Source organism: Schistocerca serialis, chromosome 7 (genome assembly GCF_023864345.2).
Source record: "Schistocerca serialis cubense isolate TAMUIC-IGC-003099 chromosome 7, iqSchSeri2.2, whole genome shotgun sequence".
NCBI classification, from domain to species: Eukaryota; Metazoa; Arthropoda; class Insecta; order Orthoptera; family Acrididae; genus Schistocerca; species Schistocerca serialis.
Window position 1 is genome coordinate 317,895,258 of NC_064644.1, and position 72,089 is coordinate 317,967,346.

The following is a 72,089-nucleotide window of genomic DNA, read 5'->3' on the forward strand; positions in this document are numbered from 1 at the left end:
ACTTGGTAATTTTTTTTGGTAGAATAACTTCTTGTGGTGCACCACTTTAATTATATAGACATTAAGATGTGGATATACATTTCCCTTATCTGCATTGTTGTCTTTAGTGTAACATTTTTTTTTGCTTGAGCTTTGTCATGTTTAGATATAAGTTATTTCATTTGCTGCTGCTGTTTCCCAGGCATAGTGTTACTGAATTTGACTTTGTGTTCCTCTGCTAAGCCAGTTTACTACTGATTTATTTTTCTTGTTTGCTGCTCATTGCCTTATATCAGTTGTAATATTGTTGCTTACTTTGCCAATTTGTATTAGTTTTGTCCTTGCTGTTTGTGTTAATTTGTTATATGCTGCTGCATTGCCTCGTCCCTTAGTTTAGCATCTGAGCACAGTAGATTTAAGTTAGCTTAAGATGGGGTAGGCTATATGAGAGAATGAGTTGTGATGAATTGGAAGAAATGCATTGAGAAGCCATAAGAAAATGGTTTGGCCAAAAAAGTAGTCCACAGTGGAGAAAAACTATTTTTGTAAGAAATATGTGAACATATAAATACAGAAAGCATGCATGGATAGGATTTTTTTGGTGGAAACAAATGTTGAAATAAGACGTAAGATCTATGGAATGAAGTTTTGGGTTAGACTGCAGTACCAAATGTCACACTGAAAACGAACCCTGTCTTTCCTTTTGCATTATTTTGCTATGTGTTTATGTACCATTGTGTATTTGTTTTTTTCCTGTCTTTAAGTGTTTAGCTAATAAGATTTATGTTGTAGAATTTTTCAAATACTATGTTATTTACCTTGTAAAGATGCTTAGATATTATTTATTCTGTTTTGTTTTATTGCTCATGTGTGAAGTTGATGTTTCGAAAGTTATTCTGATCTTTTATGTATGTACTCACGTCATAATTCCTGTAACACTGATGTATATGTTATTTCGATTCTTTTGTAAAGCCTGTACTACAAATGTTATCTGTATTGCTATGTTCTTTAATAATGTATTTTGTACCTTTGTAATTGTATTCTTACGTTATAAAATTGTAATTGACACCAGTTCATCATATTATTAACTTGTAAGTTCCATTTCACTGCACACGTTTCTGTTGGTCATAGTATACGGACAATATGTGAGAGGCAGGGACTGTTAGAGTTTGCACGTGTGTTAATAATTCAGCAAGGGACTGGATAACAGCATTGCTGGTTCTAAGGACAATTCCAAAAACTTTGTGAGTGCACAACTGGTGGTTATGGACTTGCTATATTATCTGCAAGACTCTTCAATGGTGATTGTGCACCTGCACAGTCACAACAGATGGCTGCTGGCCATCTCAACAAGGACTACAGTGGGTCTGCATCTTTGATGACCCACCAATTTGATTCCTTTGTTATAGTAATTATGAAAAATTTTCTCAAATCTGTATTAGCCACTGCCCAAAACAATTTGCAAAATTTTTTCTGGGGAGCATGGGAGCTATGTAAGTAGGCTGTTTATGTTTTCTTATTGGCAACGTTACGTAGCGATCTGTATGAAAATAACTGGCTGTGCTGTGTGCAGTCTGTGGCTAGTTTGCATTGTTGTTGGAATATCTGCCATTGTAGAGTTGGGCAGCTGGATGTTAACAGCGCGTAGCGTTGCGCAGTTGGTGTTGAGCCGCCAGCAGTGGTGGATGTGGAGAAGGAAATGGCGGAGTTTTGAAATTTGTAAGACTGGATGTCAATTATGACTATTAAGAAAATATATTGTTAGTTCTCTATTAAAATCTTTCATTTGCTAACTACGCCTATCAGTAGTTAGTGCCTTCCGTAGTTTGAATCTTTTATTTAACTGGCAGTAGTGGCGCTCGCTGTATTGCAGTAGTTCGAGTAACGATGATTTTTGTGAGGTAAGTGATTTGTGAAAGGTATAGGTTAGTGTTAGTCAGGGCCATTCTTTTGTAGGGATTATTGAAAGTCAGATTGCGTTGCGCTAAAAATATTGTGTGTCAGTTTAAGCACAGTCTTGCATAATCGTTCAAAAGGGGACGTCCATTGTGTAAGTCTCCAGGTTTCTGTGGCCGTTGTCACAGAAGTTAAAATCTTCTGGGTTATTAGGCCGCGTCATGTTTCTTCTAAAATGTTCGACGTTCCGACCCCTCTGCTGGGATGTTCCTCAGGATCTTTTCGTGTCCACTACTGCTAGAACACTGTCAGAGACGAGTGTCACGTCCACATCTAAAGGGGGAAGTTTCTGGCGTTCATGCCGGAGAAGTGATAGTATTGGTTAAAATTCATATGGCTACCATTGGTGGGCCATAGCCATAGGCTAATACAGAAGAAGGGGCGTTGGTAGCTCATCTCCTGTGGTTACCATTGGCGGCCATCGTCATTGGATAGAAAGGCAGTATTCCACGCTTAGGCTGCAGAAGGGTTATTGGTTCAAATGCATGCTACCGCTATTGGTTGGTCGTCATCAGTGGCTAGATTCGAAACGGACAGAATGTTTACACTAAATATTATTGTCCGCCGAGGTGACCTGCAGCGCGTTGTTTATGCTTCTACCATACCGCGGCCGCGTATTTACTTCCCTGATGGCGGGGAGCCACGATGCCTGAAGCCTACAGCCGTCCTCTCTACAGAAATTAGATGCATTCTTTGCCGAAGATAGACGCCTGCATTGTGGAGGTAAGCATGTGCATCTTTTATTTTCTTTTGACTAAAGAATGATGTCTGAATACCATTTTTCTTTAAAATTCTGCTTATGCGGTCAGTGACCTCAGAAACGAACGGTAACCTGACGGAGTGAGAAGGTGGTACCTTGTCATTCTTATTAGAGGAATAAATATTACGCCTAAAATCCCTGTCGATTGAATAACTATCATACCCATTTGCCTTCAATGTCCTCTTTAAAAAATTCATCTCAGATTCTAAGTTGTCGTCATCACTGATAGGGAAAGCACGTGAAGACAGAGTGTTGAGTACTGCTTGTTTCTGGCTGCGTGGTGGTGCGAAGTGGCATCTAAATACCTGTTTGTGTTAGTCGGCTTTCTGTACACTCTGTGACCTAGAGTGTTATCAGATCTTCTGTATACCAACACATCTAGGAACGGGAGACCGACCTCACAATCAACCTCCATATTGAATTTGATTTTGGGGTGAATTCCATTTAAGAAATTGTGGAACGCATGAAGTTGTTTTTCGCCGTGTGGCCATATAACAAATGTATCGTCCACATAGCGAAGCCAGCTAGAAGGCTTCAAAGGAGCACTACTTAATACTTGTTGCTCCAAATGTTCCATAAAAACGTCAGCTGCAACTGGCAAAATGGGTGAGCCCATGGCCAGGCAGTCAGCCTGTTCATAGAATTCACCATAGATAGCTCGAACGAAGACATAATTCAATTAAGTCACATACATCTGGAGCAACACTATCTCATATGGTCTCCATTGTACCTGGTACTGGGACGTCAGTAAATAACGATGTCACATCGAAGCTAACCAGAATGTCACCTGCAGATATCCTCAGTGTGCGTATAATTTCTAAAAAAAAATTTCGAATCTTTTACAAAAGTATTTGTTTTACCAACGAGATGTCTCAGATTGCCAGATAAATGGCGAGCTAAAATATAAGTCGGAGGTTTAATCCCACTGACTATAGGTCTCAAAAGAACCAATTCTTTATATACTTTCGGTAGTCCCTAAATTCTGGGCGAGACAGGTATTCGAGGTGTTAGATTCATTATAATTACCTAACCTCACCTAACCTCACACATCCTAACCTAGCGTAACCTAGCCTAGCCTAGCCTAACTTAGATTAACCTACAATAGCCTAGCATAACCCAACCTAACCCACCCTAACCTAATGTAACCTAGCCTAACCTAGCCTAACGTAACATAGCTTAGCCTAACCTAGCCTAACCTAACCTAACCTAACCTAAACCAACCTAGCCTAGCCTAACCTAGCCTAACTTAACCTACGCTAACCTAACCCAACCAGACCTAACCTAACCTAAATCAACCCAAACGAACCCAAATCAACGAAACCTAAGCCTACCTAACCCAACCCAACCCAATCCAACGAAATCCAACCCTAACCATCCAATTCCTACCCAACCCAACTCAACCCAACCCTGCCAAACCCAATCCAACCCTACCAAACCCAACCTGAACCTAGTGAGCCCAACACAACCCTACCAAACACAACCCAATTCAACTGAACACAACCCAACCCAACCCAACCCAACATAACCTAACCTCATCTAATCTAACCTAACCTAACGTAACCTAACCTAACCATACCTGACCTAACCTAACCTCATGAAAATGAACCTAACCTAATGTAACCTAACCTAACTTAACCTAATGTAACCTAACCTAACCTGACCTAGCGTAGCCTAGCGTAGCCTAGCCTAACCTAAGCCAATCCAATCAAACCCAACCCATCCCACCCCAACCCAACCCAACCTACCCTAACCTAACCTAACCTGACCTAACCAGACCTGACCCAACCTGACCTGACCAGACCTAAACTAACCTCACATAACCTAACCTAACCTAACATACCCTAACCTAACCAAATCTGACCTAACCTTACCTCATGTAACCGAACCTAACCTAATGCAACCTAACCAAATGTAACCTAACCTAACCAAATGTAACCTAACCTAACCTAATTTAACCTAACCTTACCTAACCTAGCCTAGCCTAGCCTAGCCTAGCCTAGCCTAGCCTAGCCTAGCCTAGCCTAGCCTAACCTAACCTAACCTAACCTAACCCAGCCTAAAGTAACCCAACATAACCTCATCCAATCCAACCCAAACTAACCCAACTCAACCAAACCCAATCCAACCCAACCCATCCTAAAACAACCCAACCCACCCTCACCTAACTGAACCCAACCTAACCTAACCTAACCCAACCTATCCTATCCTAAACTGACTTAAGCTAACCTGACCTGACCTGACCTAACCTGACCTGACTTAACCTAACCTCACCTGAGCTGACCTGACCTGATGTACCCTGACCTAACCTAAAACAACCTGACCTAACCTAAACTAACCACACCTAACCTCATGTAACCCAACCTAACCTAACCTAACTGAACCTAACCTAATGCAACCTGACCTACCCTAACCTAACCGAACCTAACGTAATGTATCCTAACCTAACGTAACCTAACCTAACGTCATGTAATCTAACCTAAACTAACCTAACCTAACCTAGCCTAACCTAAACTAGCCTAGCCTAACATAAACTACTATCACCTAGCCTAACCTAACCTAGCCTATCCTATCCTAGCCTAACCTAACCTAACCGAAACTAACCCAACCAACCACACCCCAAACCAACCCAACCCAATACAACCCCAACCCCAACCACAACCTGACCCAACCCTACCCGACCTGACCTCACCTGACCTCACTCGACTGACCTGACCTAGCCTAACCTAACCTGACCTAACATGACCTAACTTAAACTGAAACCTAAACCTGATCCAACCTTAACTTAAACCTGACCCGACCCAACCTGACCTGATGTAACTACTACACCGAGGAGAATACCTGTTGAAGAAATCGTAAATGACGCCGAAGCATCCTTGTTGCATATTCTGAATGTGCAGGTTGAAGAAGTAAGACAAGATGTGTTGAGAGTTCTTCTGAAATCGATACCTCCAAAAAGCAACATATCGGAGCCAAAAAGGAAATATCTTATTGAACTCATGAGAATCGAAAGCATTGTTGTAACAAAATCGGATAAGGACAATGCTACAGTTGTTTTGGACGCTGTGGATTATCACAGGAAGATGGAACAACTACTAGCTGATCCTATGTATCACAAGTTAAAAAGCGATCTGACGAACAGAATCGTTCGGAAATTGAAAAACCTGATATCAGACTTCATACTCGACAGCTCTATTACAAAGAATCTAACACCTCCAATACCTGTCTCGCCCAGAATTTACGGACTACCGAAAATATACACAGAATCGGTTCTTTTGAGACCTATAGTCAGCCGACTTATTTTTTAGCTCGTTATTTATCTGACAAACTGAGACATCTCGTTGGTTTAACAAATACTTTTGTAAAAGATTCGAAATATTTTTTAGAAATTATACGCACACTGAGGATATCTGCAGGTGACATTCTTGATAGTTCGATGTGACATCGTTATTTACTAACGTCCCAGTACCAGGTACAATGGAGACCATATGAGATAGTGTTGCTCCAGATGTTTGTGACTTAATTGAATTATGTCTTCGTTCAAGCTATCTATGGTGAATTCTATGAACAGGCTGACTGCCTGGCCATGGGCTCACCCATTTCGCCAGTTGCAGCTGACGTTTTTATGGAACATTTGGAGCAACAAGTATTAAGTAGTGCTCCTTTGAAGCCTTCTAGCTGGCTTCGCTATGTGGACGATACATTTGTTATATGGCCACACGGCGAAAAACAACTTCATGCGTTCCACAATTTCTTAAATGGAATTCACCCCAAAATCAAATTCACCATGGAGGTTAATTGTGAGGTCGGTCTCGTCCCCAGCTCGTGGTCGTGCGGTAGCGTTCTCGTTTCCCACGCCCGGGTTCCCGGGTTCGATTCCCGGCGGGGTCAGAGATTTTCTCTGCCTCGTGAGGACTGGGTGTTGTGTGATGTCCTTAGGTAAGTTAGGTTTAAGTAGTTCTAAGTTCTAGGCGACTGATGACAATAGATGTTAAGTCCCATAGTGCTCAGAGCCATTAGAACCATTTGTGAGGTCGGTCTCCCGTTCCTAGATGTGTTGGTATACAGAAGATCTGATAACACTCTAGGTCACAGAGTGTACAGAAAGCCGACCAACACAAACCGGTATTTAGATGCCACTTCGCACCACCACGCAGCCAGAAACAAGCAGTACTCAACACTCTGTCTTCACGTGCTTTCCCTATCAGTGATGACGACAACTTAGAATCTGAGATGAATTTTTTAAAGAGGACATTGAAGGCAAATGGGTATGATAGTTATTCAATCGACAGGGATTTTAGGCGTAATATTTATTCGGCTAATAAGAATGACAAGGTACCACCTTCTCACTCCGTCAGGTTACCGTTCGTTTCTGAGGTCACTGACCGCATAAGCAGAATTTTAAAGAAAAATGGTATTCAGACATCATTCTTTAGTCAAAAGAAAATAAAAGATGCACATGCTTACCTCCACAATGCAGGCGTCTATCTTCGGCAAAGAATGCATCTAATTTCTGTAGAGAGGACGGCTGTAGGCTTCAGGCATCGTGGCTCCCCGCCATCAGGGAAGTAAATACGCGGCCACGGTATGGTAGAAGCATAAACAACGCGCTGCAAGTCACCTCGGCGGACAATAATATTTAGTGTAAACATTCTGTCCGTTTCGAATCTAGCCACTGATGACGACCAACCAATAGCGGTAGCATGCATTTGAACCAATAACCCTTCTCCAGTATAAGTGTGGAATACTGCCTTTTTATCCAATGACGATGGCCGCCAATGGTATCCACAGGAGATGAGCTACCAACGCCCCTTCTTCTGTATTAGCCTATGACTATGGCCCACCAATGGTAGCCATATGAATTTTAACCAATACTAACACTTCTCCGGCATGATCGCCAGAAACTTCCCCCTTTAGATGTGGACGCGACACTCGTCTCTGACAGTGTTCTAGCAGTAGCGGACACCAAAAGATCCTGCGGAAGATCCCAGGAGAGGGGTCAAAACGTCAAACATTTTAGAAGAAACATGACGCGGCGCAATAAACCAGAAGATTTTAACATTAGATGTCCATTGTTGAGTAAAGCTTATCCACCTTCAGACAATCTAGTGTATCGCCAATTCGTGGAAGAGGGTAAATGTCCTTTTTAGTTATCTTACTAAGCGTCCTGTAATCACCAGAAAAGCGCCGATTGCCATCCCACTTCCTGACGAGAACCACTGGTGCCGACCATGGGCTCTGCGATGGCTGAATGATGTCATTCTTCATCATTTTCTCTACCTCATCGCGAATTATTCGACGTTTCCTTGCTGACACCCATTATGCCCTCTGGCTTTTTGGTTGATGCTTCAAAATGGTTCAAATGGCTCTGAGCACTATGGGACTTAACTTCTGAGGTCATCAGTCCCCTAGAACTTAGAACTACTTAAACCTAACTAACCTAAGGACATCATAGACATCCATGCCCGAGTCAGGGTTCGAACCTGCGACCGTAGCGGTCGCGCGGTTCCAGACTGTGGCGCCTAGAACCGCTCGGCCACCACGGACGGATTAGTTGATGGTCTCCAGTGCTTATCCGGTGCTTCACCGTCGATTTGTCTAATTTGCTCTTCACCTGTGGATTGAAGCATTCAGAGAACTCTTGAAGAATGGCAAGTAGTTTCTTCTGTTGTTTTTTAGTGAGATCTGGTGATAGTCGAGCTATAAGATCTTGTCTCGTAGTGTTAGCACAAATTTCGCCCACAGTCTCAGCATGGAAGGTTTCTATGACGCTCAGCTGTTCTTCAATTAACGGCTCAGCGTTTGCTACGCACATGCGTCTTGGATGGATCTGCCATTTTCTGCGACATTTAACTATCCACAATTCACGGAAAAATAATGTATCAAGAATACATTGACAGAAGTACCCTTCATTGTATGATTACACAATTGCAGAACAATGAATGGCATCAGTTACTTCCATGGAAGTATCTCGTAGTATTGTATGTGGAACAACTTAAAATTCATCTTCGGGAAGGCAGACGCCCGACAGATTCACGAGATGAATTCTCAGGAAATCTATTCTTTACGAATAGTTAGAAATATCATTTACTGTGTGATTACACGATAGTAGAACAATCAGTGAAAGCAGTTGTATTGTATGTTGTATTGTATGTGAACCGGGGACCTAGAAATGACGGAGAGGTTCCGTGCCCGCCGCAGCCGCAGTGGCCCACGACCCCACGACGATTACCTCAGTCCACTTCACCCTTCCGCCGCCCCACATCGATCCCAAGGTTATTGTGCGGTTTTATCCCCGGTGGACCCCCCCCCCTTCCCCTTCCCACAGGGAGCGTCTCACACCAGACAAGTGTTACCCCTATGGTTGCGTGGTAATGGTGGTGTACGCGTACGTGGAGAACTTGTTTGCGCAGCAATCGCCGACATAGTGTAACAGACGCGGAAGAAGGGGAACCAGTCCGCATTCGCCGAGGCAGATGGAAAACCGCTTAAAAACCATCCACAGACTGGCCGGTTCACCGGACTTCGACACAAATCCGCCGGGCGGATTCGTGCCGGGGACCAGGCGCTCCTCCCCGCCCGGAAAGCCATGCGTTAGGCCGCACGGCCAACCGGGCGGGCTATGAAAGCAGTTACTTATACACAAATATCTGGTGCTACATGTACGGGGTGATTTGATGTGGAACGACAACATAAAATTAAACGGGGGTAATTCAGAAGCCAGATTGGTTGGACGAATCTTCAAGAAATGTATACCATTAACAAAGAAAGCAGCTTCTGAAACACTCGTTCAGCTAATACTCCAATGTTGTTCGTCAGTTTGGGATCCGTAACAAATAGAACTCATAGAAAAAATGGAGAGGATCCAAAGAAGAGGAGCACGTTTCATTACAGTTCCATTTAGTAAGCTCAAAAGCTTCGTAGAGATGCTCGGCCACCTCCAGTGGCAGACGCTGCGAGAAAGGCGATCTGGATCGTGGTGTGGTAAACTGTTAAAGTTCCGCGAGCGTATGTTCCTAATAGAGTCAACCAATATATTGCTTCCTCTCAGATATATCTCGCGAAATGACCATGGAGGTAAAATTAGAGAAATTCTGGCGTGAGGTCTGTCGCTCGACGGCGCGTTTTGGCGCGGGCCCGCCCGTTGCCGGCGCGCCGTAAGGCACGGAAGCTCGCACTGGGGCGTATCGCTTCCAGTCGGGTGTGCCGCGGCAGTCCTCACAGGGTAAGTGACGCGTCTCTTATAGCCTCTCCTTCCCAAGTGGCTCTTTCCGCCTTCCCGTGGTGCCAGATACTAAGCTCGGCATTCTGCCTTGCGACAAAAGGGAGAGCTGCGACCCAACCCGATAAGAAAGCGAAAGGTGCGTGGCACAGGGGGAGCTGTGTCTAGGGACCGAACACCAGTCCCTTTCTGTTCGCAGGGCACAGACCAGCAGGTGCTCTGCATGCCGGCGACTTCGTTTGTCGGCGTGGGATCGCGGCGCGAGTCGGCAAGGGTGCTTCGCAGCGCCCCTGGGTAACCAGGGCGCGTTCTGCCAAACACAGGAGGTGGTGCCATCGCCTGGGCCAGGTTAGATGGGTCCAGACCGCCGAACGACTGGGGGACCGGCCCACCACCTGAGTAGGAGTGGGTCCTTGGCCTTCAGGTGGAAGCTCGGGCTAGTAGGCGGCGAAGGGCGAGGGGTGCATCCGCCTCTCCGGAGTGCGGGGTGCACTTGCCGAGGAGCGTCGTGTGAAATCGTCGACGACGAGGCCTTCGACGGGGACCAGTACGCTGGCGACGGCGCGCTGAACCCGGCAGCTCTGGAGTGCCCTTGACCTAGGGGCGAGGTCGGTGGGCGAGCTGCAGAAGTCCCCTCACCCATGCCACAGGAGCTGGTCCGGGGCAAGAGACGGGCTCCCAACCCTTTTTTATCACTCGTTCAATATGGAGACACCAGAGACGAGTGATTCGAGTGCGCTATCGCGAGCTTCTTTGACGCCTGTACCTGCTCCTCAGGACGAGTCGGGACAGGCAAACGAGGAAAATGTGCTGCACTCAAGGATCACGTCGCTCCCTGAGCAAAATATTAAAAATGGAAAAATCAGTCAGGCAGCACTGACAATAATCAAAAATGAGTTGGCGACGTGGGCCATCGCTAACGCCAAGCTAGAGGGAGGAGTAGAAGAGTAGAAAAGGAAAATCAAATACTGAGAAAACAACCTACTAAGACCTGGGCGGGAGTGTTCGCACAAGCGCACCAAAACCACAAACAACAAGGGACACCATTGCAAGAGTTACAAAAACAGCAGACACAACGGTCTTCCTAAAGACCTTGCCCGGTCAAGACACTAGCGTTAGGAAAATACAAGAGTTGCTCACCACCACAATAAACCCAGTAAAAGACAAGATTAAAATTAACAAGGTTAAACCAAGTAGAAATTCAGTTATTGTAGAATTTGCCTCCGAAGAGGACAAAGCAAAACTTTTAAACAATGTTAAATTTAACTCGGTGGTCAAATGCGAGCCACCGAGGAAAAGAAACCCGTTGGTCATCCTATATGATGTACCAACAATTATGACGAATGAGGAAATACATGAAACTGTAAGGGCACAAAATTTTGAGGATATGTCAGAGGATGAATTCAAAGAAAATTTCAAACTGAGATATAAAACGGGGCCTTGGGACCGTGATGTGGTTCACCACGTCGCTGAGGTCTCCGCTCAGATGTGGAGGAAATTAACTTCAATGGGAAAACTGTATATCGGCTTTCATGCCAACAATACACGTGATTATCTTGTGGTACCGCGTTGCCACAACTGTGGAGATCTCGACCACGTTCTGAGGCACTGTACCAGGGGGTCGACCTGCTCAAAATGTGGTGAGGACGGATATGTACGAAAAGACTGTAGGGCTGCAGCAGTCTGCATCCCTTGTAAGAGACGGGGCAAAAAACCTTGTGGTGCCACTGGGCGAAACTGCCCCACCTACAGACTCCTGGAACAGAGACTAATTTCGAGGATAGACTATGGCTGAACAAGCCAAAGCGAACAGAATGCCCAAAAGAATATCCCCGAGCAAAAGGAGGAGGGATGCCATGAGGGCAAGTGCCTTTAAGTTGTTTTTGAGGTCGCTTACTGACGCCACAATCAATTCCAAAGAGGCGAGTACTCAAACGGACTCTACTACAACTGACAGAGGAACTCAAACTGAGCCTCTTACAGTCAAGCCCCCTCCTCCCAAAGCCGGGAAACAAGGCCGACTAAAGATCAACGGCAATGGCATCCTGTAACAGAGACTGTGGCAATCTCAACGAAGGAGAACAGAAATAAAAATGAACCAGTTCAGGACAACAAAATAACTAGCTCTAGTGAACTACCAGCAATAGATCCTGTCGTGAGATTGCAACCCATCGACCCAGTCAGAGTCTATCCAAACCTTGAATTTACGATGCAACTGGCGAGGCTAGAGCAGCCGACTACCCTGACCACTGCCTTAAGACACGTGGTCCGGGTGGGACATGAATATGGTAGGAGAGTCACCTTCTCGGTAATGGAGGCTATTGACAGAATCCAACTCAAGTCAGTGAATCTCCCCGCCGACTTCGGAGCCCTGCGGGACTTACTCAAGAAAGTCTTCGAAAGACGTGGCGAAAAATTCGACTTGGATGACATCTACTAGCAAGCAGTTTTGGCAAATGGACGCATCACATTTGACTGGAACAAGACTTGGCCTAACGACAGAATTCATACATATTTTCCATAACAACTAAATGACGATAATGACCATTGGCCAACTTAACGCCCATAACAGTAGACTTGTGATGCAGGAGCTACGTAAGGAAGTGGAGGAGAGGAGACTGGATCTGGTCTGTCTGCAAGAGCCGTACTCCCTAAATGGAAAATTAGCTTTCACAGCTGCGACCTGGCAAGTTATAAGCCGAGGGGAAGACCCAAGGTCGGCAATAATTATAACCAACAAACTCCTAAGAGCCATAGTTCTAACACAGTTTACAACCAGCCACTGCAACGTCGTGGAGCTGCAGTCTCCATCCGGAAACAATTATCTTCATCAACATGTACTTTCAGTATGGTGATGGCATTGAGAGACACTTGGCACACCTCACCACAGTCATCACGGCGTTGCGGGGGCGGAAACTAATTATAACTACAGACATAAATGATAAATCCCCCCTATGGTACAGCGGCACCAGGGACCCAAACGGAGAGAGGGCAGAAGAGGCCATCATGGCCTTGCAGCGGGTGGTGGAAAACCAGCCTGGCAACCCTCCGACCTACGTGGCGGGAGGTGGCCAAGGCACAAACATTGATGTGACCTTGGCTACACCTAATGCTGGGCACCTAATCCAGCAGTGGAAAGTTGTAGAGAACGCCACCACTAGTGACCATAATCTTATCACTTTCAGTATGGGAGACAGAGAGAGCCGCTGGGCCATGGGGTGGGAGGTGCAATTTAACTACAAAAGAGCCAATTGGGAGAAACTTGCTAGGGAGTGCGACATTCCTGCACTGCCAGAAGGTGACGGACACCTGGACATTGACGTTGACAACAGAGCTGGGGAACTGATGACATTAATAACTCAACCGGTGAAGGCTGCCGTACCAACAAGGAGGAAGGCCATGGCGGCCTCTCCGTCACCATGGTCAGCTGAACTAGAGGAGATGCGCCGGTCTGTTAGAAGGCTCAGGAGGCACTACCAGCGCAGTGTCGTCTGGCTAGAAAGACAACGATGGCTGCAGCTATACCGGGAAGCGAAAGACAATTTCCATAAACATTTACGTGAAGTAAGATCTAAAAGCTGGGAACACTTCGTTCTGAACCAACTTGCTCTAGACCCTTGGGGAGTTCCCTATAAGCTTGTCCGGGAAAAAATCCGCTCTCCGATGGAGCTCTCAACCGTCAGGCGTGGGGACAGGATGACGGAGTCCTGGCAGGAAACTGCTGAGGTCCTTCTCCAGTCCCTGCTGCCTGATGACACAGCGGATGGAGAGACAAACGAATAACGGCAGCTACGAGAAACCTACAGCAGCAATGCATACGGAAATAATACGGCAGTCTACCCTTTCTCTGAAGAGGAAGTAGCTGCCCACATAAAATCCCTGAAGAGAGGGATAGCTCCCGGGCCAGATGGCATTGTGGCGGAGGTGGTGCAATTTCTGGCCCCCCAGATAGTCGCCCCTCTAACTCACCTATACAATGAGTGTCTCAGGCAGCAAAAGTTCCCTCGAATTTGGAATAGGGCAAATGTAGTAATCATTAAGAAAGGTAATGAGAAAGACCCAGCAGAAACAAAATCCTACAGACCAATCTGCCTGCTTGATCTACTTGGGAAGGTTCTGGAGAGACTGCTGGCTGACAGACTGGCTGCGCACCGAGTGCTGTGCGGGATGAGCAGCAGCCAGTTTGGCTTCAGGCCTGGGCGATCGGCATCTGATTCAATCGCCCTGGCGGCTGAGGTCTGTGGCTCTACCCTGTACAAGTACGTGGTCGGTATCATGGTGGACATAAGTGGCGCCTTCGACAACCTGTGGTGGCCTTCGCTCTTCTCCTGTTTACGGGAGAAGGAGTGTCCGGGGCCGCTATATGGGTGTCTGAGGAGCTATTGTGAGGATTGGGAGGTCTGGCTATCATGCCCCAGCACAAGGGTTAGAAAAACAATCACTAAGGGATGTCCCCAGGGCTCCGTACTAGGTCTCCTGTTCTGGGACATCCACATGGAACCTTTACTAGACAAATTACAGCAAAGTGACGAAGTGCTGGAGGTGATAGCCTACGCCGATGACCTCCTCCTACTGGTCGGCGGCCGAAGCCGAGAAGACATAGAGCCTAAGATAGAGCGAGCAATAGAAATACTTCAAATGTGGTGCCGGAACACTAAGATGAAGATTTCACCAGCTAAGTCCACATACCTTCCTCTAAAGGGACAACTAGTTCGAAATCCAACTGTCAGGATAGAGGGCTCACCAGTTCTCAGGCGACGTGAAACTCGATATCTCGGCATCATCATTGATGAAAGGTGGTCATTTGGCAGGCACATTGAAACCGTAACACAAAGAGCTTTACAAGTACTCAATTGGACACAAACGCTTCCATCTCCCACCACATCTCATCAAACTATATCATAATAGCATACTCACCTCCACAGTCGCTTATGGCTCGGGAATCTGGGCACACAGGCTCACGAGGGTGGTGCCCGCCATGACAGTTAGAAGAGTGCAAAGAAACATGATTATGAGATCAATGGGGGCATACAGGACTACACCGGGAGGAGCCCTGTTAGTCATAATAGGACTCTGCCCCTTAGATATCAAAATTCGGGCGCAAGCTGCTTGGTACTGGGCAAAAAAGGGGAACTAAGAGAAAATAGAGGAAATTCTGGGAAGCAGGACTGAGAATAAAGTTGAGATTAGGCTAAGAGGGGATCAGCTGTGGCAACTTTCATGGGAATGCGAAGAAACAGTGCGCAGAACTTTTGACTTATTACCAAATGTCAGGGAAAGAATGGGAATGTCATATTTTGAACCAACCAGTGGACTGATTCTCTTTCTCACTGGACATGGACCCTATTCGACATACTTATGTCGATTCGGGAAAAAGGCGACACCGGCGTGTGAATGTGGTGTTCCGGAGGGTACTCCTGACCATGTAGTCTACGAGTGCCCCCATTTCAATGATGTGGCCTCAGTGTTACGAGACCAACTACCCCACAATGACACGTACAGACTGCTGAGACAACGCGACACCATTCAGATTATCAACGAACTGGCTAACGCGGTATCACAGAAAGTCTTAAAGGACTACCTGAGAGAACCAAATTAGCACCTATTAGAGACCCACTTAAATACCGATGAAGTCTAGTACCCTATTCCCAAACCGCCTGGGCGCGGAAAGGCCGAATTATTCAGTCTAGAATCCGCCGCGCCTCGGGATTAGGGGGAGTGGGGTGCAGTTTACACCGATCCAGACAACGCACCTAATTTCGACCTTAGGATAAGTTTAGTTGTTGGACTTAGTTTATAGATACTATTCTTAGGAACCTGCAGCGACCAACATCATGGCCTGCCCAGTGTCAGGGGCACGCTCATTGGGGTTAGCTCAATGAGCAAGGCCCTATAGTAGGTTTATATTTGCAGCTGACACATTTGTAACGCTGCAGGCTTTAGTGACTAGTCTATAGTTAGTTAGGTTACCAATTAGTACTTAAATAACATATTACTTTGCCCATTGTAGTTCCCATATAGTGTTGCCTACAAACTAGTTACTAAATCATACTTAGAATAGCTGCAACTTGTATAAACGTATAAGTATTTACGGCCCACTAATCACATAAGGTAGTGGGCTACATTGTATAATTAATAAGCTTTTGGAAATAAAGAATTAAAAAAAAAATTCGACCCCACATCGAGGCATATAAGCAACTTTCTTCACGCGAGCTATTCGCGACAGAAACAGGAAAAGGGGAAGATGTCAGTGGTATCTTCCACGCACCGGTAGGTAGACGAACGGTAAATCCGTCTATATGCACTATGTGAGCAAAATTATCCGGACACCAGACTGAAAATGACTTAAAAGTTCGTGGCGCCCTCCATCGTTAATGCTTGAATTAAATATGGTGTTAGCCCATCCTTAGCCTTAATGATAGCTTCCACTCTCGCAGGCATAAATTCTATCAGGTGCTGGAAGGTTTCTTGTGGAATGGCAGCCCATTCTTCACGGAGGTATTGATGTCGGTTGGTGAGGCCTGGCGCGAAGTCGACGTTCCTAAACATCGCAAAGGCGTTCTATAGGATTTAGGTCAGGACTTTATGCAGGCCAGTCTATTACAGGGATGATACTGTCGTGTAACTACTCTGACCCAGGCCGTGAATTGTGAACATGTACTCGATTGTGTTGAAAGATGCAATCGCCATCCCTGATTTGCTCTTCAACAGTGAGGAGCAAGAAGGTGCTTAAAACATCAGTGTAGGCCTGTGCTGTGATAGTGACACGAAGAACAACAAGAGGTGCAACCGCCTTCATGAAAAACATGATCACAAGATAACACCAACTCCTCCGAATTTTACTGCTTTCTCTACTCGCTGGCAGATGTCGTTCACCGGGCACTCACCATACCCACGCCCTGACATCTGATCGCCACATTTTGTACCGTTATTCGTCATTCCACGTAACGTTTTCCACTGTTCAGTCGTCCAGTGTTTAGGCTCATTACACTGAGCGATGCGTCGTTTGGCATTTACCAGCGTGATGTGTGGCTTACGAGCAGCCGCTCGACCGTGAAATCCAAGTTTTCTCACCTCTCGCCTAACTGTCATAATACTTGCAGTGGACACTGATGCAGTTTCGAATTCCTGTGTGATGGTATTAATATATGTATGCGTATTACCCTTTACGATCCTCTTCAGCTGTCTGCTGTCTCTATCAGTCAACAGACGAGGTCGGCCTGTACGTTTTTGTGCTGTACTTGACCCTCCACGCTTGTACTTCACTATCCCATCGGAAACAGTGGACCTAGGGATGTTTTGGAGTGTGGAAAACTCGCTCACAGACGTATGACAAAAGTGACACCCAATCACCTAACCACGTTCGAAGTCCGGGAGTTCCGCGGAGGGTTCCGTTCTCCTCTCTCACGATGTCTAATGACTACTGAGGTCGCTGAGTACCTGGCAGTAAGCGACAGCACAATGCCCCTACTATGAGGAACGTATGTTTTTGAGGATGTCCAGATGCACTTGATCACATAGTGTAGGCTACAGTTTATGCAACCCAACAAGTAATCTTTCCTTTCGCACAAGTATAGATTGATCCGGTCCTACATACACTGTGCGGTATTACTGATATGCAAAATTATTTGGACATTCAAAGGTATTGATGCCAATTTGACGTTTGTAGCGTTCAGCCTTATTAAGTTTCTACGTTAATGGGCAGCAAAGTAGTACTTAGAATAGTAATAACTCTTGATACATATGTAAATCGGAAGACACAGATTTAAAAAAGAACTTAGTTCGCTTTGGATACAATTCCCGCTGTCTGGAGACCGATCGAAGGCTACGTGCAGCTGAGACAGCTGACGTCTCTAAGCCGATAGAGAGCCGACCGAAGCGCCGCCCAAGACAGTGGCAATTAGTTTGCCGCAAATTAGGAGCAGCGGCGCGCGCCACTCTGACGTAATCGAATGAGGGACGAGGGCGTCGCGGCGACACTCGTTCGCCAGCGGTGGCGTCTCCAGGCTGCGCGCTGGAGCCGGCACTGCTGTGGCGCCCTGCGCCTCCCTCCCCACAGTCAGTCCTCACTGCCGAGGCGCAGCCGTCTCGCCTGTCAACCTACTGTTCCCGCTCTCAGAGCAGACATTGTAAGCAACTTATGTAAACCGCTAGTTCGCTGGTCTACAGTGGGAGCTATTTCTATTTGTAGGTGTCAGCTACACGTCGTAGCGTTATCGATGATAGTGGACTGAATCGAACCATGTTAAGTACGGAATTGCATCCACACTTGGCAAATATCTGCGGTTAAGCTACCATCAAAAGACAATTTTTTTACAATAAAATTTACAGAGTCGCCACCAGCCCAAGCCCTTCCTAACACACAAGAATGACTGAACTGGAATTAATTCAAATTTGGAATTCAATGGAAACAAATGAAGGTGCAGGTCACACAGTATTATCCTTTACGGCATGTTTATTCGTTAATAAAGATTTTTGAAATAGCGTGCACATCCTATGGGTACACTTAGCCGGTGCCTAAACATGAAGTACATTAATCTATTTTCGATAAGTGAAATTATATTGTACGATGCAACTGTTGTGATTAATGGAAAAGGTGAGGAAGGAGAAACTGGAAACATCCTCTCAATCATTTAATCTAGGTTCACACGACAGTGAAAGATCACAGGAATAACCGACCACCTTTACAAACATGCTCTAAATTTCAAAAAGGTTTATTTCCGTTGCAAGATTCGCTCAGCGTAAGTACATGAGAAGTCGTGCGCCCACGTGCAAAGAACGCAGTTCACCACGTGGTGACTTGGGTCAGACATTTATGGTTTCAAATCAGAATCTAAGTGGAAAGCACAAATACAAGAAGCGTTTCTTTTCTTAGGGAACGACTATAAAATGAATTTGTCACTACAACGGAAAACAATATCACCATGGCAGGAAACCTTCCGATGATGTAAGGTACACGTGGTCCGTTAAGAATCAAACCATTACAAAAGTTCGCCTTAATTCACGAAAATCCGATGTTTCAAAGAATTTATTCCGCACAAAACAGATTAAATTAGCACTTGAAAAATCTAGCGGTATGCAGCAGGAAGCGGAAACGTACATGGTTTACCAAACCCGTAGTACAATACGAATACAAGCATATAGTATCACGAAGAAACCACAAAAAAAAAAAAAATAAAACCACTCACGCAAAACACAATTAGTCTCACGTTGGCACCAGATATAAGTTCACTAGCTGTTCCTAATCAAGTTCAATAGTGGATGCTCCACACGACGATGTCCCAAAGGAACAAAGCCTATTTCCTCCACAGCTATTTTTAAACACGATCATGACCTATTATTAACCAATTGTACCACAGTCAGAGCCGAAATTCGTAAGGTTTCAGTTAGGCTGAACGACTTAAATATTCCAACGAATTTAACATAGGAACAACGCGATTTACACTACCTCCTACTTTGTCATTAGTACTAGAAGCCTTACTGGGAGCTGTGAATCGTACTCACCAACAGCCTGGAGAAGAGTGCCTGCTCTGTACAAAGCTCCTAGCAACCCCTGGCTGAGACGGAAGCGACCAGAGGGATCTTTTCCGCCACCAACCTGACAAACACACAAATCTCACGACAAAAGGGATGAACCTCGGATGAACCTCTTTGCTCAGGTAAGCAATTCTAAGTTGGTGAGCCTGTGAACACTGCCAAGCGACAGGCACTCATCTTCTGCTCCTAGCAGACGACAAGCAACTAGCTTCCACCACAAAATAAGCCCGAAAAGATACGTAAAACACCCATTCACCCACATTCACATAAGGTAACATAAGGTAACATAACGGAGGGGCATGATAAATATGGCTCATGATTTCATGTAGAACATAAAATTAGAATACAATATATTGAAATACTAGTGCAAGGCACCATTTGCTTGCATTTTACGTTGGATGTATAGTGAATTACTTTCAGTTCCACTGCTCAGTCTTTCTGGGAGAGTTAATAAGCAAAATCGCAATTACGCAGTGGATCAAATGAGACGTAACTGAATCATATGAGGCAAACACATATGAAAAGACTCGACAGAGACTTTTCAACATTACATTACGTTTCATTTCATCACAAGAGCCTTACTCTATGAATCCCGTGGGGAGGAGACGCTGGAATGAGGACAGGGGTCAAAGATGTACATTTTATCCAAACACAGCAGATATAATGAGTTTATAGTACGAAAGACTACTGTATAAAAATTACGATGCTCATTATAAAATTACCTGGAACATCAATTTTAATATAATCTTCACTGCAGTAGAAGTAAACTGGCTACCAGGCGGGTCCGTGTAGGACTCCATCACAATATTTACATATATATTTGTGCAACATTCATTCAAACGACGACAGGTAACCTGGGAAAAAATTACTTGTTGTTGAATAATGATTAACGAACGACTGTTAATTTAAACGAATAAAAACACTTATTTACTACGAGTAAAAAGTAACTTGCTACTCGAAAAACATTTATTGCTCCAATCCTCTTTCAGTCATACCACAGACGTTTTTTTTTGTTATCATTAGATGAGTTAAACATAGCAATTTTGTTTCTAATAATTCGGCAAGTAGATTAATTTAGTTTATTGGATCATGATAGAAGGTGGAGTAGAGGAAAAAGGTGTAAATATGAACACCCTTCTTTGTTTTTGACTTAAGGGTACTTTTTTTGTGAAAATTCTATATTTTATACAGGTTGTTGAAAAAGTCTTTCCGCAATGCCTTAGGATTGTTAGCCGCGCGTGCCGTATGTCGCAGTGAATGTACCTATGCCCATTTTTAGACCTTTTCCTCTAACGAATTAAAATTTTTATCAAGGACGGGACATGAATCCATGTCTCCTGCTTATTGGGTACTGCAGCTAACATGGAATACCTCAGTTGAATGCCCTCCCCGACACAATTGACACCTCAGCTCGTCTTGATTTGTATTATGTAGGGCATTGGACTATGGTATTTCGTTCATCTTTGTTAGTTAAAATGCGATGGTGGTGTAGTGGATAGCCCGCATCTCGTGGTCGTGCGGTAAGCGTTCTCGCTTCCCACGCCCAGGTTCCCGGGTTCGATTCCCGGCGGGGTCAGGGATTTTCTCTGCCTCGTGATGGCTGGGTGTTGTGTGCTGTCAAAAATGGCTCTGAGCACTATGGGACTGAACTGCTGAGGTCATTAGTCCCCTAGAACTTAGAACTAGTTAAACCTAACTAACCTAAGGACATCACAAATATTCATGCCCGAGGCAGGATTCGAACCTGCGACCGTAGCGGTCTTGCGGTTCCAGACTGCAGCGCCTTTAACCGCACGGCCACTTCGGCCGGCTGTGTGCTGTCCTTAGGTTAGTTAGGTTTAAGTAGTTCTAAGTTCTAGGGGACTGATGACCATAGATGTTAAGTCCCATAGTGCTCAGAGCCATTTGGACCATTTTTGTAGTGGTTAGCATATCTACTGAATCAGCAGGAGACCTGAGTTCAGGTCGTGGCCTTGGTACAAAATTTAATTCACTACCGCAGCCTATAACCTTATCGAACATAAAGTTGACACTCAATATGTCTCTAGGGAAACGTAATTAAATCAGGTCAGTAATTCGGTTTCACTTGTTCGTTATTGTGGCACGTTAAGACACACTTCGCCAATAACTTGTCTGTGCATGCATGTCCGCAGTCCTGCACACTGAAATCTCCACGCCACTTTTGTTCTCACTCCACCAGAGGAGCTAAAGAAAAATGCTTAACTACCCAGACTGAGAAGGTAGAAGTTGCAAAGCACCAGCGAACAGGGTAAATTTTCCTAAATAAAAGGCAGTGTCCTAACTGACTGACTGACTGACTGACTCATCATTGCCCAGCGCAAACCGCTAAGGACAGAAACTTAAGATTTAGAGAGGGTGTTGATCTTTACTGTAGGCGCCATTTAAGAAGGGATTTTTCGAAATTCCGTGCCTGAGGGGGTGAAATAGGGGATGAAACGGTTTTTAAATACAGAGTACGCCAGAAAAGTGGGCTCTATTGCGATTTCGATATTGTCGTTCGATTTGAGTTACGAAAGTGTTGCAGTATGATCTTTGCCCAACAGATATCAGTACATTAATTTCGGTATAGAGAAAACAAGATGGCTGGAGCACGACTGAAATTCTAGCGGCGGAAATGTATTGTGGAGTGGTTTTTCAAGTTTGACAATGCTGCTGAAGTGCAAGGTCAGTGGAGGAAGGAGTTCGAAACAGAACCGTCAACCCACCTAACAATTAAACGCATCATTGACAAGTACTAATTGCTTAGAAAGATCTGTGATAATGACAAGGAAGATCAGTAAGACAGCGTACAGCTACAAGTCCTGCTACGTCGGATCTCTTGTTGAAAACGTCTGTTAATTCTCCACAGATGTCTGCATCGCAATGTGCACATGAAGTTGGGGTTAGCAGTACAAGTGTACGACGAATTCTGAGAGCTGCAAAATGGAAAGTTTGCATTCCACGATTACTGCACGCTATTAATGATGACAATCCTGATCGCCGAATGCAATTTTGCGAATGTTATCAAAAAATGGTAACTGATGACGAACAATTTGTGATGAAGCTAGTGTGGAGTGACGAGGCATAATTTAAACTTAATGGAACCGTGAATCGGCATAACATTGTGTACTGGGCACAGAGAAATCTTCATACTTATGTGGATAAAGTGGTCAGTCTAACAGGGGTTCATGTGTGGTGCGGACTATCATCTAGAGGCGTAGTAGGATCCTTTTCGTTTGATGCTACTGTCACTGGAGAAGTGTACCTGGAAATGTTACTACATCAATTTTTCCAGGTATAAGGGTGCTTTATCGTCCTGATGAAAAGGTCTTCCATCAACAGGAAGTGGCGCCACCACACTACCTCCTAGCCGTACGAGCTTTCCTGGATGATAATTTTCCAGGACATTGGATTGGACGGAGAGGGCCCATTGAGTTCCCTCAACGGTCCTCAGATCTAAAATCCATGGACTTTCACTTGTGGGGAAGTGTGAAATATAACGTCTATCGATGTAAGCCACGCACGCTGGAGGAACTTGGCCAGGAGACTACAGCGACATGTGCAGCAATCTCCACTGTAACATTGACTGACGTAGTTGCGGCGACCGCTCATTGCTCTGTCATGTGTATAGCCACCAATGGTGAACATTTTGAAGATTTACAGTAACCATGTGCTAAAATGAAGGTCGTACATTATGTGTGATCAATAATTAAATGTAAAATAAACACGTAAATAATACTTTTCGTTTCTTAACGTGTGTATACATTTTTCTGGCGGACGCTGTAAATTGCAATTTTAATCCGGACTTAAGAAAATTGGTATATGGTTTCTCGATCATCAATATTTAAACACGTATTTTAACGTTTCTGGAAAATTAACCAATATGGGGATGAAATAGTGCGTGGAAACACGTTTGAACACAAATGATTATTAAAGAACTACTAAAGTATTTTTAAAGCTACACCAATTAAATTTGGTATTTGACTCCTCTGCTAGATATAAAAAAAGAGTGTTCGAGTTTTACTTGAAATTGAACCTTAAGGGGGAGAAACCGCAGATGAAATATGAGATATTTCATTGTGGACATATTTTCAGAGTTATATCTATGAAAATTTGCATTTGGAAGTAGAACATTCGTGTGTGGCAGTTTCAGGAAATTCAACCACTATTGGATGCAATAGGAGATAAAATTAATTGTGGAAATGATGCATGAATTTTTGAAGCTAAATCTACAAAAAACTGTTTTTGGCTTTTGTATTAGAAATGAGAACTACGGATGTCGTTGATTTAGGAAACTCAACCGCTAATGGTGGGAAACAGTGGGTGAAATATTTCATTAAAATATTTAATTGTGAAAGCATTTTCAAAGATTAATCCTGAATTTACTTGCCTTCTAGGATATAAATGAAAGAAATATGTGTTTCACTGTTTTTGGAAATTAAATCCCTTAGAGGGTGAAATACAGGGTCAATACTTTAAAGAAAGTAATTTATTATGTTACAAAAATCTTAGAGCTAAATCTATGAAAATTGGTATTCCACCTCTCGGTTACATATAAAGAGATATGTGTTAGACAACGGAAATTTCTGCGGAAATGTCATCACAAGAACGAAAAAATTATGCTTAACAAAAACATGGGACTCCTGCTACCAGGACTGCTTTTGGTCAGAAGTACACTCGGAAAACGCCATGTTTCAACGGGCTTAATTGGCGTGAAAACATTATAAGATGTCGCTATTTGTGAACAACTTAAAATTCTAGTAAAGAAAAAATAAAATAGAAAAATATGTACAGACATAGAGCGTGAATCAGCGGCAGTAAGCTAGTTTCGTATCAGGAAGTACACGATACCAGAAGACACAGTTTTGGATTAGTAGTTTGCCTTTTAGAACTGTAGCGCTGTTCTGTGGAGAGTTTGTACTTGCCATGTTAATATCGAGAACACTCCCTTTTGTCTTAAGATTTCACTAGAGAGTACGTGTATTAGCATTAGTCACATTTTGTAGATTAATCATACTATTCCCGGCAGGCATTAAAGTGCGTCGGAAGTTGATTTGGTTTCAACGGTGAAATAATTATCAGCTTGTTCAAACTTCACTTCCAAGCTTATGTAAAGAAGAATACATAATGTTTAGCGAAAAACTATAAAGATTTTGCCCCGCGGCATTAGCCGAGCGGTCTAGGGCGCTGCAGCCATGGACTGTGCTGCTGGTCCCGGCGGAGGTTCGAGTCCTCCCTCGGGCGTGAGTGTGTGCGTTTGTACTTAGGATAATTTAGATTAAGTAGTGTGTAAACTTAGGGACTGATGACCTTAACAGTTAAGTCCCATAAGATTTCACACACATCTGAAATTTGAGCAAAATTTTTTTTGTATAAACAGTGCCCGATGTATTTTTGGGCCTATAGAGTACGCAGGCGTTGACAAATGTGAAAATTACCGAACTATCAGTTTAATAAGCCACGGCTGCAAAATACTAACGCGAATTCTTTACAGACGAATGGAAAAACTGGTAGAAGCCGACCTTAGGGAAGATCAGTTTGGATTCCGTAGAAATGTTGGAACACGTGAGGCAATACTGACTTATTTTAGAAGCTAGATTAAGAAAAGGCAAACCTACGTTTCTAGCATTTGTAAACTTAGAGAAAGCGTTGGACAATGTTGACTGGAATACTCTCTTTCAAATTCTGAAGGTGGCAGGGGTAAAATACAGGGAGCAAAAGGCTATTTACAATTTGAACAGAAACCAGATGGACATGAGAGGGAAACAGTTGTTGGAAAGGGAGTGAGACAGGGTTGTAGCCTCTCCCCGATGTTATTCAATCTGTATATTGAGCAAACAGTAATGGAAACAAAAGAAAAATTTGGAGTAGGTATTAAAATCCATGGAGAAGAAATAAAAACTTTGAGGTTCGTCGATGACATTGTAATTCTGTCAAAGACAGCAAAGGACTTGGAAGAGCAGTTGAACGGAATGGGCAGTGTCTTGAAATGAAGGTATAAGATGAACATCAACAAAAGCAAAACCAGGATAACGGAATGTAGTCGAATTAAGTCGGGTGATGCTGAGGGAATTAGATTAGAAAATGAGACACTTATAGTAGTAAAGGAGTTTTGCTATTTGGGGAGAAAAATAACTGATGATGGCCGAAGTAGAGAGGATATAAAATGTAGACTGGCAATGGCAAGGAATACGTTTCTGAAGAAGAGAAATTTGTTAACATCTAGTATAGATTTAAGTGTCAGGAAGTTGTTTCTGAAAGTATTTGTATGGAGTGTAGCCATGTATGGAAGTGAAACATGGACCATAAATAGTTTGGACAAGAAGAGAATAGAAGTTTTCGAGATGTGGTGCTACAGAAGAATGCTGAAGATCAGATGGATAGATCACATAACTAGTGAGGAGATACTGAATAGGATTGGGGACAAGAGGAGTTTGTGGCACAACTTGACTAGAAGAAGGGGTCGGTTGGTAGGACATGTTCTGAGGCATTAAGGGATCACCAATTTAGTACTGGTTTGGCAGCGTGGAGGGTAGAAATCGTAGAGGGAGACCAAGAGATGAATACACAACCAGATTGAGAAGGATGTAGGCTTCAGTGCGTACTGGGGTATGAAGAAGCTCGCACAGGATAGAGTAGCATGGAGAGCTGCATCAAACCAGTCTCAGGACTGAAGACCACAACAACAACAACAACTGAGTATGCCCATAGTATCTTCGGAACGATGGTGTTGGAGGCTTCAATAGCCGAATCTGCAAGCACGTGCACTTATTCCTTAGTAAGCATTGTTATAACGGTTTCTGATTTGATGAAACCCTTCGCTGCTGTATAGATCATTCAGTCTCATCGCAAGACTGTAATTGCACATATACAGACTCAATTGATTCCCTGAGGAGAAGTACACCAAGGCGATGAGAGAATTTATTTATTCGAGAGGATGCTGAGCCACTAGATCTTCGGGACCAGCACGACAATTCAACAACAATTATCTCTTTCTAATACTCGAGTATCACCAAATTTTATGGTCATATCTCGATTACTTGAAGCTGGTAACTTCAACTTTATGACTAAGTGATCCACACTGTCGGAAAAATCCTCACGATTCGACAGTGAAAAGATTTGTGTGTGTACTCTTTCGAGAATGAGCTAAACTGCTTTAGAATTCTTTCAACAAATCTCAGCCAGATATTTCCATTTCCCACAGATAGTTTATGTAGTCGTTCCACCTTGAACACATTCAAATAAATATTTCACAGCGATCATTCTAGAAACTGATGGTGGAAAGTATGATCAATGAAATCGTTTCCACAGTGTGTTTACAACTGGTACTTTTCTGTACGAAGGCTCTACAAGTATGTTTCCGGATAGAGTTACACTTGGTCCGATTCGGTAGTTTGACTCGTGTCAAGAACGGCCAGCATTCAGTGGGGTACTCTGTCTTTCTGTTGTCATTCCTTACTCAACACTTATTGATTGGTAGTTTGTGTCGGAGAACTCATTACCTTGGCTGTGATACTGTAGCTAAGCAAAGTTATTACGAAGTTATTCACTTCGCACATTTTGATTTCAGATTGTCGTATTACGTCGAATAACATCGCCAACATTGCATTTCAATTGAAATTAAATTATTCAGCAGCTTGTTCCAGTGACTTGATGATTTGAAATAATTTCCAGTATCGGTAATCTTTCGTGCTGACCTGCCCGGATAGCCATACGTGTTAAAGAGTCGCATCCGGGAAAAGGCGGTACGTCGGCCCCGGTCCGAAACTACCCGGCGAGTTAACGAGTATGGTAGGTGTGCCTGCATGCACTGAAGTGATAACTGACTGTTTTTAACAATCGAATAGTCAGTCGATGGTTTTTCCGTTTTTCCGTTCAGTCGGTTTTTTCAGCCTAATGAAACAACCGAAAGAAACTAGTCTCTGCAGTCATGTCTGCTACATCATTGTTTTCACTCAATGAGGGTTTCACTGATTTCATTCAGTGCCACGCGGAGTGGCCGCGCGGTTAGAGGCGCCATGTCACGGACTGCTCGGCCCCTCCCACCGGAAGTTCGAGTCCTTCCTCGGGCATGGCTGTGTATGTTGTTCCTAGCATAATTTAGTTTAGGTAGTGTGTAGGTCTAGGGACCGATGACCTCAGCGGTTTGGTCTCTTAGGATTTCACACACACATTTGATTTCATTCAGTTCTACACAACCGATTGAAACAAGCCTCCGGCGGTTGCGGCCTTTATATGAACATTTTAACTAACTGATTTGGTTTGAGTGCATTCATTCAATGCCAGACTGACACAAGTCTCAGTCAGTTTCGCCCGTCATATGGTTGTTTGCACTCAGTTTCCTGGTTTCTGTAGTTTTAATTACAAACTTTTTCCGTCTTTTCAGCTATAAATGAACAATGAGTAAGACCGACTAATTTTTTCAGACAAATAAAGTATGAGTATCTCAATTCAAGGAGTTGTGAATACAATGAATATTTATAAAAAATGTATTTTCAAAACGAATATATCGTTTCACTTAAGTAAGAATTTTTGAACTTTTATCATTAAATGTCAATTTTGGTTAGGTTTAAATCTTGTACTAGCACTGTAAATTTATGAAAATACAATCGTATTATCACTTCTTAACTCTTTTTTGAGATATGAGACGGGCTTCTTGTCTGTATTTAATTTCAAATGGAAATCGGTGTTTGCGATGTTACTCGGCATAATATGAAAATCTGTAAATGAAATGTGTGAAGTGAATAATGTTGTAATCACTTTACTTAGCAACAGTATCACAGGCGAGATAATGAGTTCTTCGACACAGACTACCAATAAGTGCTGAACAAGTGACGACAACCGGAAGACAGTGTACCCCACTGGATACTAGCCGTTCTCGACACGAGTCAAACTACCGATATCGCACCAAGTGTAACTCTATTCGGACACATATTCGTAGAACTTTACGTACAGAACAGTACTTCTTGTGAACACACTGTGGAAATGACTTCATTGATCATATTTGCCACCATCAGTTTCTAGAATGATTGCTGTGAATTATTTATTTGAATGTGTTCAAGGTGGAACGACTGCATAAAGTATGTATATTCCGAAAATAGAGCGGATGTAAAAATTAGAGAGAATCGAGCCCACATGGAAGCTTAGCAGCAGTCGTTCTAGTTTGGGAAATGTTTGCGACTGGAACGGATTAACTGCGTTGTAGCGATGACACACCAAATACTCTCCCACCAAACACCAGAAAGCAAAGCGAATTAGTGTTACATTCTCATACAGTTCCGAGCTAAGTTGTAACTTTCAAGTCTTTAGGTTACCGGTAAGTTAGTTTAAAACCAGTTCCAAAATTTGTACCGTGCAGACAGACAGAGTAAGAAATAAAGTACCCTCCGCCACACACCACACTCGAAAGTTAGTTAATATTGCAGTGTCATCCAGCTGTGATATAAGCTCAAAGTTTCAAGTGTCAACGTTATTGGGAACTTAGCTCAAAATAATTGTATAATTTGTCTCGAACGAACAAACTAGAAACCGACCTCATAAAAAGCGTTAAAAGGGGTTTTTCAATTATATATACATAAATTTACACCGCAGTAAAAGATTTTAAATTTTTAAAACAGCCAAAAGTTGATATTTAATGCCACAAGTTATAAAATTTCTACTTAAGTGAAGAAATACATACATTTTGAAAATACTTTATTTGTTGAAATAAGATATTCATACTTTACTTGTCTGAAAAAGTTGTCGCTCTTAATCACGGTTCATATATAGGTAAAAAAGCTGAACTAGAAATTAGCATATGGAATCGTTGACCAGGAGGCCCCATCCGGGGAAGTTCAGCCGCCAAGTGCAACTCGGATTTCAGTAGTCGCCACTCTGGACAAGTTACACTCCGATGATGAGGATGAAATGATGATGAGGACAATACAACACCCAGTCCCTGAGTGGAGAAAATCTCCAATCCGGCCGGAAATCGAACCCAGGCCCGCTTGCATGGGAGAAGAGCACGTTACCACCTAGCTAAGCAGGCGGACTGAAAAGGCTGAGAAGGTATGTAAATAAAAGCACTGAATGCCAGAAACTGAGTGAAAACATTCATATGAAGGTCGAAACCGACGACACAGACTTGTTTCAGTCGGTTGTCTCTCGTTGGGTGAAACCACACACACCAGGTGAGTGAGTTGAAACCATTGATGTAGCTGACATGGCTGCAGAGACTAGTTTCTTTCGATTGTTTCACTCCACTGGAAAACCGACTGAACGAACAAACAATCGCCTGACCAATCTACTGTTGAAACCAATCGGTTGTCCCGTCATTACGCTTGGCGGTCACCTCCCTGAGGTCAGAATGGGGGACTAATGAGGAATCTTTTGCCAATGGGGAGATCATCATGACACTTGTTTCAGTTACAGGACACATTCCCTGTGAATACGCTTTATACGGCTTCAAAGCAGCGATTTCTGTTTCCTTCTGTGTTCTTATGACGTTGATCATTGCTAATTAATCTGTCTTTCAGGCACAGTTACAAGCCCAGGGACTAGAGATTGTCCTAAAGCTCTGTCTGCACCTACGCCCTCTTTGAGAAGGCCATTGGCAGAGCGAGGGTAACTTCTTCCGCCAGAAGTCTTCTGCTATCATTGGGAACAATTTTGATCCTTATTTAAGCAATATAGGGGTTCCAACCAGGGATCTAGCACGTCTTGCTTACTAGTAAAAAACACTGCGCCTAAAAGTCGGGCTCATCGTAAGTTAGATGCTAACGCCAAATGTGCGCTCTGGGAGAGGCGTGCAGTGGATGACAGAGAGACGGAACTGGATTACTGTACACTATTGCTGAAATGACCGCGTCAGATGTCAAAGTACCATAACAGAGCAGAAGCAGAAACAAACATAGACGTAACTTCGGCAAACCACCTTGCAGTTAACGATGTGTCTTCGGGGATTCCCGTCGGCAGTATAACATCAAGTAACCACATCCTTAGACTATTTCTTCTAAAACACGGTAGTACGGACAGGAGTGAGCCCTTTCCGGAGAAGTTAATTTACTGTGTCTTTCGAAAAAAGAGGTAACTTAACAATGTTGGTACCTCATGACGGACGCAGTGACAAGACAAGCCCTCAGGAGTTTCCATACGCTATTGCCACTGGAGACTTGTTTTCGTTAGAACGGGGTGTTACTCAGCCCACTGTGCAGTCATCGCCGAAGACGACAGCATCGTCAGACTAGAGAGCCAGCAGCCAGTGCATTGTATTGGAAGTATGTTGCAAAGTTTATAGTCAGTTGTACTTTTAGAGAAGAGAACATTATTCGGGACTGTATCAATTGATACGATAGTGTTCAGTGACTGTAACCAATATACATTTCATCTTGTTCAAGATACTAAAGTGATCTAATATTTTGTGTGTTTTCAGTCGGTCTTCTCGACTAGTAAGAATACGCCACAGTACTGACGAATGTTTCTCGTCCGAAACGTTATTTACGAAATCAGGAAGAGGAACTAGACCATGTACAAAGTGAATTCCAATACACGGATGCTTACAGGTACGGGCTATAATGTAGATGAAAAAGTCACTGAGCTACAGAAAATATTTCATGTCATCCACGAAAGCTCTACGCCCCTTGAAGTCTGTGGTACTAGACAAAATACTGCCTCAAACAGGACCTAACAACATATTGACGAAACGTTCTTGCAGCAATGTCGTTTCTGAGATGGATCGCATAGTAGAACGAACCAGATACCTACAGAGACCAGAAAAAATCGTACAAAGATAAAGCACATGAATCGGCAACCAAATATGACTGCAGTGGGCCTGCTGTACAAGATCTGGAAAATGTCGGTTCCTCTACCGTGTTGTCAACCATGCGAGAAGAAGAGGTCATGACGACTACAGGATCGACAGACTCAGTCGATTACCTAGTGGGTACAACGTTGCCAATACATAAAAAAAGTGAATCTGAGAATGTCTCTCCAATTTTCTCAAGTGGAACTGCGTATAACAATCTAGAAACAACAGAAAGGGAAATCTCCCATCCAGATGGCCCATAGTCGGAACGGCTGCAGGAAGTTAAAAAGAAAATAGTGCACTGCCTGAATCATCTGTTGAATTAATGTGTGGTTCAACGCAGAATCCCCAAGATCTGGGTGGTGTCTGGAGTGATTAATATGAAAGAAGACGAGAACAGCCGGCCGCAGTGGCCGTGCGGTTAAAGGCGCTACAGTCTGGAACCGCAAGACCGCTACGGTCGCAGGTTCGAATCCTGCCTCGGGCATGGATGTTTGTGATGTCCTTAGGTTAGTTAGGTTTAACTAGTTCTAAGTTCTAGGGGACTAATGACCTCAGCAGTTGAGTCCCATAGTGGTCGGAGCCATTTTTTTAATCGAGAACAGAGATGCTATAATCGCCATAGCCGACAAACTTATATGTCCAAGCATAATACCGGAATGCCTCTTACACGATCTAGTATCGATTCGCAAAAAGCTAAATGGTCTTAAACACAGTTCGGTTTCGAGCACTGAAACTCTAACGCTGACGGTGTAAATAAAGCAGTGGTAATCTTTGAGAGCTGTAATTATTCTGTCCGGTAGTATTAATTTCACCACCTGCCAGAAGCCTCAACAGCCACATTCTGTAGAGCGTATTGCTGCAACACGTGCAGGAAGAAGCTCCAGGAGGTAGTGACAAGGATGTCGAGCCATTCTGCCTCCAGTCCCGTGGCCAGCTGTGCCAGGTTTATCGGAGAATCCATGCTACGAATAGCCCAATCGAGGTGGTCTTACAGATTGTAGATTGCTTTTAAATCCGGATAGTGTGGTGGCATGGTAGTGAATCATGGACTGTGGGAAAACCGGAACAGAAGAGAATCGAAGCATTTGAGATGTGGTGCTATAGACGAATGTTGAAAATTAGGTGGACTGATAAGGTAAGGAATGAGGAGGTTCTACGCAGAATCGGAGAGGAAAGGAATATGTGGAAAACTCTGATAAGGAGAAGGGACAGGATGATTGGACATCTGCTAAGACATGAGGGAATGACTTCCATGGCACTAGAGGGAGCTGTAGAGGGCAAAAACTGTAGAGGAAGACAGAGATTGGAATACGTCAAGCAAATAATTGAGGACGCAGGTTGCAAGTGCTACTCTGAGATGAAGAGGATAGCACAGGAAAGGAATTCGTGGCGGGCCGCATCAAGCCAGTCAGTAGACTGATGACAAAAAAAAAGTGTGGTGGCCATGGGAGGTCGGTAGACTCACTCTGGTGCTCTTTTATCCACGCCCGTACACTACTAGTTGTGTGACACACTTCGTTGTGCTGCTGGTAAATGTCATCGTGCAGAGAACGTAACTGCCTGTGAAGGTGGACTGAATCCCCAAGGTTATATGCATACATGTGTGGTACAGTGAACCTTTCAGAATGTTGAGATCACCCAGGGTATATCACGAAAACATTTTCCAGACAGTAGCGTTGCCTCCTCTGGACTGGACCCTTTCGATGATTGTTGCAGCTTAGACGTTTCGCGCCGTACACGCCAATGACCATCAGTACTTTGGAGCACATAGCCTGGGTGACCTGAGGAGGTCGTCGCCAGTCGAAAATAGTCACCCAGCATGTGGCCCAGTGCTGAGATGACGCCAAGGTGAATGTGGTACCAAGCTGAGATGGAGGCCTGTAACTACTGGAGACTGAGAACATGCTGGATGCCACACCAGGCACAATAGTGGACCTCACCGCGAAAACATCTAAGGGAGACAATGGAATTCGTTATGACGTACTCTCTTCGTTACAGTACAGTTCAGAGGGAGTGACTGAGAATCTCACAACATTCGAGGGTGAATGTTCGATGTGTGTGTGTGTGTGTGTGTGGGGGGGGGGGGGGGGGGATGGGTATTTATTATTTATGAGAGCCTGTCTCAACACCCTCATCCTGGAAGTGACTTTAGGCAACAGTGGCCGGGGGTCGCCACTGGATGACGGTGACATCGTTTGTTCTGATTTTCTTCTTTACTCAGCTCCTGCAGAGCGTAGCCGAGGATGTAATATTGCCCAGCTTCACGCTTCGGAGGCGCTGGTTAGCTTCCTCCGCTTCGTCAGTGACCCGAATAAGCACTTTTTCACGCCGAATACGCCTTCTTGTGAACCGTAGTTTGTAATGTAGGCTGATGTTCGTTTCCCTCTGTTGTGTTGCTCAAGCGCTATTAATTTCTTTCTCCGTACTTTCTGCTTCTTGAAAGTACCACTCCATTTAATTGCTCTAGCGTACTATACAGTGTAGTATTCCTTGTTGCCAGAGAAACATACAGAACGTCATAAACTACCAATCGTTCATTTACTGCCGCCTATTTCCGCATACTATGGAATAACAGAATTGTGCAAAGGTAGGTTTCCGTCCTTCGCAACTTTTACTTTATTTGCTACACCGACATTTTCTGATCACAACATTGCTTCTTAGGATCTTACATTTACAAGTCTTTCTGCCCGTTGTTCTTGTGGTACAGAAAACGACATGGCTGACATTTATTACTGACACAAAACTCAACAAACGACAAGGGAGCAAAGTATAATGGCGTTGAGGACACTTATATAACCTTCTCAAGAACACTTCTTTACTGAGATTTTCACTCTGCAGCGGAGTTTGCACTGTTATTAAACTTCCTGGCAGATTAGAACTGACGCAAGTAAAACTATAAGGAGGGATCGTGAGCGTTGCTTGGGTAATTCAGACGGACGCTAGCGCGGTACCTCAGCGTTTACCGTCAGAGCGTCTTTTGCCCTCCACGACAGCGCAGCGTGTTCGGTCAGAGGGCTAACTACCCTCTGTAATAAAAAACTGAGTGAATGAATCAACGAGAAACTTGGGCAGGTTTCATGGAACGTCCGCCCCGAACAAATGCAACCAACAATAACGGACAAAATGATTTAAAAATCAAAAAGGCAAAGGTCCTGAGTTCTTGTCTCCGTCCGGTGCAAAGTTTTAATCTACCAGAAAGTTTCATAACTCTTCTTTTACAATATGGTGTCTCTTCCTGAATGGACACTTACGGCTGTCTACCTCTACATCTGCATACATACCCCTGAAGCCACTGTAAGGCGCGTGGGTGAGGGTACCCTGTGCCACTAGCGGTTAATTCCCTTCCTGAACCTGCCCGCGAAAGGTAAAGGTCCAGAGTTCGAGACTCGGTCCGGCTCTCAGTATTAATCTGCCAGGAAGTTTCAGTTCCATTCCCGTTCCACTCGCAAACATAGTGAGGGAGAAATGACTGTCGATACGCCTCTGTACGAACTCTGACTCTTCTTCTCTTCGTGGTCTTTACGCCAAATGTACATTGGCTGCAGTAGAATCGTTCTGCCGTCAGCTTAAAATGCCATTTCTCTAAATTTTCTCAGTTGTGTTCAGCGAAAAGAACGTCTTCCATAGTCCAGGGACACTTGAGCCCTTGCAGCATTTCCTGAATATCTCGTGTTGTTCGAACCTTCTGATAACAAATCAAGCAGCCTGCCACTGAATTCCTTCAATGTCTTCATTTAATCCTACCTGGTTCGGATCCGGAACACTCGAGCTGCATTCGAAAATGGGTCACACGGGTGTTTCACACTTGATCTCCTTTACACATTAACCACATTTTTCTAAAATTATCCCAATTAACCTGAGTCGACCATTTGCCATCACTTTCCATTTCATATCGGTTCGCCACGTTACGCCTAGATATTTAGTCGACATGACTGTGTAATGTAGCACGCCAATAATGCTGTCTTTTAATATTGTAGGATTCTTTTTTCTACTGACCTGCATTAATTTTCACTTTTCTACATTTAGAGAAAGCTATCATTCATCCCAAAAAATAGAAATTTTAGTGTAAGCCACACTGTATCGCCCTACAGTCACTCTACGACGACGCCTTCTATACACCACAGCCTCTTTAACAAACAGCCGCTGACTGTTTCCCACATGTCCATCATATCATTTATGTACATACAGAATAACAGTGGCCATGGGGCTCTCTGACGAACCACGAACTCTCTCCGACGAGGGCACCGTACTGGGTTCTTACAAAGTCTTGGAGCTAATCACATGTCTGGAAACTTATTCGGTATGCTCGTACATTCGTTAACAGTTTGCCGTGAGGTATCACATCAGACGCTTTCCGGAAATCCAGGAACATGGAATATACCTGTTGCCGTTTACCATGGTTCGCTGGATTGCTGGATTTCTTGTGCTTTCTAAATCTTATACCTGGTACTTACTGGATTAAGGAAAACGTGAAAGGGAAGTCACACCAATTTAACTTTCTTTTTACACAACCTGTTCATTTAAAAATATATAAACTGTGTTATACAGAAAATTTTCTTTAACAAAATGAACAAATCTGCAAAATTCTTTTGACCTTAAACCTTAAACTGAATAGGCTAGTAAGCTTTGCAAAATAAATCTGAAGTGCTGTATTGCAAATGAGCAAACAATATTTCAATGATTACTAGACGGGCGGACATGCAGCACATACGTATCAGATTCAAATGTTCAATTGTGTGTGAAGTCTTACGGGACTTAACTGCTAAGGTCATCAGTCCCTAAGCTTACACACTACTTAACCTAAATTATCCTAAGGACAAACACACACACCCATGCCCGAGGGAGGACTCGAACCTCCGCCGTTATCAGGTGAAAGACCGGTATTTACTACCGCGCTGGACACAGTGTATTTTAATAAATGACCTTCTACAACACATGAAAACTATATAAACACCATTGATGACAACAGTGATTCAATTACTCAAAACAGATGACTTAATTTTTAATCTGCCTCCTGTATGTTGAAAGGTTCAGGTCAAAGAACCGCACCTTTGCTTAAAGGTTAGACAGATTAGCAAACAAATTGACAATGGTAAGGCTTACTTCAAAGCAACCAAAATCTTTATTCCAATCGGCAACCAAGGTGCGACTGCATCCCAACGCGACCCTTCTGACAATTTTATTTTCATTAAATCCCAGTTGACAGTTGGCTTTCAATATTTTCAAAGTTAAATCTATTGTCAGTTATTAAGACCGATATGAAGGAACGACTTACAACATTACTTATGAACACTTACTACAAGATAACTCACTAGGCGAAACCACAAGATCCAGCTCAAATACACCACAAATGACCCGGTCTTTCAAACACAGAAACGAACAGCTTAGAACAACGGGTTGTTCAGATTAGAACTAATGACTGAGAAATGCAAAAACAATCAAAGAATTTAACCGGGTAAGAGCTAAATCTAAACACAAGTTTCCTCTTTTGTTTAACGGCAACCTGTTCCTTAGTGCAATTGCTCCGGCTGTATTTACGACCAAGAGCTGTATAATTAGAACATTAATGATCGGGTACAGACCAGAAAGAAAAGGCAATATAGTAGCGGGACAAATTTTCAAACGAAAGCTAGTGTTTTAGTACAATACTAATGCCTGTATTTACGGCCACAGAGCCGACCGAGTAAAGCTCTGAGGGTCGGGTATAAAACAGAAAATTATAAGGAGGGCGGGTAGAAAAACAAACAAATGTCAACGAGGATTAAAGACTGTTACTCCCCTTTGTAAGCATGCAGTTCCATAGATTCACGGTGCGTCGCAGCGGTTATTGAGTGGTGCCGATGAAAGCCAGGTAGAAGAGGGCAGCCAGGCCACGAGCGGTCGTCCGACACGAATGTTGCCAACCAGCCGATGGGATGTCGGCCTGCTGCTTGTAGTGGACACTGACCCCCGTGAAGTAGGCCTACGCCCGTATCTTCGATTGCGCAGGCCCTCCTTCCGCAGCTCGTGGTTTTGGCCGCTCGGACCTCGTGACCACCTCTTGTCTCGACGCTACCGCCAGTCCCCTCTGGGGCCAGCGAATTCGTGTATAAATCGCCAAGCAAAGACCTTCTAAGGACACAGGCAAATGCCGGGATGGTTCCTTCGACAGGGCAGTGCCGACTTCCTTCCCCATTCTTCCCTAATTCGATGAGACCGATGACCTCGCTGTTTGGTCTCTTCCCCCCAAATCAATCCCCCAACACCCTCTGAGGACACAATCTACAGACATCAACGCTTCCTCATAGATACTGGCATTGGGCCCGCAAGAGGTATAGTCGATACTAAACCTGAGCCAGTGGCGACAGACAGAAGTCTAAAAACTCAATGGCGCCAGTGCTCAGAATCAGTGATGATCTGTGGGCGCCGCGCGGCATTAGCCGAGCGGTCTTAAGACGCAGAAGTCATGGACTGTGCGGCAGGTCCCGGCGGAGGTTCGAATCCTCCCTCGGACGTGGGTGTGTGTATTTCTCCTTAGGATAATTTAGGTTAAGTAGTGTGTAAGCTTAGGGACTGATGACCTTAGCAATTAAGTCCCATAAGATTTCACACACATTTGAAAATTTTTTATCTGTGGGCAGAAGCTCTTCTGCCTCAAGGAAATTTAGTATCTTCGAACTGAGACTATGTTCAAGATTTCTGCAGTGAACCTATGTTAATGACATTGGTCAGTAATTTAGCGGCTGCTTTCTCTTACCCCTACCGAGCGAGGTGGCGCAGTGGTTAAACACTGGACTCGCATTCGGGAGGACGACGGTTCAATCCCACGTCCGACCATCCTGATTTAGGTTTTCCGTGATTTCCCTAAATCACTCCAGGCAAATGCCGGGATGGTTCCTCTGAAAGGGCACGGCCGACTTCCTTCCCCATCCTTCCCTAATCCGATGAGACCGATGACCACGCTGTCTGGTCTCTTTTCCCAAACCAACCAACCAACCAATCTCTTACCCCTACTGTGAGGGGTAAGCAAGGGAAGAATACTTAAAATCAACTTGACGAATACAAATAGATGAGAGGAAGTTTCCTTTCGAAGGTCTTACAGTCCAGAATGGGTATGCCAATCAGCAAAAATCGCGTGAGCAACGAGGAAGTCAATTCACCGACGCACCAGGTTGACGATACCAGTTAGGTAAAACAACGTGTTCTGCTGCGAGAAGTCAAAAATGTTCATATATGTGTGAAATCTTATGCGATTTTACTGCTAAGGTTATCAGTCCCTAAGCTTACACACTACTTAACCTACATTATCCTAAGGACAAACACACACACCCATGCCTGAGGGAGGACCAGCCGCACCGTCCAAGACTGCAGCCCCTCAGACCCCTCGGCAAAACCTGCGCGGCTGCGACAAGTCCTTAACTTCCTGCTGCACATCCTCGTTCGACAGGAATCGTCACCCTTCAGGGCACTTCGCAAGTGACCGAAGGCATGATAATCGCATGGGGAGAGATCAGGACTATAGGGCTTGCCTCCGAGATCGACTGGCTTCTATCACAGCATTGCGCAGTATGGCGTACCATTCCACAACGGTTGTATTCGACAGATATGCTGTCCCATACACATTCTTCGATGGGTATCTACCACCGTTTGTCTTTCGGTAGACGAGAAAAGAATAACAGCATGTTGCTCCTTTTGTATTTGGTATCGATGTCGCCACAGTTAATGTATCCGCATTGACCCCTTATACGTGGTTCACAATGGCTCTAATCACTTTGGGACTTAACATCTGAGGTCATCAGTCCCCTACACTTAGAACTACTTAAACCTAACTAATGTAAGGGCATCACACACACCCATGCCCGAGGCAGGATTCGAACCTGTGACCGTAGCAGCAGCGTCCTTCCGGACTAGTGCCTAGAACCGCTCGGCCACAGCGGCTGGCCATTACGTGTGGAAGACAAGAATACCATATTCGACCCTGCCGCGGCTGGAACTGCCCGGACTATGTTGGCCCTCAAAGGTGGTGAACTTCACAACACGAATTTCCTGCCTCCCATGCACGCGACGAATGTGGTCTTCTGATTTGGATTGTCCTCTGGTTTTTCCAGACGTTTGCTTTCGGCTGCCAAACTGTTTACGCAGTGAGGAGACGTGGTCATTTTGCCGTGATGCTGCGCTGAATTTTTTGTCTTCATGTTCCTCGTCTTTCTGGCAAGAAACTCCTGCGATATCGTGGAGTGGTGCGGATGGGAAGTCTCTTGGTAGATGCAGTACAGAGCCAGGCGGAGGGCGAAAATCTGCAGAGGTTGGAGTTTCTTTATTAGTTCTCCGGTTGTCTTCTCCCAGAAGACGGCGTTGAGCTCAATGACAGGACAGAGATACGCCTTGTACAGTGTGACAAAGAGACGTGGAGGAAGTATGGGTCGGGTTCAGCAGGGGAAAGAGGTTGCGTAACAGATTTCGGAGCTTGGATTTCACTTCCTGAATGAGCTGGCGCCAGGTAAGAGTAATCCCTTGCCTACACACGATGCTTACGCTCCGCGTCTAAGAGGCGCTTCTTCGTTTATATGCTGCAACAACGCCCTTGAAAGAAAACTTTTATTCGCCACTTGTGTATGCAAAAGTTGCCCCACTTTTTTCCGATCCCTTGAAACTTGGCGCTAGGCGGGAGCGTAAGTGACGTAGCATACTTCTGTAAAACCGAAATCTACCCGGTCCTGCCGATTTATCTCTTTCCAACTTTTTCAGTTGCTCCTCTACTCCTGGACTTCCTAATACTGTGTCCTCCATACGGGAGATGTTAACGACAATCAAACGATGGTGTTTTTTTTTTATTGTAAAGGAACACTCCGCCATCTGACAGTATTATTGTTTACTTAAGTACAACCCAGGTTTCGTCCTTTTATGCCATTTTCAAGCATTTGATTTTATGTCCTTAACGTACATTGTAGAACACTAAATATGCTGTTAAGTTCAAAGTTGGACACCTTTGTACGATCCTCCTGTGTGAATCATTTCTTAAAGGCGAAATTTAAAACTTCGGTTTTCGTTTTGCTGTCTTGTATTACCACACAAGACCGGGCAACGAGTGACTGGGTAGAAGCTTTATATCCCCTTAACCATAACATTTAGGAAAAGGCAGGATTCGGTGTGGACAGGGCCTTACTCAGTTACCGTTGGTTGCTCTTTTTTTTTTAAAAAAAAAAAATCACTTACACTTTATTTGGAACCAGTTTCAATAAGGTTGACAATAAGGAACAATTATCAAATTTGACCGTTAAGACACGATGTCTAATAAAAGTTTTAAGCAATCTGAACTCACGGCTGAAGGCCTGAGTGACCAGAAATTCGAATTATGTGTCGGCTGGAGGCCCCAATAGTAATAACTCAGAAAAACAATTTGACGGCTGAAGGCCTGGATAGCAAAATCTTAAGAACAGTTAAACTTCTCCAAGAGATAGTAAAATATTTTTTTAAAAAGACAATCATCAAAATTTCACTATTAAGAGAGAATAACTAATTAAAAATCTTAAGACAAATTGCATTCATGGCTGAAGGCTTTATTGACCAGAAATTCAAATTATTTGTCAGCTGAAGGCCTCAATAGTAATAAGTCAAAAAACAATTTGACGGCTGAAGGCCTGAATAGCAAACTCCTAAAAACACTAAACTACTCCAAGAGATACTAAAATATCTTTTCAAAAAAACACAATCGTCAAAATTTCACTATTAATAAACAATAACTAATTAAAATTCTTAAGACAAATTGCATTCACGGCTGAAGGCCTTATTGACTAGAAATTCATATTACTTGTCGGCTGAAGGCCTCAATAGTAATAACTCAAAATTAAAATAATAAAAAAAAAACAATCATCACCATCTGATCAAACCAAGAGGGAAATGGGCCGCAAACAGTACTCCAAGGATTACCCTGAGAAAGTCGCTCAACTTCGTAACCGATGAGACAGGCAGTCAAGAGTTGTATTCACTTAACCGGATGGCAAGTAAAACTAGTGACAGTTTAAACGTAGACCAACACTCTTCTAAAACCTACCTAACGTCTGATAACCAATACAATGATGGAATAACCCAGGCAAGGCGGAACTGGCGGACAGCACTGCGTCTTCAGAATCCGGTGTTTAGAACATCCAGAAGCAGAAGGAACCACTACGACCAAGGTAGTCCAAAAGAACAAATAACCGAACCACAATCAAGGAGGCTGTCGAACTACACGCCTCACCGGAGAGCAGCGGCAAGGCGAGGAAAGGTACACTGCGCGAAAATACACTAACCTCCAGGGCAGGTAACTGGGGCGTTAGCGGCCACTGGGCAGAAAAATACCGCTGGTTGAACTTCACTGACAAGCACAAGGAAATCAATGATTAATAATAAGAAGTGGAGGACGGCTAAGTATCTTCGCCAAGTCCGAACACTCCACTCATTGCTCTTCGTCTCAGTGACCCTGCGAGCAGCAACGCGCGAACAAAAGGCGTGAACTCAAAATAGTGGAGGTTTCACTACTGGGTTAATGTTCACTCAGCTGAAACGTCCTGGGTCAGGTGGACAACGAGGTTGCGGCCCTCGCAACTACAGCCCCTCGATCTGGCAGTGCCTGCGTGCTGCCGGCGGTCCCGGCTTGTCCTCTTGCTGCAGGACCTCATTGCTGTTCCGTCCCAACCGAACTCTCCGACACACTCCAACCCAGAAAACACTTGCCGTCCTTCCACAGATAGTGCCACGGTAGTAGATATCGATGACCGTTGCTGCTACCACTCACAGACAGACAACGCTACCAAACGTAGCGGCGTCAGTGAAAACAAGAAGAAAACGAGACGCCACTATCCCTATTACACGATGCCAACCTACCAACGGCACCAACGTGAGCCGTAACACGTAGCACCAGAATTCTCTCGTGTTCTTGGCACGATCTTTTGATGAAATGTCGCAGTGTTATTTATTGTACGCGTTGCGCATTGATCGTTTTACTGATACAAAAATCTCTACTGATTTTGCATGATGTCATTTTCGCGTTCATTTTTGAACCGAGAGTGCCATTGACTCAGCATCCTTAGAAATTTCCCAGTTTTGTGCTTTCTGTCTTGAATCCACTTAGTCGACACATAATTCCCAACAGAATGCTTTACAATCCACTTAAACTTCACCCGTCATTCCTCTACGACCAACATACTGGAACTAAATGTTGTCCATTTACTCTCATAGTATAATGCTAACAGCTGCTTACTTACTAGCAAAAATATTATCCCAGCGTTGTTGTTTTATTCACTAACTTCAGTACCATCGTCGTTGTGATGAAGTCACTATCAATAATTTTTGTGTCGATACTGACACCGTCGATATGGTGAAGCCTGGATGAGGCTACGATGTCTAATATAATTCCACCGTGTGTGAGCCGTCGTACTAGCAGCTGAACACCATCTTCGGAAAACTTGTTTAAAAGCACTTCACAAGAACGCGTGTCCGTTCCACCTGTAACGAATCCACAGGCGCCCCGGTCTATGATCGGTAGATTACAGTCGTCTGCAACTAATATTGTTGTGTCTGCAATTTTCCGACTTACTTATTGTACACTTGAACGCTTCTAAAACTGTAACGGCAGAATAGAGTGGCCGGTTAAAGCATCCACAGGCAGAGAAGTTCTCTGCAGAAGATTGCCGGCCGGAGTGACAGAGCGGCTCTAGGCGCTACAGTTGGAACCGAGCGACCGCTACGGTCGCAGGTTCGAATCCTGCCTCGGGCATGGATGTGTGTGCTGTCCTTAAGTTAGTTAGGTTTAAGTAGTTCTAACTTCTAAGGGACTGATGACCTCAGAAGTTAAGTCCCATAGTGCTCAGAGCCATTTGAAACATTTGCAGAAGATTTTCCGCTGTCTCTGAACTGTAGAGTCATATTTAAGATTGTAACCTCATTAACAGCTTTTCTAGATTTGTAAAATTTCAAGCAATGAATCAGTAGAGGTGAACTAATTCTCCTGAACCACCTTGAGCGAACAGATTCTTAACTTTCTCCAAATAATGCATTTAGTAATGAAATGCTGAGCGGCGTGTAGAATAGAAATGAAATAAATATGTGACTGCACTCATAGCAGTTCACCAAGTGTGACAAGCAATTTATTTAGTAAATTGTAGCCATTTGTTGAGGATATTTTTATTTTATACTACATATCACGGCTTCACTACTAATAATGGAGTAATAAACAAGAAATTATCAGCTCTTCATGGTGAAGTAATATGATTACCAGCTCTTTTGTCGATTTTCTTTTCATTTAAATGACCTTGAAATCTGTAAGTTTTTGTGTGGATTGCCATGCAGGTACTTCTCCCTACAGATCCATCAAATTACATGCCCATTCTCAGTCCCTCCCCTCTCTTGTCTCCAGCCAATAAAAATATCCAAGATGGCAGAACTAGCTCAAAAAATGGCTCCTAGCACTATGGGACTTAACATCTGAGGTCATCAGTCCCCTAGAACTTTGAACTACTGAAACCTAACTAACCTAAGAACATCACACACATCCATGCCCGGGGCAGGATTTGAATATGCGACCGTAGCAGCAGCGCGTTTCGAGACTGAAGCGCCTACAACCGCTTGGGCACAGCAGCCGGCTAGAACTAGCTCAATTATGCTTTATGCCCCACTATCCTCTCCCACTTCCAAAACAATCACAGAAAATTGTTAAAATGATACAACCAGTCATTATACGTTTTCAGTGCATAGAAATTAAATAAACAGAAGCACAGGGAAGTTAAGGCGAAATGACTGCACGAAAAACGTGAAGAAATCGAAAAAGGAGTGATTTCGCAGGCACTGACTCAGCATATAGAAAAGTCAAAAAACGTTTCAGTGAAATTAAAAACAAGGGCAGTAGCACTAAGAGTGCAATGGGAAGTCCACTATTAAATGCAGATCAGAGAGCGGGTTTCTTGAATGCCTCTGTGAGGGGGAGGACTCGACTGATGACACGCTGCAAGAAGAAACAAGAGTCGAAAGGGATGGGATAGGGGATGCAGTGTTAGACTGAGAATTTAGAGGAGTTTCAGAGGACTTAATATAATGTGAAAGGGAAAGACAATATCCCATCAGAATTTCTAAAACCACTGGGGCAAGTGGCAGCAAATTGGCCATTCACGTCTGGATGTAGAATGTATGAGACTGGTGACACGCCGCCAGACTTTCGGGTGAAACATCATCTACGCAACTCTGAAGGTAGCAAGACTTTACAAGTGCGAGAATTTTCCCCCAGTCAGATCAAAACTTATGCACACAAGTTGTTCATACGAACAACATACATAAGAAAGAAAAATAAAATTGCATATCTGTTAGATGACGATCAGTTTGACTTCACCCGAAACATTGAGCCACCAGAGAGGCAGTCCCCACATTGCCGTTAATAATGGAAGAAAGACTGAAAAGAAAATCGTGACCTGTATATCGGATATGCCGATGTGGAAAAACGGTCGACAGTGTAAAATGGTGCACGATGTTCTAAATTCTTAGAAAAGTTGGGGTAGGCCTTAGGGAAATGCGGTAGTTGATGATTTACACAACACGCTAGAGGGAACAATAACAGTGTAAGACCAAGAACGAAGTGCTCCTATTGAAAAGGGTGTTATGCAGGGACATAGGCCTCAGTCCCTAGGGTATCGAAAAAGAAATGACGGAAATAAAAGAAAGATTCATGTGCAGGACTAATATTTAAGGTGAAGCCTGTTGAACGGAATGAACACTCTAATGGGTACAGAATGTGGACTGAGAGTAAACCGAAAAAAGACCAATGTGATGAGAGAGAGAGAGAGAGAGAGAGAGAGAGAGAGAGAGAGAGAATAATGACGCTCTATGAGGCAGATTACAGTTGTAAGGAAAACAAAATGTTTGACATATGAAATACAGAGGTGTGTGTGTGTGTGTGTGTGTGTGTGTGTGTGTGTGTGCAGCTTTCATGGAAATAAAGCAATCTGCTGCCATTTTTACGCCTCATTTCAATATTACGCCAGAGGAACATACGTGTACACAAATATAATGGAAAGAACCTAACGTGACACCGTTTTACATATCATAATAACTATATTATCTTGATTCCATTCAGAGGTATTTAAATATCATTGATATTCCCGAAAAGAATGAACATCTTTTTCCCAGCAGTTTTTAAATTTTACTCCAGCATCTTGTTTTTTTTCTAATTTCGCATATTGTTTTGAGTTTAAAATCATCTGTAAACATTGATTTTCCAATTTGCTGCCCATTTCTGAATATGCTGCCATTATGGATATTTTAATATCCCACCACCACAAATGTAGCGCCACGACTGTGGTGCCTACTAGCAGGAAAAACTTGAACTGAGTACCAAAGTCGCTATATATATAGTCCTTATGATCTGTTTTCGTAGAGCCAGTGTAACCGGTGTGTGTCTTACACAGCTATTGTTTCTTTGACTCTTCAAACATATCACAAATACATATTCTTGGCATTTACATTCAGTACCTATTTATTGCTTGTCGGATCTATCTATCTAATTTTCAGTGTTGTCGTTTTCAAAGTATCTCTAGAGCATCTTTTACAGTCTGAACACTTCATCATACACGTTGCACGCCTATACGAGGCTACATTCTGCATAAATACCTTCAGGGAAGACTTCCTAGCAATTAAACATGTATTTGATGTTAACAAATTCCCTTTTCCAGAAATTCTTTTTTTACTGTTGACAGTCTGTAATTTACGTCCCCTCGGTTTCGGGCATCGTCACTTACGGTGCTGTCCAAATAAGACACCTCTACTGTTTATAGTGCCTCATTTCCTAATATAGCCCCAGCATCAAGGTATGATTTATTTCGAGAGCATTTCACTATCTTTGTTTTACTTTTCTTAATTTACCTCTTGTTACCTCAGTTTGAAAGGGTTAGCGGCATGGAGAACCTCCTAAGTTCACAAAAAATCACCATAGATATAAATAGAAAAACCACCCTCGAATGATCACAAAGGCCTGACAAATCACACTTTTGAAACTATTATATCACTGTGAATTATATGAAATTTTAGCAGAAAATCATAATTCTTTCTTAATCGCTGCCAGTACTGCTCTCTTCCAATTGCCTCCCCAACAACCAACACTCCCGTTACTATCACTAACCCTTTTCCATGGTTGTCCATCACTGAAGTCGCCCTAAACACCGTTCACCCATTTTACACACACATACAGAAACACACAAACAAACAAACAAAAGTCGAAGCCCAACTGAAAGCAAAAGTTGCATTTACGATACTGAAAATATCCAAAAAAGGACACTGAAAGCAAACTGTGATCGTCTATGTAAAGTCAAAGGGCATGGTACTGTGTGTTAGACTTAATTTTAATATGTGGCAGGCATCATATAGGGAAGTAGAATGAAACCAAACTAACTATTAGAAAGTTTCTTCGAAAAGTGCTCTACACATCATAGTCGTCTCTCGTCGAAAAATTCGTCATTATAAAAACATGAAAAAAAGTTTTGCATCACCTCGGTTCCCAGAGCTCTAGAAGACAGACGTTGACTGTGGATATTGTATCACAGACACAGTCCATTTGAGTGTTCAGATATGTCACTAAACCCTCTCAGAGACGTAAACAAGCATGCATTAGCAGCGCCTAATAGACAGAGGGGTCCGACAACCGATCAGTTCCGGTCATTCCACCAGAAATGTTGTCTGAAGTTCCACCACGCCTAGAAGGTCAATACCACGGTTCGATCGTGTCCGCATTGTTACTTTGTGCGAGGAAGAGCCCTCAACAAGGGAAGAGTCCAGGCGTCTCGGAGTCCACAAAAGCGGAATTGTTCGGACATGGAGGAGATACAAAGGAACTGTCCATGACGTGCCTCGCTACATGATGCGCAACTTCACTCCAGATGTCGATGACGAGGTCCATCTTTGCAACCACGACACCATGCAAGGCGGTACAGATGGGCCCAACAACATGCCGAATGGACCGTTGAGGATTGGTATCACGGTCTCTTCCCCGATGAGTGTGGCATGTGCCTTCAACCAGACAATCGTCGGAGAAGTGTCTGGAGGAAATACGGTCAGGCTGAACGCCTTAGACATACTGTCCAGCAAGTGCAACAAGGTGCAGATTCCCTGCTGTTTTGGGGGTGGCATTATGTGGGACCTTCGGACGTCGCTGGTGGTCATGGAAGGCGCCGTAACGGCTGTACTATACGTGAATGCCATCCTCCGACTGATAGAGCAACCATATCGGCAGCATATTGGCAAGGCATTCATCTTCATGGACGACAATTCACGCTCCCATCGTGCACTTCTTGTGAATGACTTCCTTCAGGATAACTACATCGCCAGCATGTTCTCCAGACATGAAATCTATCGAAATTGCCTGGGATAGATAGCAAAGGCATGTTTATGGACGAAGTGACCCACCAACCACTCTGAGGGATCTGCGCCCAATCGTCGTTGAGGAGTGGGACAATCTGGACCAACAGTGCCTTGATGAACTTGTGGATAGTATGGCACGATGAATACAGGCATGCATCAGTGCAAGAGGACGTGCTACTGAGTATTAGAGGTACCAGTGGGTACAGCAGTCTGGACCACCACCTCTGAAGGTCTCGCTGTACGATGAGCAATAAAACCGTCCTAAATGATGCTTATGTTCATCTCTATTCTAATTTTCTTTACAGGTTCCGGAATTCTCGGAACCGATGTAATGCAAAAACTTTTTTAATTTTTGTATTTACTTCAGAACCAGTGAAGTGTAATTAGTATGCTTAACAAATGCATTAATCGACATGAAGGAAGTCAGTGGTAGTACAGGTTCTAGAGGACTGTAGTGTATATATACAACAATTTCACGCCTAGACATACACAAGGTAAACGTCTTCTTATAGTAAATAAGACGTTTGTGCCAGCCTGCCTACTACGATCGTGAATATACACTCCTGGAAGTTGAAATAAGAACACCGTGAATTCATTGTCCCAGGAAGGGGAAACTTTATTGACACATTCCTGGGGTCAGATACATCACATGATCACACTGACAGAACCACAGGCACATAGACACAGGCAACAGAGCATGCACAATGTCGGCACTAGTACAGTGTATATCCACCTTTCGCAGCAATGCAGGCTGCTATTCTCCCATGGAGACGATCGTAGAGATGCTGGATGTAGTTCTGTGGAACGGCTTGCCATGCCATTTCCACCTGGCGCCTCAGTTGGACCAGCGTTCGTGCTGGACGTGCAGACCGCGTGAGACGACGCTTCATCCAGTCCCAAACATGCTCAATGGGGGACAGATCCGGAGATCTTGCTGGCCAGGGTAGTTGACTTACACCTTCTAGAGCACGTTTGGTGGCACGGGATACATGCGGACGTACATTGTCCTGTTGGAACAGCAAGTTCCCTTGCCGGTCTAGGAATGGTAGAACGATAGGTTCGATGACGGTTTGGATGTACCGTGCAATATTCAGTGTCCCCTCGACGATCACCAGTGGTGTACGGCCAGTGTAGGAGATCGCTCCCCACACCATGATGCCGGGTGTTGGCCCTGTGTGCCTCGGTCGTATGCAGTCCTGATTGTGGCGCTCACCTGCACGGCGCCAAACACGCATACGACCATCATTGGCACCAAGGCAGAAGCGACTCTATTCGCTGAAGACGACACGTCTCCATTCGTCCCTCCATTCACGCCTGTCGCGACACCACTGGAGGCGGGCTGCACGATGTTGGGGCGTGAGCGGAAGACGGCCTAACGGTGTGCGGGACCGTAGCCCAGCTTCATGGAGACGGTTGCGAATGGTCCTCGCCGATACCCCAGGAGTAACAGTGTCCCTAATTTGCTGGGAAGTGGCGGTGCGGTTCCCTACGGCACTGCGTAGGATCCTACGGTCTTGGCGTGCATCCGTGCGTCGCTGCGGTCCGGTCCCAGGTCGACGGGCACGTGCACCTTCCGCCGACCACTGGCGACAACATCGATGTACTGTGGAGACCTCACGCCCCACGTGTTGAGCAATTCGGCGGTACGTCCACCCGGCCTCCCGCATGCCCACTATACGCCCTCTCTCAAAGTCCGTCAACTGCACATACGGTTCACGTCCACGCTGTCGCGGCATGCTACCAGTGTTAAAGACTGCGATGGAGCTCCGTATGCCACGGCAAACTGGCTGACACTGACGGCGGCGGTGCACAAATGCTGCGCAGCTAGCGCCATTCGACGGCCAACACCGCGGTTCGTGGTGTGTCCGCTGTGCCGTGCGTGTGATCATTGCTTGTACAGCCCTCTCGCAGTGTCCGGAGCAAGTATGGTGGGTCTGACACACCGGTGTCAATGTGTTCTTTTTTCCATTTCCAGGAGTGTACCAGTAATGACTACTTTTCGTGGAACATGAATTTTGTCACTTGGGACACGCGATCTCGTTCAGTCAGATACGTTTTGATTAAAAGTATCTAGATCGTACCAAACGTAATGACGAAGTTAACAGAATAAGACTGCTAAACAGTAATCTGAACGCAAACGAATTATAGAAAAAAATGCAATACCTATTGTTCTATAAAACTCAAATAGGCGTAAGTATAAAAAATAGTATACCGATCGCGCTAGTTACAAAGTAACTTCTCACAGTCATGATGTGTAAATCACGGTCACATAATACGAACCGGCGTTCCAGCTACTGCGTTACACTTCTAGCTATGAGATTAATCCTATTAACAGAGGCCATGAAATCACCCCGGCTTACTCATATGAACAGGAACATAAGTATAGCGAGGAGTCTTAAAACAATGGCATTCAGTCATCAGACGTGAGCATCGTCATACACACAGATCACTTAACAGGAAGTGCCGTAGAATCATGATTAAACGTAGTTGCAAGTGAAGGACGGAAAGAATAACAATAAAAGTAGAAGATGAAGATACAAATGCCTAAACGAAAAAGAGAGAAAGTGAGGAGTAAAGATCGAAGGCTTGCAGTATGAAACACAAGATACGATGATAAGTTGATTACATCGGCTTACGCGCAATCGTCAGGCGAGCTCTTATGTTCCTCTGTTGATTCCATTTAAAGTTTTTCAACGACGGTGTACAGGAGGGCTTGAGGATGCTGCTCTTCAGTGTCTTCAGAAAAAAAAGTTTTCGTGGGTTGTCGACAAGCACCGCAGCACACGGCATTATTCTAAAGTTCAACTCATACCTACACTTGAAGAAGTGTTTACAAAGAGCAAAACCAAGAATCCTGTTTGGAGTGTATTGGTGAGATATTAAGTTTGTCTGCACGACTGCATACGCTGATTGCTCAAAATAAACCTAATTGTCGGGAATTTACGCTTGCGAACATTTATTTAAGAAGCATTATTTGACCTGCGACTGAGTAATCACGTTTAAATTCACTGTATCGTAAGATTCTGAGTTCACCTAGACGTAAAATAAAATCTAATTTCCCAGTGCAGCACGTTTATTTCAGCTTCTCGTTAGAGCTCTTGCTGAGAGAGAGAAAGAGAGAGACTGTCTTTTTAATAATGAGTAGTCTGCAAACAGTGAAGGCAAATACTCGTACAAGGGCCGCATAAACTGTCCTCGAAAATCGTAGTCACTTAGAGAATTTACAATGGTAGCAGATACTTGAAAACGGATGGAAAAAGCGTGATTAAACTAATATACTGGTTTATGGTGGGGGCCTTTTTTGCGGAAGCGTGGCGTGAAGAAAATGGTGTGCTCCGATGGCATATAAGTTGATGCACTTCTGGTTGCGCTTTTAAGTCTTATATTCATTTGTCAAGGCCTGGTTAACTCAGAAAACTCCTTCGCACCTAGAAGTCCGTGAACTTTTAATTTTTGATTAGCTTTAGCTAAGCTTCCGTAACTCGTCTTCTGCAGGACATAATTAAGAGAGATTTGCAATGTTCTCACTTTTATACATATCTGTAGCCCAGAAGCGCAAAACATACTGAAAAGAAGGGCCACGGTATTGACTTCAGTAACGAAATGTCAGCGTCTAATTAGTTGAGGAAGTTACGTGAGTCACCGAAAACAATATTAAACGGATAGTTTTATACGCCTCTGAGCGTGTTACTGTGGACACATACTACAAAACTCAGATAAGGACAAAGGCATGAAAACAAAGCGGAAGTAACTGAAGACTACCGATGTTAAAGGTAAGCTGGGATGCAGATATTCACTACAGCGCACGATTTGGATGGAGGGAGTTTGTGTTGGGGATGATAAGAGCATGGGATTGATTTAAATTGGATATTTCTTAACAATGATATAACATGGACGCGTATACTTGCTCTTCATCACGAAAATATAGCTTTACAAATGGCCACTCAGAAGAAAACTGAATAAGGAACTGCCGATGAAAGACCCCCATACCACCTTTGACCTCCAACTTCTTCGAAACAAAGACCAATGGACAACACAGCTACACACAGCTGACTACCGCATAGACACAGAAATGCAGCTCAATACAGAATAGAAACTCTATTACACCCCCAATGGTGTAACACAATGTGTTTGTGTGCATTATGGTTTCAATATATTAGATTATAACGTTCTTATGCACCATGGCCCCACCGTGCGATAGCGAAATTCACTTGACACAATTTTTAACGTCTCTGCTCTGTTTCAAAGCCACCACAAAGGGCACCAGCCTATTTCATCTCTCTTAGCGAATGCTAAACCACTCTAATATACCCTGCCGAGAACTATCAGCTTCACGCTAACGGAAGCAGACCACAGAAGCTTAACACTTCGTGCTCTACACGATTTTTCTGCAACTGATAGCTGTCTACCATAACTTATCCCTGTCTGTGAGCTGCCATCTTTCTGTGGGCACCAACTGCTCTGCAAGCAGGCAACGTCCATGTACGACCTGCAGTCCAGCTCCATGGCACACTTTGTTCCTACCTCTGTTGGTTGGTACCCATCAACGCTCTCCTTCTCTGATCTGACACCAGCGGTAACTGCACGGCATAGCAACACTGATCCAAGACGAATGCAGCCAGCCTGCCACCGCACTACTTGTCAACCACTCGATACAGCAGCCTCCAGCAGTGGCTCAAGTCAACGGTGCCGTTGTCTTTCCGAACTGAAATTTATCTTCTATAAACTGAGCAAGCCAAAGCGTGGTGCTGCGTAAGCTCAAACGCTAACACATGCGAGCTGTAGTGCAATTTGAGCGTCGTAGCTGCACTGGCAGCCTACTATGCGGAGGGAAAACAAATCTGTGTGAAATTTCAATTGCATGGCACAGTACACAGTAAGGAAATATAAGGAATGACCCGAAGTAAAACAAGAACATTACTACGTACCAATAATATTTGTTGTGTTACTTTGTCGTTAGTTATTTTCTAGATTGGAGAGTCGTTATAGAAATCCATTCAATAAAAAGATAACACTTACTGCTCCTATGCAAAGTATAACATCTGTACATTTGTATTGAAAATGATACAGAAAAGGTTTATGTAAAACTTATCATCTGTCAGGATGTATGTTACATGATCATTATTAACAACGAAAGTCGTTTCCAAACAATTATCACGATTTGGTCACTGTGCATCATCATCATCGTCTGTGTCAATTGTCTTACTAAACGACTTTAACTAGTTCACATAGAATTATGTGGTCAACGAAAATGAGTTGTTGAACAATGGTGTAATTCTGTAAGAGATAGAAAATGACTTTGAATAGCCGGCCGGTGTGGCCGAGCGGTTCTAGGCGCTTCAGTCTGGAACCGCGCGCCCGCTACTGTAGCAGTTTAGTATCGTGCCTCGGGTATGGATGTATGTGATATCCTTAGGTTAATTAGGTTTAAGTAGTCCTAAGTTATAGGGGGACTGATGACCTCAGATGTTAAATCCCATAGTGCTCAGAGACATTTGAACCAATTTTGACTTTGAATATTGGGTTAACGAAATGAATAGCATATTCAAAAGAAGTCATAAAACGAATAGAAATAAAATTAAAACATAGCTGTTGGAATGCAGTTGAATCCAATCTGGCTAGAAATTGATTAGCAAATCCGACTTTAAAAGTAGTAGATCAGTTTTGTAACTTGCCAAAAAAAAAAAAGACAATTGCCGAAGTAGAAAAGACATAATATGCAGGAAAAAAAACGATTTCTGCAAGAAAGACATTTGTCATTTGTACAGCTGAATAAAGATTTAACAAGTGCTCTTTTCTGACGGTATTTCCCCTGAGCGTATCGTTGTATGGAACTGAAATGTGAGGTATAAATAATACGAAGAATGGAACTGAAGCTTTTGAAGTGTACTGCTACAGATCAATGCTTTCCATTGATACATCAGATAACGAAGATGAAGAATACTGAATGGAAACTGCATGAAAGGAATTCAACTTGACTAAAAGAACTCAAATAAAGGGCGCAACCAGAGGCAGCACAGCACAGACAATTTTGTTGGCGAAAGGGAGTTACTGGTTAAAACTTGTAGAGATAGACCTAAAGTTGACAAAAGCAAAGAGCTTGAAATTCATGTAGGATATAGACGTTATGCAATGACGAGACTCCTACTTGACAGACTATCACGTAGAGCAGCAACAGACCAGGCACACACCAAACCCCCAACAACAATAACAAAAACTTGGTACACTTAATAATCCATAGCTATGATAATCAACAGTGAAGTACTATGGAATGAGGAGAAAAGATGAGCTGCAATTCACAATTCATCTATTCTAAATCATACTTATATATTGTCCCCTGCGACAATTTCTGTCGCATTCTAGCATCAGCGGGAACTGCTATACTCAAAAATCCCAATGAATCTAAACTGGGACAATTTAATCCAGCTTTTTGCCTTGAGCTGTAGACGTATTATTTTGAAACTGTACACAGGTCCCACATAATAAATGCAAATGATGCGACACAATGTTTTTATTATACAGGGTAAGCCAATCTACACCGACAAACTTTCAGAGGTGATCATGTAGACCCAACATGAAATAAATGTCTCGTAAAGATGGGCTCTAAAACGGATAGATCAAGAGCTAAGAAGACCTGTTCATCTTCGCTACTGTGAAATATATTTATTGTGTAAGTGCCCATAGCTCTCAAGTTATGTACTGCAGTATGCTTGTTTACTGGATTTTTTTCTTGTTTTGGTCCATAATACCTACTTCCGAAATATGGAAAGTAAAGAGCTTGTAGTAGAAGTATCACACTATCGAAGCTGAACAAGTGCTCATAGGTTTTAAGATACGCATTTTACAGTTACTGTTTACGTGTTTTTTTTTTTTGTTTTGTTTTGGTCCATTCTACTATCTCTGAAAGTTGGTCGGTGTACAGTTTATATATATATATATATATATATATATATATATATATATATATATATATATATATATATATATATATATATTGATACTGGTTGTCTTGGAAGAACTCAGGAGCTCAAGTTCTGACTACTAACTACAGGTACACCCACAGCTAGATCTATTACTACTACACCACCACCAATAGTGTGTACGTGTCTTGGGAATGCTCGCTTTTGTGGGTACCGGTGTAGATGGGCACTACATTTTTATAGTTTCCCTGAATTATATTTTATTCGTTGCCGTCCTCCATTATAATGGAGGCTGTACTGTTGACATTATTTTGATATTCATAATGTCCACTTAAATACTGAAAGTTGAGCAATTGCGTTTTAGATATTTGATGTGTAACTATATTGACGGAAATCCAAAAGTGTTATTCATTAAAAATTGTTTGCAGATCACAATCCAATTTTCGGCATATCTTTCTTTACGGGGCAGCTGAAAAAAAAAAAAAAAAAAAAACTCAACGAAGTATCCGCTCTTTGACTGTATATTTTAACTATAATTTATTACATAGAATCGCAATTTAAATCTTATAGCCATTATCACGTGAAAAGATGAAATTCCACAAGAAGACGAACGTATGTGAATGAAATGTTAAAGTTAGTCAGCTGCGTAAAGTGTCAGCCATATTATGCATTTCTGATCTGCACACATATCCACTAATCTGTTGACTGCTCTATGTCGTAATATTTCGACGATGATATATCCTTCACGCGTATGACATTTTGTAACATTTACCCTTGATAAAGGCTGTGGAACTCAAATTGCAATAGTGTGAAGTAAATCAGTATTGAAATAATCAGTCAAAAACCACTGAAAATACTCTAAATTACCGTATTTCCCAGCCAAAGAAAAATGTCATTTAGAGGAACTGCCTCTCCACTTTGAAAGACTGATGCGCTCCTAATTCCCACTCGATGTAGATGCCTGGAATATGAGTCTTGAACTCTTAACAGGTGCGCAATATCTCGAGTATGGGCAATGTCGTGCTTAGTGAGCTTGTTCTTAATGTTTGGTGATATGCCGTCTTGCAGTGCTTCTAGTGTCCCAGTCAGACAGGCATTCGTCAGGCGTCTATCCTCGTAAGTGTCTTATTAGAAACTTGAGCTCTTGTGACCGTATACTCTATCATATAACACGAGCCCATTCAACAAAACGTAGCTCTCTAGCGTGCCATGATATCAATCGGATACATCCAGAGAATCATGATAACCCATGGGCGCGGATGAACATCACGAATAAGCTCTGCTGTATTTGTGGCACTGTTGTTCTGTAGCTCTTCAGTCCAAGCCCATGTGTGAGATCTTAAATTTTGGATAAAACGAAAGGGAGAACTCAAGAGAAACGTACTGAAAGACTATAACATATTCATGTGGGTGGGGTGATTAGTAAATAAAAAAGAATGTGCCAGCCACTCTGCAACACACGAAGACCGCAAAACTAAATGTTTACATTGGCCTCTGTACAACTCATAAAATTTTAAAACGAATGCAACAACCGTCGCATTGTCGTCTAAAATACAGAACAGGTTGACACATCAGTCTACTGCTTCCAACTTGTCAGAATACAGAACTCACTGTTGAAGTGCGATTTATCGAGACACATGCTACAAACACTGTGCAACAAAGTGGTGGGAATCAACGCTGCAGCAGCGAGGCATGGGTGAGAGGGCTATGACCTAGAAGGAGACTGAAAGTGTCAGTGTCACAATCTCCCCCACCCCCACCCCCTACAGTCTCTGCTCTAGGAAAGAGGACCGCCACGGTCGGACAGCTAGTCTAGAACGCAGCTAATTTTGCGACATTTGCAGACCATCTGCCTTCAACTGGCTTGTGACTTCGCTGCTCATCAGCGAGGCAACGGCTTCCAAGGGGATAGCACACGTGTCTGGAACGTATCCCAGTGTCTTCACTTGCATACTGTGGGTCGTCGTGCAGCAAGCTGTTTTCCAGCTTCGCAAGACAACGGTTGACATTCCGCGGAATGTCAGTGTGCACCGCCTTTTTTAGGTCCTGCACTTCCGCATTGGAGCCCAAGTCTTTGGCCTCAATCGCGGCGTGCACCTTCTCGTCTATTTTTTTTATAAATTGGTTTTCAATTTTGTGCACTTATCCGGACATTTTCTGGTCAATTCCACGGTAGTGAAGACGCTTTAGGAAATCCTGATTCAAGTAGGAATGCCACACATAGTCTGCCAGTCATGGGTGTGGGACTGGCGGGCCACTTCATTACAATATATTAAACCAATTGATGGCATTAGGATGCACCACATTTTCCAGACTAAGTGTCTGTTACGCTGACTTCAGGTTCTGCCAGGTCCAGCTCATCCTAATGTCACGTATGCAAACGTTTGATGTGTTGCATTTAAACGGCCTGCCCGTCTCACACCCACGTCTTGACAAACCATACGACGTTTAGCATTGTATCATGGAACAATAGTCTCTAAACTGGTTGTGCTAAAGATATATCAATTACAGTTAAAGAGTACTTCATAGTCGTATCAACATCATATTGAGAGGTGTTTATTCACGAAACCAGATTTTGTATCCTTGGCGTCCTCTAGAAACGAAATAAGAGCTGAAACCTTGATGCACAATGCCTTCAGTATGCTAATAAATGGCCGCTCGATGTGGCCGCGCGGTTTGAGGCGTCCTGCACGGGCTGCGCGGCCACTCCCGCCGCAGGTTCGAATCCTCACTCGGGCATGGGTGTGTGTGCGTGTTGTTCTTAGAGTAAGCTAGTTTAACTTAGTTTAAGTAGAGTGTAAGTCTAGGGACCGATGATCTATGCAGCTTGGTCCCTTAGGAATTCACACACATTTCAACATTTTGCTAATAAATATTCAACTTCGTCACATTTATTGTTGATGTGACAGACAGTTGTCCTAAGCATAGTCTTCTCATCGATCTCAATCTTAAAATCTCGTACAGAGTAGCGTTTCATATTCACTATAACGGCAGAAAGATCAATTACATCTTACAGTAAGCTGATTAATAAGAGAAATTTTTCTGACCATGTTGCCTGAGATGTCTATTGTTTAAGAAATTAGTGAGTATCTAGTACTGTACACAGTACATGATAGCTTGATTTTCACATACTAAAGCCAGTTTCTTCTTCTTCTGTTCATACTCTACCTCAGTTCCTCCTTAATCTTTTGTTCTGATGCATTAAATTACGACTGTTGTCCATACGTGAGGTCTACTGCTGTCCGTAGGTCGGGTCTCTAAAAGGGTTTGTTATTTTGAGACAGAAAGTACTTCACAAGCAACATGCCATGACGGTTCATTGAGTCGTTTAGCAAGTAAAAATGTTACCACTAGTATTCTCCTAATTATGAATGTGGAACTATAAAGTGTTTCTATTGATGGCTGCTCCGCTTTATGAATTACAATGAGTTATTTTAGGATATATGTAGGCTGAATGGTGCACTTCGCGCTATTACATCCCATGAACATTTCGACAGATTTCCTAGAACAAAATTAATACCAACAATATTAGTTAACTGTTTAGAACATCGTCAGAGACCTTGCACATATGCTGGGTGACTCAAAAAGAATACCACAACTTTAGGAATTTAAAACTCTGCAACGACAAAAGGCAGAGCTAAGCACTATCTGTCGGCGAATTAAGGGAGCTATAAAGTTTCATTTAGTTGTACATTTGTTCGCTTGAGTCGCTGTTGACTAGGCGTCAGTGTCAGTTGATGCTAAGATGGCGACCGCTCAACAGAAAGCTTTTTGTGTTATTGAGTACGGCAGAAGTGAATCGACGACAGTCGTTTAGCGTGCATTTCGAACGAAGTATGGTGTTAAACCTCCTGATAGGTGGTGTATTAAACGTTAGTATAAACAGTTTACAGAGAATGGGTGTTTGTGCAAAGGGAAAAGTTCTGGACGGCCGAGAACGAGTGATGAAAATGTAGCACACATCCAGCAAGCATTTGTTCGCAGCCCAGGAAAATCGACTCGCAGAGCTAGCAGAGAGCTGCAAATTCCACAGTCAACTGTATGGAGAGTCCTACGAAAAAGGTTAGTTATGAAACCTGAACGTCAACTACCCGAGGCGATGGATCGGCCGCCAGGCAGCCCGTGACAGAGCACTTCATCACTGGCCTCCAAGAAGCCCTGATCTTACCCTCTGCGATTTTTTCTTATGGGGGTATGTTAAGGATATGGTGTTTCGGCCACCTCTCCCAGCCAACATTGATGATTTGAAACGAGAAATAACAGCAGCTATCCAAACTGTTACGCCTGATATGCTACAGAGAGTGTGGAACGAGTTGGAGTATCGGGTTGATATTGCTCGTGTGTCTGGACGGGGCCATATTGAACATCTCTGAACTTGTTTTTGAGTGAAAAAAACCTTTTTAAATACTCTTTGCTATGATTTATAACAGAAGGTTATATTATGTTTCTTTCATTAAATACACATTTTTAAAGTTGTGGCATTCTTTTTGAATCACCCTGTATATTCCTCCACAGCTACAAGTATGTTCGGAAAGAGAGAGTTATACAAAACCAGCTACACGTCTCGGCTTCGAACGACTAGCATTAAGGCTCTACGGCAGGATCACTTGTTCGTAATATGTAATGATGTACAAAAACATTTCTCGTGGATCAGGCCATTTACTAACAAAAAGAACATCGAAATCCCTATATTTGTTCGCCATATTAGCCATCGCAGAAGAACACAGCAGGGTACTTAGATTTTTAATAGGGACAGATGTACATATCTCTCCCTCGTGAATCAGTCTTCAGTATCTTCTGAGAGTAGTCTCCACATACACACAGAAAAGCATGGCGAGGATCTTTATACATTAATGTGTATAGTTTTCGGTCAAGATTCTCAGCTCGTTGGAGTTACAGTGCCTGTTGCTTTACTGATTTTATTGCTGGATACTACAACCTCTCTGGCTGGTCGCAGGTTCAGTGATAGCCACGAGGTGTCGCTCCAAACGCCTATTAAGTATGGAACAGATACGTATATTACTTACTCATCACTTCTATAAACAATAAAATAAAGTGGGTGCTCGGATACGTTCTGGAAAGCTTGTAAGAGTGAAGGGGGTGGTGGTTGCTAGTGTTTAACTTCCCGTCGACAACGAGGTCATTAGAGACGGAGCGCAAGCTCGGGTTAGGGAAGGATTGGGAAGGAAACCGGCCGTGCCCTTTCAAAGGAACCATCCCGGCATTTGCCTGAAACGATTTAGGGAAATCACGGAAAACCTAAATCAGGATGGCTGGAGACGGGATTGAACCGTCGTCCTCCCGAATGCGAGTCCAGTGTGCTAACCACTGCGCCACCTCGCTCGGTAAGGGTGAAGGCAGTATAGGTTGTGCTGAGAAATAAGAGTTAGCAAAAATTCTATACGACTCCCGTTTCCGAGTCAATTAAAACTGCCTATCAGACGGTTGCACGCAAATTGCACCGGCCCTCAAAAGACAGTATCACAAAACGTATTCCTAATTTGGTTTCGTAAAACCGAAAATGAGAGCAGTTAAAAACTGAAAATGGGACAGTAGATATAATTGTATCGGAGTCAAAGGCTGAGCAGTCTCGTGCGCTATTACCTATGCTGTGAGAACAGCTGACACTAATTGTATCTGGCGGGCCACTTGAATTTCCGCACTCAACGACCTGATTGGCTAACTTCAGTGATAATTACATGTGAAACGATGTAACGTACCGACTTATTTCTTAGCAATTATTTCTCACAATGAACTACCCTGCAACATAATTATGAGCTTTCCAGACTGTTTTCACCATCCTGTAATCACGAACCTTCCTTCTGAATCATTAAGCCTGTTAGTGGAAACGGTGTCAGAATGCCTACAGTGGAACCCACGATAAGCCATGATATATAGACATAAAATCGCAGCGGAGGTCTTTATTTTAGAATGTACACTGCCGGAAAAAATAGCACACCCTCTTAGAGGCTTCCGATTCACTCATTCTTCATTATTGCAACAGCGCATATGGAGTGCATGAAATAATTCTTTTACAGATCAATAGCACAAGCCTTTCAGAGGTACGAGGTATTGGCCCATGATGGAACACAGAGATTAGTAAGTGGTGTAGCCTCCATTAGCAGCAATATATTCCCTGGCTCCGGCATCTAGTCGATCGTACAGATGACGAATACTGTCCTGGGATACGTTATTCGACGTCTGCTCGACCAGTTCACGTAGTTCTGTAAAGGCTGTCGGTTTACGAGTCACACTAGTCACTTTTCGCTCTATCACGTCCCACACGTACTCGACTGGGGACAACTCCTGTGATCGTTCTGGGTACGGAAGTTGCTGCACGTCTTCCAGAGCACACTCAATTTCATGGGCAGTGTGGGGGCGAGTATTATCCTGTTGAAACAACAGATCAGCTTCGTATTACAAGACCGTCAAACTAACTGGACTAATAAGTTTTTGAAAGGAGCTCTGGTTAAGTCCTGTCCACAAATACTGTAGATTAGATTAGATTAGTACTTGTTCCATAGATCATGAATACGACACTTCGTAATGATGTGGAACGTGGCAGATTAATAAAAGGTGTCTATAGAAGATATTACATTACACAAAATGCTACATGACATTATTTTCATTTTTTTTGTAACGGTTGGGGAAATTATCCACTTACTATATCCAAAAAATTCATCTAATGAGTAAAAGGAGTTGCCTTTAAGAAATTCCTTTAATCTCCTTTTAAATGCTATATGGGTATCTGTCAGACTTTTGATGCTGTTAGGTAAGTGACCAAAAACTTTCGTGGCAGCATAATTTATCCCCTTCTGAGCCAAAGCTAGATCTAACCTTGAGTAGTGAAGGTCATCCTTTCTCCTAGTGTTGCAGCCATGTACACTGCTATTACTTTTGAATTCGTTCGGATTGTTAATAACAAATTTCATAAGTGAATATATATATTGCGAGGCTACAAATTACAGCTAAATAAAGCTCTTTAAATAAGTGTCTGCAGGATGATCTTGGATGACCTCCAGCAACTATACTGATTACACTCTTTTGTGCAATGAACACACTTTTACTCAGTGGTGAGCTACCCCAGAATATGACGCCATACGAAAGCAGAGAATGAAAATAGGCATGGTAAGCTAATACACTCAGATGTATATCGCCAAAATTTGCAATGACCCTAATAGCGTAAGTAGCTTAACTCAAACGTTTCAGCAGATCCTCAGTGTGTTTTTTCCAGTTCAACCCCTCATCAATGCATATACCTAGAAATTGTGAATATTCTACTTCAACTACCGATTTCTGATCGAAGTCTATATTTGTTAATGGTGTCATTCCATTTACTGTGTGGAGCTGTATATACTGTGTTTTCTCAAAGTGTAGTGAGAGCCCATTTGCAGAGAACCACTTAATGATTTTCTGAAAAACATCGTTCACAATTTCACCAGTTAATTCTTGTCTGTTGGGTGTGACAGCTATACTTGTATCATCGGCAAAAAGGACCAGCTTTGCATCTTCGTGAATATAGAATGGCAAGTCATTAATATATATTAAGAACGACAGAGGACCCAAGATCGAACCTTGCGGCACCCCATTCTTGATTGTTCCACAGTTCGAGAAATCACCAGTTTTTTGCATATTATGTGAACTGCTTATTTCAACTTTCTGCACTCTTCCAGTTAGGTATGAATTAAAAGATTGGAGCACTGTCCCATTTATACCACACTGCCTGAACTTATCTAGAAGTATTCCATGATTTACACAATCAAAAGCCTTTGATAGATCACAAAAAAATCGAAACGGGTGACTTCCGGTTACTCACAGCATTTAATATTTCGTTAGTGAAACTATATATAGCATTTTCCATTGAAACACCCTTCTGGAAACCAAACTGACATTTTGTTAAAACTTTATTTTTACAAAGATGTGAAGCTACTCTACAATACATTACTTTTTCAAAAATTTTGGATAAAGCAGTCAGAAGAGAGATTGGGCGGTAGTTGTTGACATCAGACGTATCCTCTTTTCTATGCAGTGGTCTAACAATGGCATACTTCAGTCTATCTGGGAACATACTCTGCTTCAGAGAGCAATTACATATGTGGCTAAGAGTTGCACTTATTTCTTAGGAACAGGCTTTTATTGTCCTGCTGGATACGTGAACAAGGGTTGCAGCTTATCGCATCTCGGACCATAAGGCCAGATGTAGGACACGTGTGTCTTGAACGAATGCGCTCTACGAGACAGAGCTCACTCGGTTTATGTTGTACGTTCAGATGACCATCGCTTGCCGTGCCAGCAGAATCAGCTCTCATCGCTGAAGGCCACAGCGCGTCATTTTATTTTTCAAGTGAGCGTCTGGTGGCACCAATCGAGCCTTGCACGTGGATGCTGTGGCGTAAGTGGAAAATGGGGTAGAGGTGTGTGTGTTCGTAGTCCCACTGCTACAGCTGGCTCAGGCTACGGTGGACGATGCGCAGTGTCAAAAGCGCTGGGCGAGTTCATTCGTTTGTTCCGAAGCGCAGGACGATAGGTGATTTTCCCCTTTCGGCCACTCAGCGAAGGCAGAATCGATGCGGCCACCCAGCAATTTTTCTCAAGCGATTTTACAGAAATTGTTCGGACAAAAAAAAAAAAAAAAAAAAAAAATTGCTTTACTTATAGCTTCATATGTCAGGTTCATGATCATGTGCCTATCAATTAGTTAATGATCATAATTATTGTGATATTTAAGTGAAAGTAAGACACTGCGCGAAAATCGGAAAACTTTCCAATGAAAATTAGAGGTCGCTACGATTTTGCATTCGACGCATATTACATAATATATTGTTGAGTATGAACTTTAGCTAACATATTGAATTTTTATTTGGACTGTGATAGAGGTATCTATCTGTCAGCAAGCTCGAAAAAATTGATCTGATGTAGTACACTCATTTACGATCCCGCCGCGCCAGCGATAAAGCCAGAGTCAAATCCTAACAACATTCCTCGTAATTCATATATGGTTTGAAATATCGAAATGAGATTTTGGAAAATGGTAGCGCGCAAAGAGGAGAGTATTTTACATCGTCACTGTATAAAAAGTCATTATTTACTATGTTATTCCAATAACTACACAGTTTTCCGATGAAACAGTGTAATTTTTAAGTGATATCGATAGCTTGTGAAACGAGAATGGTATGGGTTTTGACACAACATACACTATGTGATCAAAAGTATCCGGACACTCCGAAAAACGAACGATTTTCATATTAGGTGCATTGTGCTGCCACCTACTGCCAGGTACTCCATATCAGTGACCTCAGTAGTCGTTAGACATCGTGGGAGAGCAGACTGGAGCGCTCCGCGGAACTCACGGACTTCGAACGTGGTCAGCTGATTCCGTGTCATTTGTGCCATACGTCTGTACTCGAGATTTCCACACTTCTAAACATCCCTAGGGCCACTGTTCCCGATGCCAAAGTGAAGTGGAAACGTGAAGGGACATATTCAACACAAAAGCGTACAGGCAGACCTCATCTGCTGAATGACAGAGACCGCCAACCGTAATGTGTATTAGGCAGACATCTATCCAGGCCATCACACGGGAATTCTAAACTGTATCAGGATCCACTGCAAGTACCATGACGGTTAGGCGGGAGGTGAGAACACATGGATTTCCTGCTCGTAAGCTGCTCATAAGACACACATCATGCCGGTAAATGCCAAGCGACTCCTCGCTTGGTGTAACGAGCGTAAACATTGGACGACTGAACAGTGGAAAAAAATGTTGTGTGGAGTGACGAATCATGATACACAATGTGGCGATCCGTCGGCAGGGTGAACGTCATCTGCCAGCGGGTATATTGCGAACAGTAAAATTTGGAGGCGTTGGTGTTATGATGTGGTCGTGATTTTCATGGAGGCGGCTTTCACCCCCTTTTGTTTTGCGTGGTTCTATAAGATTACATGCCTACATTGATGTTTTAAGCTCCTTCTAGCTTCCCACTGTTGAAGAGCAATTCGGGGATGGCGATTTCATCTTTCAACACGACCGAGCACTTGTTAATAATGCATGTCCTGTGACGGAGTGGTTACACGACAATAACATCCCTGTAAAGGACTGGTCTGCACAGAGTTCTGACCTGAATCCCATAGAACACGTTTGCGATATTTTGGAACGCCGACTTCGTGGCAGGCGTCACCGACCGACATCGATACCTCTCCTCTGTACAGCACTCCATGAAGAATGCGCTGAGATTCCCCAAGAAACCTTCCAGCACCTGACTGAACTAAGCCTGCGACAGTGGAAGCTGTCATCAAGGCTAAGAGTGGGTCAGCACATTATTGAACTCCAGCATTACCAATGGAGGGTGCCACGAACTTGTAAGTCATTTTAGTAGTAGTAGTAGTAGTAGTAGTAGTAGTAGTAGTAGCTTCATTCGTCCGTAGATCTCTTTTTACAAGGATATTGGACACGTCAAAGTATTTACAAATTTAGATCAATTTAAAATAAGTTAATTCATATAAACATATATTTACAGACTTCTAGTTAGACACACTCATTAGATTTGCGCCTGGTATACAATACTTTTTTTTATAAATAACTTATTAAATAATGTAATGCCACATTTTTCACTCATACCTCACTTTCAATCACTGCACATACCATACACAAATTGTTTCATCACTCTTCACTCACTACAGACACACACACACACACACACACACACACACACACACACACACACACACACACACGCACTGGTGACTTCTGGGCCATTTTCTGAACCGCAACTTCCCATTGGCTATGCTCAAAAACTGAGTTAGCATCCTTCCGTAATTAGTGAGATGTTGATCTCAGAAAGGAGAAGAGGCGTTAGTATTGTGCTATGCATAGGGAAATGCAAAGGTTCAATCTAGATATAGTAGGGGTCAGTGAAGTGAAGTGGAAGGAAGACAAGGATTTCTGGTCAGATGAGTATCGGGTAATATCAACAGCAGCAGAAAATGGTATAACAAGTGTAGGATTCGTTATGAATAGGAAGGTAGGGCAGAGGGTGTGTTACTGTGAACAGTTCAGTGACCGGGTTGTTCTAATCAGAATCGACAGCAGACCAACACCGACAACGATAGTTCAGGTATACATGCCGATGTCACAAGCTGAAGATGAACAGATAGAGAAAGTGTATGAGGATATTGAAAGGGTGATGCAGTATGTAAAGGGGGACGAAAATCTAATACTCATGGGCGACTGGAATGCAGTTGTAGGGGAAGGAGTAGAAGAAAAGGCTACAGGAGAATATGAGCTTGGGACAAGGAATGAAAGAGGAGAAAGACTAATTGAGTTCTGTAAGAAGTTTCAGCTAGTAATAGCGAATACCCTGTTCAAGAATCACAAGAGGAGGAGGTATACTTGGGAAAGGCCGGGAGATACGGGAAGATTTCAATTAGATTACATCATGGTCAGACAGAGATTCCGAAATCAGATACTGCATTGTAAGGCGTACCCAGGAGCAGATATAGACTCAGAACACTATATAGTAGTGATGAAGGGTGGGCTGAAGTTCAAGACATTAGTCAGGAAGAATCAATACGCAAAGAAGTTGGATGCGGAAGTACTAAGGAATGACGAGATAGGTTTGAAGTTCTCTAACGCTATAGATACAGCAATAAGGAATAGCGCAGTAGGCAGTACAGTTGAAGAGGAATGGACATCTCTAAAAAGGGCCATCACAGAAGTTGGGAAGGAAAACATAGGTACAAAGAAGGTAGCTGCGAAGAAACCATGGGTAACAGAAGAAATACTTCAGTTGATTGATGAAAGGAGGAAGTACAAACATGTTCCGGGAAAATCAGGAATACAGAAATACAAGTCGCTGAGGAATGAAATAAATAGCCAGTGCAGGGAAGCTAAGACGAAATGGCAGCAGGAAAATTGTGAAGACATCGAATAAGATGTGATTGTCGGAAGGACAGACTCAGCATACAGGAAAGTCAAAACAACCTTTGGTGACATTATAAGCAACGGTGGTAACATTAAGAGTGCAACGGGAATTCCACTGTTAAATGCAGAGGAGAGAGCAGATAGGTGGAAAGAATACATTGAAAGCCTCTATGAGGGTGAAGATTTGTCTGATGTGATAGAAGAAGAAACAGGAGTCGATATAGAAGAGATAGGAGATCCAGTATGAGAATTGGAATTTAAAAGAGCTTTGGAGGACTTACGGTCAAATATGGCAGAAGGGATAGATAACATTCCATCAGAATTTCTAAAATCATTGGGGGAAGTGGCCACAAACGACTATTCACGTTGGTGTATAGAATATATGAGTCTGGCGATATGCCATCTGACTTTCGGAAAAGAATCATCCACACAATTCCGAAGACGGCAAGAGCTGACAAGTTCGAGAATTATCGCACAATCAGCGTAACAGCTCATGCATCGAAGCTGCTTACAAGAATAGTATACAGAAGAATGGAAACGAAAATTGAGAATGCGCTAGGTGACGATCAGTTTGGCTTTAGGAAAAGTAAAGAGGCAAGAGAGGCAATTCTGACGTTACGCTGATGACATTGCTATCCTAGTGAAAGTGAAGAAGAATTAAATCATCTGCTGAACGGAATGAACAGTCTAATGAGTACACAGTATGGTTTGAGAGTAAATCGTAGAATGACGAAGGTAATGAGAAGTAGTAGAAATGAGAACAGCGAGAAACTTAGCATCGGGATTGATGGTCACGAAGTCAATGAAGTTAAGGAATTCTGCTACCTAGGCAGTAAAATAACCAATGACGGACGGAGCAAGGAGGACATCAAAAGCAGACTCGCTATGGCAAAAAAGGCATTTCTGGCCAAGAGAAGTCTGCTAATATCAAATACCGGCCTTAATTTGAGGAAGAAATTTCTGAGGATGTACGTCTGCAGTACAGCATTGTATGGTAGTGAAACATGGACTGTGGGAAAACCGGAACAGAAGTGAATCGAAGCATTTGAGATGTGGTGCTATAGACGAATGTTGAAAATTAGGTGGACTGGTAAGGTAAGGAATGAGGAGGTTCTACGCAGAATCGGAGAGGAAAGGAATATGTGGAAAACACTGATAAGGAGAAGGGACAGGATGATAGGACATCTGCTAAGACATGAGGGAATGACTTCCATGGTACTAGATTGAGCTGTAGAGGGCAAAGATTGTAGAGGAAGACAGAGATTGGAATACGTTAAGCAAATAATTGAGGACGTAGGTTGCAAGTGCTACTCTGAGATGATGAGGTTAGCACAGGAAAGGAATTCGTGGCGGGCCGCATCAAACCATTCAGTAGACTGATGACAAAAAAAAAATCCATTGCTTGAGGTCAAGCATTTCCGGAATGGAAAGAAAGGTGGAAAGAAACAAAGTGAAGGTGTTATGTGGAATGTTGGATATTGTATATTATTTTATCAAACCCCTACTGTTTAGCTAAGTAATCGTTCAATATATATAATGTATTGCGTAACAGGTACTTTTTAGCTGCCTTTTTAAATAAGTGTATTTTTGCAATTTCTTTAATCTCTTTTGGTAATTAATTGTACAGTTTTATTCCTTTGTAGAAAATGCTCTTTTCCTTGTTATGTTTATTTTTTCTTGGTAAATGTAAGTTGGATCTATCTCTTGTGGCATGGTCATGGACAAAGCTGTTTGTGCCGTAATTACCAATGTTATTTTTGATGTGTACAAATGACTGGTAAAGGTATTCACATGGAGCAGTTAAAATGCCTACCGTTCTGAACAGATCTTTATAATGAGCTCGACTAGTATTTTTGGTTAATATTCTTATGGCTCTCTCCTGGAGTCTGAAAATTGTTTTCATATTTTGTGCATTTGTTCCCCAAAAAAGAATGCCATAGTTAAGATTGAGTGTACATATGAATAATATGTAACTAAAACACGTTGCATGTTACACACTGATGATAGGATTCTAAGGGCATAACACGCTGATGACATTCTCTTTGCTAGTACCTTTGTGTGTTGACACCACTTCAACTGAGAACCAATATTCATTCATACAAATTTGGCATTTGTTACACAGTCTATGCAGGTGACATCTAAATTTAATTTACCATTCTAATTTTTCCTCTTCAAACTGAAATTCATGGCATTACTATTACTTTTTGACGAATCATAAACTTCCTTGAGAGTTTCATTTGCTTTCTTGGCAAGGAGTTCTCTTGTTTCCTCAGTCACTAAAATATTGCTGCCATCAGCGAAGAGGACGTTTTCACCATCAGTAATACTACCGGGATAGTCATTGATGTATATCAGGAACAGTATTGGTCCTAATATGTTACCTTGCAGAACCCCTATACTAATTTATTTTGATTCTGATAAGTGTTTTACTAAATGTTTCGATCTGTTTGAAGTATGTGTTATCTCTACTCTTTGTACCCTATCTGTTAGGTATGATCGAAACCAGTCATTAGCTACCAGTCTTATTCCTATTGCTTCTAATTTATTTAAAGAATCTTGTGGTCGACTGTATCAAACACCTTAGAAAGATCCAAAAATATGCCTGTGACACACTCATCTTTATCAAGAGCATCAAGTACAACTTTTGTGAATTCTTTTATAGCTGACTCCATATTTTTGCCACTTCGGAAACCAAACGGTGACTCGCTTGGAAGATTGTATATATTCAGGTAATTCATTAATCTGTCTTTCATTATTGCTTCTATTATTTGTGAGAATACTGACAGTAGGGGAATGGACCTGTAATTTTCTATGTCTTCTGCATTACCTTTCTTAAGCAAACGTACAACTCTTCCCTGTTTTTAGCTGCTCTGGAAATGTAACTGAAGTGAAGAATTCATATATTATATTTGTTAAGGGGCCTTGTATAATCCCTATGAATTGTTTCAGTACATACATTGGTACTTCCTCTAAGCCTACTGACTTTTTATTTTTTAGGTTTTGAATAGTTTTACTGAATTCATTCTCTGTGGTGGGAAGTAACATCATTGTATTTAGTGCAACATTTTTTATACGTTTTACATTTGTTTGGAGGAATTTTCACTGTAACTTCTCATAAATACTTGCTAAATGCTTGTTTACATAGTTTGCTAAGCGCTGTGGATTATTTATTACCTGATCCCCCTCCCTTAGCAATATGTTATTCTGCATTTGTTAGCCTCTCCTCATTTCCTTTTTTCTAACATCCCAGACAGCTTTGCTTTTATTCTCTGCATCATATATTATTTTGTCATTAAATGACTATTTTGCAGCAATCAGAACCTTCTAATATATATTTTGGTATCTATGATAGGAATTTAAGAATTCTGGATCATTGCGAATCTTTTTCATGGAACTGAGGTGTTTAAGTGTTTGGGAGGACTTCTTACTACCTGCTGTTATCCATCTGTTTTTGTGAGATGTTTATACAGACATGCATACATTTGGAAATGCCTTTTCAAAGTTCAATTTAAACAATGTGGAGAATTTAGAGAATTTCATAGTCACATTGGTTTCCCTTATTCACTTCATCCCAGCTTAGTTTTTCTAGTTCTTTTGAAAAATTTTTCATTTTGATTCCTGATAGATGACGCTTTTAGGCTTGTAGTTTAGGTAATGATTTGTTGCCCGACTTTGGTGTTGTTATTTGACAGAGATGCTGTGATAGTCCGAGATCTTTTACAGCTACATCACATTTTTCCGTGTCCATATTTGTGGCCACATGGCCAATTACTGATGAAGTCGTTGGGGTAACCCTTGTTGCACTATTGACCAGTAGGAACAAGCCAAAACTTAGAAGCATGTTTATGAACGTGCTGCTGGATTCATTTATGATATAGTGTTGATGTTAATGTCCCCACACAGAATTAAGTTGACCTTTGTACTTGAGACTTTATCTAGAACTTCTGTTAACTTATTGAAAAAAGTTTCCACACTACCACTGGGAGATCTATACACACACAAAATGATTATATCAAGCCCTGTTAATTCAGTAGCTGATATTTCAAAGTGTTTGTCTTCACTTACGGTACTGACGCCATGTCTTGATTTGAACTATGTTCCTTTTCTGATATAATTGCATGATCCTCCATCCCTTGAAGTAGTTATGCAGTAAGAGTTTGCCTTTTCATACAATGATAATACTACTTGTTGGATTGCTGTGTCTCTTCACCAGTGCTCAGTAATACAAACTACTGTGCAGTCCAAAGATTGGAGCTCAACTTCTAATAGTTGTATTTTATTTTTTAATGATTGAATGTTTTGAAGGAGGATTGTTAAGTCTGTGAAATGTCCCATGTAACTCTTTCCAATGGTTTGTTTTTCTTTGTGACCTCTGGTATATGTGATACGTGAGGTGTTAAAATCTGTCTTGTGAGTGATAATTTCAGTATTTTTTAAAGCAATGGAGATACTCTTTAGGCAGGGGAACCTGTTGGCTGGATTTATCATAAAAAAAGACCTACGTTTCCTACCTATGACAACAGGTATTTGACCATGTGTGGCCCGAGATCCACCACCTATACTTTCATGAATCAGCTGTACCAATCTTCACTTCCCAGTCCTGATTAGGTATAGGCCATGCCTAGTGAAACCCCATTTATTGATAGTGCCGACAGGCACCAGAGAAACATGAGAAATGTTGGCTGTTCTCAGAGCCGTCCCTAGCCCCACAATGATTTGCCTCACAGCTCCATCAAGGTGTGGTCGATCATGACGCTGGAACGGCTCAGCAAAGTATACTTTGGTGCCATGAGTCTGGGAAGCTATCTTGTCCAGGTCACCACCTATGTCATGTTCTCCATCCATGTCCAAACTGTTTCCCACCCCACCCACTATCACTTCATGGTCCTCTTTTGTAAAGCCCTTACATAAAGACCCTAGGTCCTCAATCACATGACTTAGCCCTGCATTTGGCTTGAAGATACTGGTGGCCTGGTTCGCTGCTGAGTGTCTGGATACTTTTAATGACATAGTGTATGTGACGACATTACACGTTTTTATGTGCCGAGTATGTGCTTGTCCGCAGGCTACTGAATTTACTTTTCCTCAGTTCCTCACTAGATAAACGTAATAAACCACTGTTTCAGGATTCTCTCACAACTGTGTCTTCACTAAATGTTAGTGAGTTGAGACAGTGTAAATTCCGCTTTCTTCTGGAATGAGAAGCAAATTTTAACATTGCAAGCACAGAAATGTGTAGGATTTACTCTAAATTCGACAGTCATGACGCTTCTCTGAAAGTTAATAACGGTTAACAAGTCAGGCGAAAATAAATCTCTACGTTTTCTCCGGAATTCTTTTTAGCTACTAACGAAAACACAGGTAACATTTGACCTTTTTGAAGAGCCGACACGCTAGTGTGACCGTGGAGGAACCCCATTATCAAACAATGTGAACGTAGGCTTCAGTTTAAAACGGCACTTACCCTCCAGCGGTCGGCGTTCCACCTACAGCTCTCTCCCCCCGGCCGCGGGGGATTAGCCGAGAGGTCTTGGGCGCTGCGGTCATAGACTGAGCGGCTGGTTCCGGCGGAGGTTCGAGTACTCCCTCGGGCATGGGTGTGTGTGTTTTTACTTAGGATAATTCAGGTTGTGTGTAAGCTTAGGGACTGATGA